The sequence below is a fragment of the Empidonax traillii genome, unplaced genomic scaffold (genome assembly GCF_003031625.1).
Source record: "Empidonax traillii isolate 1590-97213 ecotype Southwest subspecies unplaced genomic scaffold, ASM303162v1 scaffold323:size719838, whole genome shotgun sequence".
NCBI lineage: Eukaryota > Metazoa > Chordata > Aves > Passeriformes > Tyrannidae > Empidonax > Empidonax traillii.
The window spans coordinates 133,707-204,786 of NW_020955516.1; the positions used below are offsets into that span (position 1 = coordinate 133,707).

Consider the following 71,080-nt stretch of genomic DNA (forward strand, 5'->3'; position numbering starts at 1 on the left):
TGTGCTGCTCAGTGACCTGTCCTGCTCAGCGTGGGGTGAGCACCTGCAGGGTTGGACCATCCTCCAGGGCAGCTCGTATTCCCTTCATGGGACCCTTGAGACATCATGCCTTGAGCACTTTGGGGAGTCTTCTTTTGATAAGTCAGGGTGGTCCTAACAGCAGGTGCAGGTCACTGTAAAAGGCTGGTTTTGTAGAGTGCTGCTTCCTGCAGCTCTTGCTGTCCCCTGCCCAAGGGTTGGGCTGTCAGGGTGGTATCCACCCACCTAAGCCTTCTTCTGCTTTCTACTTGAGAGGTATCTGAGTTCAGCCCTCTGGGGCAGGGCCCCTGGACTCAGAGGTGCAGAGGTTCAGCTGCTGTGAACTGTGTCCTGGTTTTGACATTCCTCGTTGAGCATTTGAGGTCTTTTGCTGTATAACATAGGAATGTGTTAGGTGGTGTTCCTTGTAGCCAGACCTGCACTTTACAGCTCTTTTGGGATCCCTCCTCCTTGGGAGGGACTATCCTACCTTAGCCAGCACTCAGCACACCTAAGAACTGGGGACAGAAGGGCTCCTGTCCCACTGGGCCCAGTGCCCCTGTAAGTGTGAGGAATCGTACTAATTTTATTAATAGAAATGTCTAGAGATCTGTTTCCTATTGATGTTTTGACTATCCCTTGCTGAATGTTTGTGTGTGGATAATTCTGGTTACAAAATATCTCCTTGCTTACAATTTCCTTATCAAAACTAGAGGGAATCAGAATTCTCTCATGTGCAATTGTATGGGGCCAGGCCAGTGCTGCTTTCTTGCCAAGAGTTTTTCCGGAGCAAATAAAAGATCTAGCTGGCATTTATGTAGATGGACTTTTTTTTTTTTTTTTTTTTTTTTTTTTTTTTTTTTTTTTTTTTTTTTTTTTTTTTTTTTTTTTTTTTTTTTTTTTTTTCAGGGGTGCTCTTTTTGATTTTGGTGGTGTTTGGGTTGGGGTTTTTTGTTGTTGATGGCTTGGTTTGGTTTGTTTTTTGTTTGTTTGGGGGTTTTTTTGGCAATGCATTTGCATGACTTCATATGCTCATCCTGCTTAAGATTGTCAGCATTGTCTAGAAGTCTTAACTTTACATTGTCTCAGGTAAATAGTTGACAAGTCAATTGTCCCCATTGTTGAATATTTTTTACTCCTGCTTTGACTGCTGGGTCATACTGGCCATAGTTACGTTTTTTGGTATCTTTATTTCTTTGTCAGTGAATAGGAGATTAGCACTAGTGTCATGAACATAAAGTCCTGTAATGCTCTTAGGGTGCAAAAATCAGTGGTGGTGCTACCAAGTTCTGGGGTATTTTAGAGGTGCCAGTGATGCAACCTGGGATAGAATGGATGTTCACCATTCATTCCTTTGCCACAGCAGGAGCAGTGGGGTTTTTCTACAAAAATAAAGTTCCCCTTTCAGTCTCTGTGTCACTGTAGAAAATACAGAACATCCTCTTTCACTTTTAGAAGGAAATGATCCTAAACAAAGCACAGCCTGTGCTGTGGCCTCTAGGCAGATGGCCAGTGTCATTATCCTTTAAGGGCACATTAACAGCAACCTTCATTTCAGAGGCTCTGAGTTGTATCTCTCCTGTGAGATGCCAGAATGGGGACAAGTCAGGGATCCCTCTTGTGTCATCAGTGCTGCTGGACCAGACAGTGTCAACGGGAAAAACATTTATCCTGCTGTTTGCCTGCCTTCTGGACAGGGATTTGGAGAGGACAGTGCTGCAGGTAAATGGAAGCTACCAGACTGAAACAGCTCTGAGACCGTAGGCTTTTCTGCAGCCAGATGCAGTTAATAGATGCCACCCTCCACTGCATGTTTAGAGGCAGGCACAATCTTCACAATAGGCCAAAATCATGGGCTTCTGTTTCCACCATAATCATCTCTGGAAAGAAGTTTCTCACTGATTAACATATGCCCAGAAGCGTTTGCAATGAATAGGCCCCACAGTTTCGCCTTCTGAGCAATGCAGACATTTGGTCGTATCTTCAGCTGTTGAAAACTGGCATCGCTTTGTTGCCTTTCCAAGCCAATTTGCAATGAGTGAAGATTGGTCTTTCTGTTCTCCTTCACATGAAGGTCATGTAACTTTTGTGGCTTTGTGCAATATGTTCTTTCTAAAGAGAAATGAATGTGCAGTTGTGTTTTATTTTGCAATGTTCTTCTAAAGTACCCAGTTCAAAGATTGGGCGTGCTTGACACACTTTCCACCCATTTCTTTCAAATTAATAATCCTCTGATGCCTCTCACGTGATCTGTTGGTCCTGCAACAGTTTGAGCTTTGATGGAGTAGGAGTCTTTGAACAACAAGGGAGCACTGGAAAATCTGGGGAACTTCTGTTTCGGAGGCTTTGATACTGTGCTGGTACGCTGTCCTACTGTTAGGCTGCTTCAGTGTTTCCAGTCTCACAGGGTCATTTCATAATAGATATGGGAAGGATTCTCACTTGCATTGTCTGCAGTTTTCTTAGTCACCTGGGGGAGACCATAACTTAGCGGGTAAGTCTACCAGTACCTTGTTTTCAACAGGATCTAAGAGCAGGATGCTTCAAAGGAACAATGAAGGAAGTTGGAGAAGAACCAGCCCCTGCTGAGGGAAGTTTTCATTCTAAGGCCTCAGCAAGAGAGCTGGAAGGCAGACATTTTTCCACCCCCCTCCTTTCTTCTCTACGATGATTAACAGTGTCAGCTGCTACTCACTGTGAGCAAAGGTTTAAGAATTTCTCTCGCAGATAGTGCAGACATGAGTTGTTCTGCAGGCCTACTGAAATCAGGACTCAGCTTCCTGCCCAGTCAGGCTTTGAATCAAATCCCCCAGTGTGGCAGGGAAGTGGATTGTTAGCTGTGTGTCCTCCAGACCTGCCACCAAAGGGACCCTGAAGATGAGAGTTCAGAGCACTCTAAAAAGCTGGAGGAGTCCTTAAGCATTTACAGGAACAAAGTGACTTGAGAGGATTTCAGGCACCGCAAACAGTGAGGAGGAAAAGTCTCCTCTGAAAGCCAGTAGAGTTTGGGCTCCAAAACCCAGCGGAGGTTTTCAGGAAATACACCCTCTTCTGAAAGGAAAACCACAGAGTTCTAGCTATGAATCCACAACTGCCCCCGAGTTTTGGATAAGGGCAGAGCATCTTTAAAGGTCAAGCCCAGCAAGCCCGGTACAAGTAGTCTGGGAAAGGAGTGTCCTACAGGACAGGATCTCAGCTGCTTGAAGAATATCAGGGTGCACCACAGAGTAATGGGGGAAGAAGCCAGCTGTGTCTCAAGCAGCATGAGGAATCAGATCTGCTTTCTAACTTGTCCTTCTGGGAATTCTTTCATGTCAAGGGAGAGCTCAGTTCGTCAGCCCTTCCCTTAGTAGGGAACCAGCAGAAACTTCTTGCTCTGTTTGGCTTCCAATTTTCTCAAAATTCGTAGGAACTTGGCTTCTCTTCATGTTGAAATAGGACAACAATTCCCAGAGGCAATGGGGCACATGGACTTGTCTCCCTTACGAATTGGGAAGAAGTGGCTGCAGATCACTTCTGTGATGTTCCCACTGTCATAGGTCTAACCTCCAGGAAGAATCACCTCTAAAGAGAAAAAGGTGACTGCCCTGTGACACAGAGTGCATCTGTCAGTGCTGTTTCACTTTAAGCAGTCAGTAATTGATCTCAAAGGTCTTGTTTGTGCTTGGTGATGCCTCAGAAATCCTGAGTCACTCTTTACCCGAATTCACCCTGGTACATCTGTTTACTCTATGGTTGTATGATGGTTGGGAAAGTCCTCAAGTATAAAGACTGTTAAAATTATCTTCTTCCTTAAAAACGTGGTCCTGCTGCTTTTATAATAAGAAAGTAGGTTGGATGTCACATTTCTTGGTAAAACACAGCTGTGTGTCAGTCCCAGCACTTCTCAGGTGTTGAGACACAGCTCAGTTCTGCTGTCTGCTCGTGCTCAGAATTTCTTGACTGTTAAACTACAGGAGGGCCAACCCAAATTTATACCTCCAAGATGTTAAGTACCAATTCCATTAATGTCAAGCAGAAATGTCTTGGACTGCCCTCTCAGTCCTTGCCCCTGACACAGTTATAGGTCTGTATCAATGGGGAAGGACCAAATGAACATTTTTCCCCTCATTTTTGACTTTGAAGGGTTTTCGGGGCCATGTCCAGCTTGGCTCTGCCCTACATTTACTGCTGTCTATGTGCCTGCATGTCTGTGTCACTTGGATCCCTCTGTCTTTGCTAAGGGTTATGATTATATACACAGTAAGTTGCTGGGGTCATCTGAAGTGCATTTGCATTCATTTTGCAGTAACTTGGTCACGAATTTAAGCTCTGAAGGGCACCAAGCAATTGTGTTTATCAGTAGGAGCTTTGCTTGCTATTGGATCCTTTTCTAAGTTATCTTCAACCTCAGTCATCGCTGGCATCCTGGGAGCTTAACATCAGACAATTGTTTGAGTATTCATTAGGCTCTAAGTACTTAAACAGTGAAACTTCTACAAAAGCACCTCTGAAAGCTGAAGAAGAAAAATATAACTGCCTCTAACAAAACTTTCCTGCTGGTAACCATAAATCAGTAGGTTTTTAGTGGCTTTTGATGAGCATCTTAATGGGGACTATCAATCTGACTACTCTTAAAGGTTCAGCCATTGTTACATTACTCAAGTGATCGCAGATCCACTGATGACAGAGATAAACCCATATTCTGTTCAGTCTTTCTCAGGTTATCTGAAACTGTGACCTGACAGCTGCAATGCCTCTAACTGCCAGAAATTACTAGTATGCATCTTTCCAGGATGCACAGTGACTGTGCTGATGACATTTTGTCTTTTGTGGCAGCTCAACTGTTTGTCTTCCTGTGTCTCCTGCCTTCAATTTCTATCTGTAGGCAGTAACATTCACTCCTGCCACATGTGGCCCAGGACACCTGGATTTAAAATTCAGATAAAGGAGAGAAACTAGAAAAGCAATGTATGAGCCAAAGTCATCAGGAATTTGGGATGGTAGAAAATTTGGGCAGCTGCTGCTGCTTCCCAGTCATTATAATTCCCTTTCCTCTCTCTAGCAATAGGTGCAGCATAGCTACTTGAGGGTCTCACCCTTTTCATTTTGCTCCTGTTTCAAAGCTAACTGAAAAGAAAAAAGGTCCCCATGAACGTCTCGTGGCTTAGGAATGTGAGAAAGCCTAAATTGCTAGTTTTAGACACTTCAAGCAGCTCTCCGGAAGGCTGTTTGAGCTGTAAAGCCCATCCATCATTTTGGCTGCTGACGCCACTGCCACTGCCGGAGAAAGATCAGTCAAGCTGGATTATCAAAGTCAAAGCCAGAGTCAGCTCTTGTGGGAAGTGGTTGAGAAAGTCTAATGTCTCAATTCCTCATTGCACAGGGAATAAAAAGGGGATTGTGTGTGAGGGGTGGGAATACCCTGTTTCTCATTATCTAAATGCATGGTCTTGAAAGAGAGGGTGGAGCCCCTGTGCAAAAGATAAAAATCATATTAATAGTTTGTTTCCCTGTTTTTGCCTTCCAGTGCTCTCTTCTGGGAGCTGGAGTCCCAGGGCTTTGCACGTGACCTCCTATATGGCTTGTAGTAGGAAGGGTGGGTTGGTTTTTTTTGTGAATAGAAAGAGCCAGACATGGGGAAATGCAAAATCCTGACCTGGCAAATGGAGTGGAAGCTTTTTCCTCATAAGAAAGTGACCACTGTGGCTTTAGAGGTGCAAAGCAAAGGCAGTCGCAGATCTCTGTCCCTGTTTGGCAGCGCTGGGTGCGCTCCGGGCGCTGGCTGCGAGAGCCGTCACAGCGGAGCTGTCACTGGCGCTGACAGGCCGGCTGTGCCACGGGGAATGGATGTGACTGGTGCCATCTGTCTGTGCCAGCAGTGGGGATCCCCTCCGGGCACTGAGTGGCCATGGCAGCTTAGCACAGGGTGCAGCCTGGGAGCCGCAGCTCGGGTAGGTAGGAGGAGAAACGCCTGGAAGTGTCTTCAGGACACACGTGTGAGCTGGAGGCAGCAATTTAATCTGGTCCACGAGCTGCACTGGGGTGTGATTCACTCACCAGCCCCATCTCTTGGCTCGGTTCAGAGCGTAAAGCAACACAGGAGCCTCTCTTTTGTTTTTTTGTTTGTTTGTTTGTTGGATGGTTGGTTTTGTTTTGTTGGTTTTTTTCATTGGAAGCGTGGGCTTTTTTATAGATATGGGTGTTCCAAACCCAGCTAATTTCTGCCAGGACATTTCAGGACTTTTGGAGGGAGTGTGTGTAAGAACAGGTTTTTGTAACCAAAACCCAGCTTTTCCCACATCTCCACTGCCCCATGTGGGATTTCTTGCGGGGGGATGTATATGTGACTCACTTAGATTTTGGAAAAGAAAACTTACCTGAGAACCAAAACCTCCTTCAGGAAAGTACTGTGATAAACTTTTTCCAGTTCCATGAAATGTTTCTCAGAAGGCAGGAAACAATTTCCTGCCTCCCTCACTGTGGTTAAACAAGGCTGAGCAGCGGATGGGCAAGATGAAGCTTGATGGGGGTGAAGGGCCCTGCATGCCCCGGGGCTGGCGGGCACAGGCTCCAAGCTGGCAAAACCAGCAAGCTCCCACCCACGCCTGCAGAGAACCAGGAACTGCAGCCTTGGGAATGTGTCCCAGCAACAGCTCAGTAAGTGCTGAACGGGAAGACATAGGTATTTGCTAAAGGCCAGGTACCTAAATCTGTCTTCAGGGGGAACTTTATGCAGAAATCCACTGAAAACCAAGAACGTAGCATCCTTTTTGGACCTACAGGAGACAGGTCAACACTATCTATGTCAGTTGAGCAGGGAGGTAGATTTCAATAAAAGAATGGAGCTCAGAATGCACAGCTTTAGCTTTCCCTGTGCAGTCTGGTAGTGCCAAGATACCCTCTAAAAAGTTGTTGAAGCTTCTCTGGTAACAGACTCTTAGGGGCACTGACATGAGGCATAACTGCAGCACAGGTAACATGCTTACTGCTTCCTGCACGGATTCATCCCTGGCTACTTTGTCCCTCATCAGATTTGATTTAAGTCTCTCAAACTACATTAAAAATGGAAAGAATGGTGCTAATAATTTCCACGGCTGCTGATTGCAATCATCTTGTTGCATTAGGCAGTTCAATGGTTGGGTCAAGCTGCGGTGTCGTAATGACAGAGCGAGACGTGCTGGGCAGGGAAAAGCGAGCTGGGCTCTGCTTTGTGGTGACTTCCCCACTCCAGTGGGTCCTGCAGGAGTGGTTTGACTTGCCTGCCCCATGGAAGGGACATCATGTCACAGTGAGTGACTTCTGTAATAGCTACTGGTGTTGGCGTTCTTGGCAGAGCGGCCAAAGACTGAAGGCACCACAGGGAATGAGCTCAGGGCTTGCTCTAGAAGAGACCTCTTTAGTTAAGGGTCAGGGCACATGGACAGGCAGCAGTAAAGGGGGACTTGGGGATTATTTGTGGACAGACATCTGACATCAACCTGCAGGGCTGCTGATTGCAGCGTATTTCACTACAATTTAAAATCTATTGGTTTTTTAATGCTTAAAAAAAAACCCCAAAAGCAAAAACCAAAACAAACAAACAAAAAACCAACAAAAAACCCCCAAACCCAACACCAAAAACTGAAAGAAAACAGCAGGAAGAGGGTCTGACATAAAAGGTTGAAAGAAATCAAATGAACAATTTCCAAGAATTACTTCTGGGTATTTCTCTGGGTGGAACATGGCTTGTTTTCCAAGATTAGCTCTCAGCTTATGCCCCACTGGTGGAGCATCTGTACTGGCTCTGGACAAAGGCTCACCTTAACCTAATACCTTGTCCTGGACTGGAACTAGTAATACATGCTTAGGCAGAGCATAAGAGAGAAACTGTTTGTAGTGTGATCCTTCCTCCAGCATAACCTCTGGCCCATGGTCCCATCTGCTGGCATCAGCATCCTGATGTTTCTTTGGTGCACTCTGTTATTGCAGGGGTTCTGGTTTTGCAGTTTGATCTGAATTTTTGCTTGGTTTTGTTTGGGTTTTCGTTTTGTTTTGTTTGTTTTGTTTTGTTTATTTCCTTTTTGTGAGGAGACTGAACACTTGTGTTTTAATCAGTTTTCTGCCCTTTATATCTCTACAGACCTCGGTCACCTCCTGTGCTATGACTTTTCTGAGCTGAGGCATCCTCCCACACAGACAAAGGGGCTGAGCAGTATGCAAAATCACTTGTCAGTCCATTCTTCTTCTCCATACTATCCTTTCCAAGAGAGGGTGATGAGACATTCCTCCCCAGAAATCATGACTTAGGCGCATGACAGGGCCATTTTTTCATGGTGGCCTTAAAAAAGGAAGGTTTTACCTTCCTTTTCTCTATCTTTTCAGTAATACTTTGAGATCCTGCCTTTGTGACCCATTCCTGAGCCTTGAGCTGGCAATTTTAAAGCACTGTCAGTAGCAACCCTGAGAAAAATGATGGGTGACTGTGAGAGCAAGTGAGTGAAGCACTGGACATGCCCAGAAAGTGGAGAACTGCATGTGCAGGGAGACACTTTTGATTTTATACACTCAGAGCATGGCCAATATCCCTTTGGAGCACAGTCTGCTTGGTTGGCCTTAGAAGTGGCCTGACTGCAGCAACCAAGACAAGCAGAGCAAAGCATTTCAAAATTCTCGGTTGTATTTGAGAACTCTCTGAATTACTGGCTGCCTTACGTCGGTGCTATGCTAGGAAGAAAGGGGAAGCGTTGTTTTGGGTGGTAGGTTGCAAGTGTCTCAGAACAGCCTTGTAACCTTCTGGGTGTGAAGTCAGCCTTGTATCAGGCACTGGTGCTGGTAACAGCAGTGTAATCTGCCCCTGGGGTTATTCCGTGTGCATCCCCTGCTCCTGTTGTGGTTTTGAATTTCCCTAAACCAGTTTTTTCTCCTATACTTAAAAATGCCCTTTGTTGCACTTTTATTTCTTTTTGTAGGTGATATTGTCTCCCTGAGAAAATTAATTTGATCATGAAATACCATGTTTACATTTCTCAGTTATCCCTCTGTGTGCCTGGAGACCTCTGTTCCTTTCTGTATATGTTTTGATATTAAGTTCTTGTACAACACAAGTGTTACATAGGCATGTGCTATTTATAGATTATACAGCTTCTACTTAACTGAGGTGTTTATTTACCTGAATTTATACCTGTTTTTTAAAGGTGCAATAAGTTCACTTCTTGAGGGTTTGACTTTATCTCTTCAGACCAACCTTGCTGGTCAGAGTACTCTATCCATTTTTATTCAATAACAGAGTTAAGCTGGTCACTCTGAACTGTCCTCCCCAGGAAGCAGCCTCTGACATGGCAAATAACACACCATGTGGGTGTCAGGTTTAGGTCTATCATTTGGATTTACATCTCTCTTCTCTAGGGAGGGGAGCTATTCTTTGTCAAAAAATAAAAATACATTGATTTAGATATCTAGGCAATATCTGTAGAATGAAAATGATTGAAAAATTAAAGTAGACCTAAGAGAGATGGCAGTAATACCCTCCTGGGCTGTAGGTGAGAGGATCTGTTGCATTTGGGGAAGAAGTGCTGAGGTATTTAGATGACTGTTCTGTTTTGCTTTGTCACAGAAGGAGGGATGATGTAAAGGGCAGGGTGGGGGGCAAAACAGCTTTTATGTTTGGGCATGGGCAGGGAGAAATAACATGCTGGAATATTGCAGCTGACACTGCAGAGACCCATTTGGCTTGGAATATAGGGCAATAAATGCAGTCAGGTGATTCAGGGGTGTTGTGCATAAGTCTGCCAGGTAGTTAGGGGAGAGCGGATCAGGAAATAATTATGGCTGATAAGGGGAGCTTGTAAGGAGGCCAGCACCTTCTGTGACCATGAAAGGGGTTAATGATTAACTGTTTTGGAAAAGCTAGGAGCACATTCTCCCCTTCCTTTGCAGTCACACCCGACTGCTCTCCTGCATCATTAACCTGAGCACGGCAGAGCTGAGCAGAGCACTGAACATGAACCAGCTTTGAGTCAGGGCAGCCTCCAGGATGTGAATGGGGAAGTTGGTTGGTTCTGAGAAGGGCATGTTGACAAGGTGCTGTGTCAGCCCAGGTGCCTGGATCTCCTGGAGTTAACTCCTGGAGAAATCCATACAGCTCCTGGGGAAACTGGGGGAGGTTGCTGTCCCCTAAAAATCACAAATGAACCCTCACCCTGGCAATGGGCTCATATGGGTGGATGACAGAAAGTTGTGTGGCTTGAAAATGGATTTGAGGAAAGGATGCAAGAGGGAGGAGAAGGGAAACGTCCTGTACTTTGAGTAAATGCATCACTGTGTGACTCAGGTGCTTCAGGACAGGTACACTGGCACAGAGTGCAGCTTCCCAGGACCTCATCTGGATGCTGGTTTAGAACATCTCTTTTCCTCTATTTCCATATGCAGTGATGAAAATGGCAGATGTCAATAAAAGCAGCTCTTGCCACTGCAATGTTGAATGCACAGTCCGTAGACATTTGCCTCTCCTCTCACAGAATATTCTTCCCCCTCTCTGCTCACCCTGCTCAGCATTTACAACACAGTACAGCCCTAAGGTGTCACCTTGCTCGTGCTGTGTGCTCTGTGTGTTCCTGGGGCTGGCCAAGGGGAGGCAAAGTGGCCGTGCCTCTGGTTTTGGATCAGCCTTTGCACCAGAGAGAAACACCATCCTCTGCATGATGGCCCTTCCTTCTGCCACAGCTCTGCCTGGTACACTGAGAGCAGAGCCATGCTCGGTGCTTGGCAGGCACCAAGCTACAGTCTTTGAGATTCATTCAATGTAGGCAACTGGCCCTGAATGTTAAGGCACTGGTGGTATTAAACATATACAGTGAGAATGGTGCCAGAGCCATAATTTGGATCTGAAATAGAGTTTCCCTTGCAACCTTTCTGTACAGCTGTTAGAATGTTTGCTAATGATTTTACTTGATTGATGCTAACTAAATAATTTTTATTATTTAAGTGAGGTTTAGTGACCAGTATCTTTGTTTCAGCTGGGATAGAGTTAATTTTCTTCCTAGCAGCTGGCAAAGTGCTGTGTTTTGGATTTAGAATGAGAATAATATTGATAACAAGAAAGATGGAGAGGTAATTTTTGCAATAGCATGTAGTGACAGGACCAGGGGGAATGGTTTCAAACTGGCAGAGGGCAGGGTTAGATTAGACATTGGGAAAAACATTCTTCTCTGCGAGAGTGGCGAGGCGCTGGCACAGGTTGCCCAGAGAAGTTGTGGATGCACCATCCCTGGAATTGTTCAAGGCTGAGTTGGATGGAGCTCTGAGCAACCTGGTCCACTGAAAAGGGTCTCTGCCCATGACAGAGAGGTTGGTATTAAATGATGTTTTGTGTTTCTTCCAACCCAAATCGTTCTGTGATTCTATGATAACCCACTGATGTTTCAGTTATTGCTGAACAGGGCTTGCACAGTGTCAGGGACTTTTCAGCTCCTCACCCCACCAGTGAGGAGGTTTAGGGGCACAAGAAGCTGGGAGGGGACACAGCCAGGACAGCTGACCCCACCTGGCCCAAGGGATTTTCCAGATAATGTGGCACCATGCTCAGTGTATGAAATGTGGGAAAGCTGGCCCATGGCCACTGCTTGGGAACTGGCTGGGCATTGGTAAGTGGGTGGTGAGCAGTTGCTTTGTATATCTTTTTTTTTTTTTTTTAAATTACTATTATCCCTTCTATTTATGTGATGTTAAAATGTCTTTATCTCTACCCATGAATTTTACTTTTTTTTCCTAATTCTCTCGCCCTGTGGGGGGAGCGAGCAAGCAGCTGTGTTTTGTTCAGCCACCTGCCAGTTTATACCACGGCAGGCCCAGCTATAACCCTCTGCACAGTCCACCTGCAATTAGCACCAGTTTTCCTTGCTCACATTTGCCACTGGCAAGGCAAGGTTGTGCCAACCCCATGGGCCCACCATGCTGAGCCCATAGGGCAGGTAAAGGTGTGTTATCTGGCCTGGGGCAGTGGGAATAAATCCATGGACTGTTGTTGGGACTGTTGTCCCTGTATGTGTCGAATAGTCTTGGCCAAGATCCAGACTCCATCATCATTTCTGAGAAAATGACATCACTAATGTATCATTGTGATCGATAGGCCATGGCCCTGATTCAGCAAGACACTTAAGTGCAGGGCCAGTATCCATCACACAGTCTGGGACCTTGAGGGGTTGCTCTATTTTTTTAAGAACCTGCTTTTGCATTTAAAATTGTATTTGTGCGAAATTCAGCCATGTCAGCCGCGTCCTGGCCGTGAGGTGCCATGTGCTCACAGTACAAATGGGGCCTCAAAGCTGGGAGATGCCACCATGGGAAGAAGAAAAAGCTGAGAAAAGCCCAGAAAAGGGAGAGTCTGTTACCAAACGGTGCATTTGGCCTCTTGTGGCCCTCCTTACCACACAGAAGGCTGATGCAGAGATCACAGATTTTGGAGTGGAAGGTGTGAACTTGGCTAAATTACATTTGGCTGTCCTTAGTGTTGGCTGAGCACTCAGTGTCCAGGAGACAAAGGGAGAGACATAACCTGCTTCAGTGGGGAAAAAAGTGATTGGGGGATTTCTTACAATGCATACTGGAGGGAAGCAAGAGCTTGGACTTATTTTCCATGCACAGCCTAAATGAATCTGTACAATGATTTTCTTTTTTTTCCCCCTTAACGTTTTTATTTTTAAAACATTCTGTAGTTTTGAAAGTGTTACTTTTGGGTTTTTTGTTTGTTTGTTTTTTGGTTTGTAGTGTTTTTGTTTTGGTTTGGCTTTTTTGTTTGTTTGGTTTTGGGTTTTTTAGGATGATTTAGGAACAGTTGTGAAGCAATTGTTCGTTAGACTTAGAGCTAGGTTTCATTTATATTTAGTTCTGTTCAGCTTGGATAGCTTTTCATCAGTTTGATACTTATCCTCATGTTTCACTAGTTGTTATTTATCCCACTCAATCATGTGTCCAAAAAACATTCCTTTCCCCTCACAAATCTCCCATAATGACCTCTAGAAAACTGAAATGAAGGCAGAGAGTTTCAAACCACCTTGAGAACAGCTTCCAATGACCACCTTAGCCTGAGCCACAGTGAGCAGCCGAAGTGGGATCCTATAACCTCTTAGGTGCTTTGGACAAATTATTTCTAAACAGTAAAGCCCAATTAAGTGCTTAAGCAGAACCTCACTTTAAAGCACACAGCCAGTGTTGTCCCTGTTTGATAGACCATATACTGGGGGTTCAGTCATTACCATCATGTAGGGAATGGCTGGATCCACTGGATCACCTCCTGGGAAGCTTTGCTGCAGATATGTAAGCAAGGAGGAGGAGTTATGAGTTTCAGATGTTGACCTAGTGCCACCTGGAATTCTATGTTGACTTGTAGGGAAGTGGTGTGATTTATTCACCCATCATAGTACTCAGCAATGGTTTGGGGTTTGTTTATGGTTGCTGGGACTTGAAGTTTTTAAGCAACTTCCTTTCTGCTCCCAGCTGTGACCATCCAATTGCTCTGCTTGCAAGGAGTAGAGAAAATGTGAGACAGCAGGAGCTGGAGACAGAGCAGTTGTGGAACAGCTCTGACAGGGCTTGTCTTGAGCTGGACCACTTTATGGTCCTGATCTTATCCTGGACTGGACTCATATGGCAACTGCTCCCTGGCCAGCCTTCTGCTGGTATGGCTCAAGGAAGATTGATCTTCTTGGCACCAAACCCTCTTTCCTTTCCCAAGAAACCCTTTTGACCAGTGGCACTGAGTGCTGTAAAGGGTTAATGTGCCTAAGAGGCCTAACACAGAGCTTGTGGCCCCTTGGGTTTCACTGAGCCTGAGGGTCTCTCTTCAGGGTGTGTAGAGCCAAACTGAAACCCAAAAAGCCACCCTGTCCCAGGGCTGGCTGTTCTTGCAGCACCCTGCTGCTTCCCACCACAGCACCCTCAGACCGGCACAGCTGGAGCAATCTCAGTTCCTCTCTTGTGGGAAGGCTCCAAGGCGGTTTTGCAGCCAATGAGTATTTCCCTGGGGGAACTACACATGGTCATTTTGCCCTTAGCTGGAGCTGGTGGCTGAGCTAAAACCAAGTGATTCAGAGTTTGAAGAGTGATTCAGAGTCAGGCTCTGGGAGAGACTTCCCTAATTCTGCATTCAGCTAAAACCAGGGGCAATGATCTGGCTTAAGATTCAAGTTAGCACTTTTATCTCCATTGGTTCTTATCTAGAAATGGTGTGATGTATCCTGAGATAAAAGGTTTAGTTTAAACGCATACAAATCTGCTAATGTCCCAGTACCTTGCCTCCTGTATGCCATCACCCTGTGACTTCAGTGGCCTTGTGGCCAAGCACCTAATGATGATGGGCAAGGGGTTTTACAATAAAGTGTAAAATACACTTTAGTTGATGGTTGGATTTAGAAGCTGAAATCATTCCCCTGCTGTTTTGGTTTTGTCAGGCAGACGTCCCTGCTGAAGCACCTGATTGTTAAGGGAAAGTGACTCTCTGTGGGCTCTGGGGTGTTGGGTCACCAGGATGAAGTTTGGACAATATTGGAAGAAGTAAATGTGAAGGGCCCAGAGCCTTGTGTCACAGTTGGAGATGGCTTGTATGGACCTTGCTGAGAGCTGTTTGATGCCGTGTGCTGGGACACAGCTGTGTCATAGCTGGCACCAGCTGTGGGGCACCTGTAAACTCAAAAAGCACTGTAGAGCCAGGAAGGCTTTTTCAGCCCTCTAAGAATTCCCTCCTTCACACTGTAGAAGCACAAGCCAAGACCAGCCAGGAGGAGCTAAGTTTGTATTAAAGAGGAAATGTTTTTTTTTTTTTCTTTGAGCTTGATAGCCTTCACATTGCTGGAATTTGCCTTAAAAATGGGGAAAAGGAGGTTTTCCCTGGATTAATATCTCTCTAGGCTTGATTCAGCACACCTACAGTTCAGAACAATCTGTTTGTTTTTATTTGGTGGAGAAGTTAGGAGAGCCTGGCATGGCTGGACATGAAGTCATGCATTCATGGTGTTTATGAATTCTTCTGTGAATGTATGGAAAACATGTATCATTGTTTCAAATTCCAGTGCTGGAAATAGTGCAAATAAATGACTGTGAGTCAGAAGAAGGTGAATCACTGTAAGGTAGCTCTACTGTCAATCATTTAAGAGCACACATATGATATGGGTGATGAATTGGCTAATTAGAGCAGACCTTTGAGCGTTGAAATCCAGGGTTTTCGAAGGGGCCTAGCAAAATTAGGTGCCTAAGTCCTTCTGCTATCAGTGGGAGGTGGGTATGTACTTCCTTTAAATGCTCAGCTTAGCAGAATACCTGAAGAATTTTATTTAGATGTTTAAATGAGAGCTTGGGCAGCACGTTCCTAGCAAGCAAGAGGCACAGATTGCCTGTAGACAGAGACCTGCAGCCTGAGCCAGCCCCAGTTCAGTCTCTGTTCATGCTGGAGCCCAGCATGAGCCCCTGCAGGAGCACAACGTCACCTAACCATGGCAGCTCTGTCCCATAATCCTGGCCAACACCGCCTGGAGGGGACATCTAACTGTGTGAGCAATGGAAGTGTCCAGCATGAAGTGTGAGAGGGCAGGCAGATAATCCCATGGGACAGGTCAGACTGGGTTAGGATGGTTTGTTTGCCGATGTGCAAAGTGACTCTTGTTTATCCAGCAGTAAAGCTGCACGTTTCTCAAAGGGGAAGGGTTTGCCCAGACACCAACGCTTCCAGCAGAAGGTGCTGCTGTGTCCCCAACTGAAGAACCACCGGAAATCTTTGCAGCCTAATGATTTGCTCCCAGCCTCCACCTCTATCCTACCATAGGCAGAGTGCATGGATTGGTGCTGTGGATGTCAGCCAAGCAAGAGTTAAATGCAGTTGTGGAGCAGATGGCTCACCTTTGAAAGCGTAGTGGGATACATGTACCTCTGATCTTGTACAGGATCCTGTTTTCTTGCTGGCAGCACAGCCTGCTCCAATTAGAACACAAGGGCTGAAACGAGGCCTGGAGTCTGTCTATCCCCTGCTGCGGTGGTGGCACTGTCACTGCTTTTGCGGTAAGTAGGGCAATTCCAGTGCCAGTCACCTCTCTGAATGCAGCCTTGCAAAGATGTGCAAAGTCATTGATTCTTCTTTAGCCCCAGCGTGTTTTCCCTCTGTGAGATCATGGAGCTGGCAGGACAGCCCTGCCTGCAGAGGATTTGCTTCCACTTGGGCTCCAGCCAGGCAAGACAGGAATCCTAAGTGCTTGCTGCTTTATGGCTCCTCCAGAGCAGCAAAGCTTGGTGCTTTCTTCTCCAATTCACCCTCTCAGCACAGGGTGGCCCAGGGGAATTGTTGGCTTTTTTTCACTGTTGAGTGGGTTTACCCAGGGCAGGCAAAGGAAGAGCGGAAGCATCTTCATCACATGGGTATGATGGTCGTGTCTTGAAGGTCTGGCAAAGGCACAAGGAGCACAGACCCACAAACACCACAGACAGGAGCACTGCCCTGGATGCTACACTGTCTGACACCAAAGTGTCTTCGTGTGGTGGGTCAGTAATCAAGGTGAGGGGGCTGAAGTGAGGTAAGGCCACAGTGGAAGTGAGCAATGGAACTCAGTCAAGTTCCCAAATGGCAAGGCTCTCCAGCATTGCAGGCTCTTCCCATACTGCTTCTGTTCTGAGGAGTTTTCAGACTGCTAGTAAGATCTCTGCAGGTAATAGCCCTTGATGAGGCCCTCTGACAGACTTGTTAAAGCCATGCCTTGAAAGCACATACAAATCTAACCTCTTCTGGCGATGGACTGTCCATCAGGGAGCTGTAGTGTAGGAGAACTGATTCCAAAGGCTGCTGGAGGGGTGCCAGGAGCTTGTTGTTGAGGAGAAATCTCCACCTGACCTGAAATTCCTTCTCAGGAATCTTTTGCTACTCTAGTGAGTAGGCAGGACCCTACTGAGGTCCTGTGCTGTGTTACACAGAAAGTCATCCAATGCATCTTCCAGAACCAAGACTTCAAGTTGCTGTCAGGAAAGGAAGGCCAGGCTGCCCCAGCCTCCCTGGCTCTGGTTGTTTCCCAGTTGAGACACCTATGTCCATGTATGCCATCGAATTCCTGCATGGCTTATGGTTCGCAGTTTGGGAATTCAGTGGGTAGAATGGACCGAGCAGCTTATTTGAAATCCCTGCTCACCACTCCATAATTAAGAACGAGAGAGAGAGATTTGCTGTTAATTAGCTTTCACTGACCCACTTTTGACCCTCCAGATGCCGTTGTGGTGCACTAGGTCTCTGAGAAGGCATGTCATCCTCCTCTCCGGGGAGAGATTAATCTTCATTACTGTTTTGCATTAGCCTGGCTCCCTTCGTTAGCTTCTCATTAACGTTCTGGCAGATTGGTTCTGTCAACTGAGGAAGGAACGTTCATATAGAGCATTGTTGGGAAATACAGTGGTTTCCTATGGTACAGGAATGGCCCTGGGCACTGCTGCCCAGCCACTGTGGTAAGGTCCTGGCCATTGCAGATGGACTGGTAGCAGCAGATGATGGTCATGGATAGTATGGCATGTGGAGCAGCAGCAGGTCATGTTAAACCCTGTTTGATTTGTTCCTCTGCTCACCTAGACTGGTGTTCCCCTTGATTGTCTCCTCTGCATCTTGCTTCAAGTCATCAGGGTTTCTGGGTCCTCCTTTGGTTGAGTTCCCACTGCCACCCATCACAGAACAACCCCTGCGTATCTCCATGGAAGGCTGTAGCTGTAACATCGGGGACTAAAGCAGATATGAGCCCAGGTTTCCTAATAATCAGGACACAGCCCTATGGTTTTTTACCTGGAATGAGAAGGGAGGGATGCAGTGAGAATTCCCTCACAGAAATTTGACCAAAGTAAGGATCAAGTGGAGACCCTCCAGCCTTAAACATAAATTCCAACTGGTGTTTAACAAGAGAAAAGTCAGCATCAAGAATTCACATTGTTTTGCTGCTCTGTGGCCTCCCTGTGTCATCTAAACTGGAAGAGGGGCTTTAGTTAGTTCTCCTTTACCACACTCACACGGGGTTGCAGAGGTTTGCTTGGCTGTTATCTGTGTCATGGTCCTGCTATGAGGACAACACAACTAACAAGGAATAACAGGATAGTGTTTGTTGTGAGTCCCAGCCATGGGTCACCCCTAAAGGAGTGACCCTCCCAGCCTGTTCTGGGAGGGAGAAAATGAATCATTTCTAGTGGCTTGCCAGGAATTTGTGAATGAGTCAATGGACAAGTCAAGAGCCCATCTCTCCAGGCTCCCAGGGCTGGTTGGTTTAGTCAGCTCTGGACTTTGGAGAGCAGAGAACATTGCTGGTGTCACCTGGAAGTGCTGTGACTGACGTAGAAGTGCAGCTTGCTGTTCACAGCTACTTCAAAATCCCACAAATCATTACCTAGAAGTGATTAATTTCTGTACAAGTGCTGCAAGTGAGAGAAGTATCAGGGTGATAGCAGTCTGTTGCAACATCACATTGAGCTTCATTGAAAACCTAAAGTTCTGGATCAAGGGGTTGTCTCTTTTCAACACCACACCTGGTTGCTGAAAGAAGCTGCTGAATGTAGTCCTTGAAGCTTGCAAAATTCAAAGGGAAATAGCAAAAAAACCCCATGTATTAAAAAAAAAAAAAATCCACCATTGCTTTTAGATTTCCTGCATTCTTCTTAAATTGTGGGGCTCAGAACTGCACACAGTAAGACATCTGACTCACCCAATGGCCTTGGGATGTGGTGGCCCTGTCCCTTAGTTTAGACCATAAAAAAGCAAGCCCCTGCTTTTCTTGGGGTCAGGCAGAGCTGTGAGATGGAGCTGAGGACCTGTGTGGGTGGGAAGTGTGAGTGGGCACATCTGTGTTACCCAGGGCTGTGGCACTGGGCATGGAAAAATGCCTGGAATTGGGACCTCTTCTTCTGAGCAGCAAAGACAGCCTGGTCAGCATCCCAAGCTAGAACCATTTCCATTCAGGGACCAGAATGAGGTTAAGCTGTAGGATGCCCATGGATCTTGTTAATGGGCTGGGGAAGAGGAGAGTCCTCAAAATACAGGCAATCCCTTCCCAAAGTGCTTGTTATCTTGAAGAGCATGTCATCTCAACACTAGTCAGACTGGGATGATGTGAGGAAGCTGGGAAGGAACTGGATGTGATGCTTTAAATGTGTCTCAGTGTCACTGGTGATGATTTGTTTCTGGTGGAACAAAAGCCTGGAAAGCCAGGAAGAAGAAATCTGAGAGAGATGTAGGAACTGTTGGGTCAGCTGGGCTGAGAAAGCTCAAAAATACAAGTGCCTTTGTAAACATGGGACATGTTGCCTGTGAGTGGGACCTGGATGAAATCCTATCAGTTTAAAGCTATTTCCTCCTTTCTTCACCTACCTGGAGTGCCCCGGGGCCTTGCACTTGCTTTGTAGGGTGCAGGTACTTGGGATTTTCAGGGTGTGCAAACACAATCTTCAGATCTGTTGCTTGGATTCGAAGTTTCGATGTTTGGACACATCAGGTATGTGGTATGTTCCTAATCTCCAAGTGGATGAGGGTAGTTTTGATGATCAGGTTGGAGAGGCAAATACTCACCACTACATATTTCAATGTTACTTTGAACAAAGGGCTAAAAAATGTGATCTATTGTCTCAGCAAACATTCCTGCCAGGGAACATATTTGCTAAATTGTTGGCGAAAGCAAGATCTGAAGGGATGTGAACTCACTGCAGGGTAATTTTGTTTACACATTTCAAATACACGATTGCAAATAATTTTGCTTTCTGCTCCCTGTGCCCCAGTGAGCACTAACCAGGAGAAAGAGTTTCCTGCCAGACTCAAACAAAACTCTAACCTCTGTCTTAGTGTGAGCTGAAGAACTGGGCTCATTCAAACTGGGGTTGGGAAGACTGGGCCTTTTGCCCATGGAAAATGGGGCTTTTGCAGGTGTAGTGTGATGGTTCAGGACTCTTAAGGGTAGTTTGAAGTACTGCTGCAGCTCCCAGTGCAAGTTCTGGGGGATCCTTTGGCCAGCTGCAGTTTCCATGGTGCTGCACTGGCTCAGCCCTTCCCTGGCGATGGAGGCTGTGTTGGACAGATCTCCAGCAGATCTCCAGCCGTGCGATTCCATGGTGATATCACACAGAGAGACAGAGAGACAATGGAAGGTAAGACAGAAAAGCCACAATTTCCAAGAAATAACTGTGGTCCTCTTACCATATTCAAACAGTTTTTTGAGGGCAAAAATGCAATTTTTTTTTTTTTTTATTTATAAAACAACATAGTGAAAACTATCCCAGCTGTACTTTTCCTGCTCAAGCCTACTGCAGTGGAAAACTTGTGATCACACCTACCTATTAATAGCACTGTGCTAATTACTGTAGCATCCTAAGCCATTGATCATCAGACATGGCCAGTTTTGGCCATTGCAAGTATTTCCCGTTAAAAGGGAACCTTCACCCTAATTGAGTAACAGTTGCAACATTTAAAGAAAAAAAATCCCTCAATGAGATGAAATGCACAGCTGGAAGGGATAGAAATAGCACTGGCAGAGGAGGGGCTGGAATAAGGACTTGTGAGGTGGGGGGTGTTGAGATCCAGGATGTGGTTGTGGAAAGAGGAGAACTGCTACATCTCCCAGCTGCAGCTGCTAAAAATGAGGTAAAGGTAGAGCATGTCAGAAATGTCTAGACAAGGTGGAAAACTTATTACAAGTATTGGGGAGGGGGGAAAAAAAGAAAGGGAGGAGAAAAGAGAAACAAAGAAGCCAGTAGATTGCATGATTATACGCTGCCTAAGGGAGACAGGTTGAGATTATATAATTCTCCAGGGAAACTCTACATGAAACAATTATATGTTCAATTGGGTGCACTATGTTAGCGGTTTTTAAATTGGAAAAAAAAAAAAAAAGGAGGTTGAATGCTCAAAAAAGTGTGGAGGAGGGTAGTGAAGTGCTGAGCTGAAAATCTTTTTTTAAATCCTTATATGTGCTGCATAGTGGGGGAGAAAGAGACAGCAGAGAAAAGGATGCATTTGACACACGTCAGAGATATCAACAGCTCCAGTGACAATTTCAAGGAAATTAAATGGAAACTAAAGGGAAGCATTTTAGAGCAGAAGTCCCAAAAGCACTTAAAAATTTGGAACATCAGAAAAGCTCAGTGTCTGCCAGCAGTGGGGGATCAGCTCCTCCCATGACCCACATGAGATGCTCAGTGGGCCAGGCCTGTGTCAGCCCCAGGACACCAGGACTCAATCTGATGCCCATCAAAAGCTGGGCCAGAGCACCAGAGAACCTCCAGGGCAACAGCTCCTTCCAGCAGGCAAAAGCTCCGAAATCCCAGTGTCTTAGAGTGAAAAGGGAAAGAATTGAGACACCTTGACTTCTTAATTTCAGTTTCTGATGTTCTTACAAGGCCATGTAATACAGTGTTGGGTGTGCCCAGTGGTCTTCCACTAAAATTCAGCTGTCACTGAGCTATCATCCCTTAACCATAGCACCATGGAGCTTCTCTTTGCCCAGGGCGTTTCAGTCTCTGCCCATCTCATGGGTATTTTCATCCTTCTCAGTTCTACCACTCCAGTGACACAAGCAGGCTCAGTATCACCCCGCTGTTACTTTCTTTGGAATCCCACTGTGTATGTGGTCCAGGAAATCAGGCAGCCTGTGTAGCCTGACACAGGGAGGGCCCGCAGAGATGCACACCAGCATCTAAGCAGGAGAACAATGAGTGTGTTCTGTAAGGAAGCGAGAGGGAAAGACATTAGAATGTTTTCATTTCCTCAGAAACACATCCCAGAAAAAAACCCACACAAGAGGGTGAGTCACCCATAGAGGATATTGCCCTCTCTGAGTTGCAGCTGCTAGTCTTTAATTATATATAATTTTAATTTACCAACAAAATAAAAGAAAGAAGTAATGACTGGATAGGATACATGCCATTGGCTCTCTGTAGGATTCTCCCTTTCCCAACATGAATCCATGGGACTGGCTGTTGGATCTGGGGTCTTTAAGAGTTGGTGATGACCAAGGTGAAGTTTGTGCAAGCACATCCACAGGTTTCAGGTAGAGGGGCTGCAGCTGGGAAGCAGCTGTGCAGAGGAAGGACTTGGGGGGCTGTTGGACACCAAACTGTCCATGAGCCAGCCACGTGCCCTCATGTCAAAGAAGACAACTGGCATCCTGGGCTGCATTAGGCAGAGTATTGCCAGCAAAGAGGAGGTGATCCTTCCCCTCCACTCAGCACTGATGCTGAACTCCCAGTGGAAAAGAGATCTGGACATACTGGAATGAGTTAGAGATAAGGCCAAGGTTAAGAGTCGGAATATTTAGTGTGTGAGGGGAGTCTGAGAGAGCTGAGGTTGTTTGGTCTGGCAAGGGAAGGCTCAGAGGGAGATCCTGTCAATGGACATAGACTGAAATGCAGGAAATTGCATCTAAACATGAGAAAAACTTCACTGTGAGGGTGGTCAGGTATGGGAACAGGTTGGGCAGAGAAGTAGTAGAATCTCTGCCCTTGGAGATTCAACCTGACTGGATGTGATCCTGAGCAACATGCCCTCTGTAACCCTGCTCTGAGCAGGAGGGTTGGGCTGATCTACAGAGTACCCTTCCAACCTCAGCAATTCTGGCATCTTATTCCCAACTGTTACCACTAACTGCATTATCCAGCTGTCCATCAGTCGAGATGATCTAGTAAAGAACTGAGTGATTCTGTGTTTAGCATGAAGCTTTCACTGGGCTGGTGTGGATTAGCTGAGTCAGACCACCAGTCTGTCAACTGGATAAATATTCCTCTTCCATTTGTGCCAAGGTCCTCCCTTTGGCACACACTGAGCTGTGGAAAGTCAAGTGCTGTAGTGTAGAACTAACCCAGAGAGAGTTTGAGACCTCCAGGTCTAGGAACAGTTTTTGTTAGATGAATAATAAATGGAAGAGCAAGGCTGTAGCAAGACCTTTTCCATATGTCAGGTTAGAACCCCTTGAGGTATCAGAAATCTCCTACTCTCAGACTTGGCAATTTTTCAGCCTTTATGCCATATATAAGTATATGTAAGTACAAGGAGTTGGTTGCAGACACAGCATGGGATGTTGGCAAAAGGATCCCAATAGTATAAATACCAACTTTAACTATTTCACTGAAGAAGGAAGCAGTGTGAGAAGAAAAGGAAGGCCAATATTGTGAATATTTAATTTGATCATATTTTGTATTGTTTGTCTAATAGAAATTCTGCTTGTTTCTCCAATGGCCAGTACAACCTGGAGGCTGGGACTTCAAGGTCTTACTCCATTAGAGGTGATGGGAGGCTGGGACTGAGTTTTCATTCCTGGCACCTTCTCCAGGGCACTGAGGGAAATAGTTTCAAGATATGATCGTAGTCCAGAGGTGTCAGGACGTAGTCCAGGGGTGTCAGGATGGAGAGGGCAAGGGAGTCATAAAGGTCAGACTGTAAAAAGAAAACAAGTCTGAAGGGACTACTTAAGGTAGAGGCAAGTCAAGGGCTCTGTAAATCTGAATAGCTCAAGTGGCAAACTCTGGGCTGGTTGGGACTAAACTGGTACCTTAGGTAATGGTCAAGAATGGAAACCACCCAGCTCCTGCCTTGAAAGGTCTTGAAAAGCCAAGGAAATCATGACACTCTCAGGTAGTGAAAAATAAGCCTGCAGGTCCCTCTTTGTCTTCCTCACCTCTCCTTGTGAATAGGAGGATGTGTGTTTCTGAATGTAATTTAAAGTTGGAATGCAAAGTCCCTATTCCCCTGCACCCTCTAACTTACTGAATTGAGATAAAACACAAACCACTTTACTCTGAGTAGTGTCTGAGAGCTAAGGACTGCCTTGTGGCTACGACAGGTTTGACCACCAGCCTCTTTTTCAGTCCCAGCTCTGCCAGCAGCAGCCTGTGACACTGGCAAATACCATTTTCCTAGTCTGGGAACCCATTTCTGCATGAATTTCCCTGGGCTATACTCTTGTGTCATTGAAGGGAATCCTGTACTTTGAATATGATATTGGATGAGGCTCTGCTCTTTCTCTTTACTGATGTACAGAGTGAACCAGAACGGCAGCCTCTCCCCCTGTCTGGGTTTTCTTTGTAGGTTTAGACTTCTCATTTCCATCTGAAGGTACAATGATTTCCAGGGGCTGCAGCACAAGCAGATGCTGGTACCCTCACAGCCATGCCAGGGTGTAAAAAGGTTGCCAGTATGACCTTGCTGTCTCACCTACTGCTGTTGTCTCTGATTAGCTCTAATAAAGCTGTCAGAGAATACAAGAGCTAGGGGAAAAGACATTATTCAGTCTAGAAAGAAAATTGTAGTGCTCAGAGATGATGGGGAAAGGAATGCTCTGCTGTCCAATGGGGTGTCAGGCAGGACCTGGACGTTAATGAACACGAAGAGGACTCAAATGTGGCAACTGTTAATTGCAGACAACTGTGGGAGTGATGATGCCAAGATTGTCAGTGTAGTGCCAAAAAAGATCCAACTGGAGTGCTTAAAATTCAGTCATGTAGGATTGTATTTAGAACCTGTTCTCACCTCTCACAGTGGCTCTACGCAAATCCTGCTGGATTATCATCACTCTTCAAAACCAAGCACACATCTCTGAAGTTCCTAAATCCGGGTAGAATTTTAGAATTCTTTCCTGTCTAAACAAGGGTTGTCTCTGGATGATCCTTTTGTGTGTTGGCATCTCATCTTACACATGAGGGTGTTGGAGGTCCTCTGTAGTGTGCCCAGAGTTCTTCCCAGAGCCGAATGGCCTTGCAGATCACCTCATCCCTGTCTGGCAAGGGAGGTGCAGAGACCTGGTGGCAAAGAGACCCAGTTTCTTCTGCCACCAAGGATGGCTGGGGAAAGCTCTGCCTTGTCTGTCTTGTGCTTTGAAATACCTGTTCAGGGCCCCACTGATTCCAGAAACGGCTGTTCCCTTGGAAGGAAGTAAATCAGTACATAAAAATCTCTCCCTTCCAGCTGATACAGAATGTACCATGTTTTTGTATTGCTGTTGGCCTCAGTGTTTTATGTATAGTTCCCGTGTAATATTTCTGTGAGGTAGAATTGCAACAGTAGTCCCTTCACTCAAAATGTTGCCCTACTGCTGGGCGGTAGAAGAGAGCAGATAGACTGGGGGAAATCTGGCACAGTGATTTCATTTGCCTCCCATTTAGTTGATCCTCTGGGGACTTAAAGGGAAATGTGAAGTGGTGCCAGGACTTGGGGTCAAGAGTGTAGCTCCAGGGATGAGCCCAGCCCCTACCTGAACCATCTTATGGCTTCCTTAGTCTGCCCTCTGGTAAACCTGCCCAGGAGCTGAAGTACTTTAAACACTGTCCAAGAAAAGGCAATACTGCAGAGGTGTGTCTGTGGGGGTGGATGGAAAGGTGCTCAGAACATGCCAGACTCCTCCCAGAGTAACCACAGAACAAGAGCTCTTGTTCTGGCTCAAGGAGTGAGTTGTTACTGGAGGAGAAGATCGCTAAGTGTTTGCAAGGGTTAGAAGTGGAATGGAAGTCAGGGCTGGACCCAGCCTGCCCCCTGCCCAAAGTGCTGGGCCTGAGATAAGTGGATGTCAAACCTCTCTCCCAACTGCTGCATCAAGAACAAAATGTCAGGGCTTTTCCCCCATTAGTTTAGCCAAACTGAGCCTTGATTTTTGATCAGGGTCACATTACATTGGCAATCAAAGGATGCTGCAAGTGTCTGGAGCCACAGCCTGCAAACCTGCTCCTGCCAGCATGTCTTCATCCTGCTCTGAGGCAGCAAGGGTCTCCCCAGAACCTCCTGGGGGCTGCTTATGGACAGGAGGATCACATAAGAGCCCAGTTCTGGCTTAGCACCCTTTGGGTACTAAAGGTCCCTCTTAAAAGAGGGTTAGGAGACACATTTTCTCTTTTGTAGAGAATTTGGAGAGTTCTAGGGGTTTTTTGTTGCTTTTTTTCTTTTTGCTTTAAAGCAAAACAAAACCCCAAGGTTGGATTTGTGGTGAAGAGCTTTGCAAAAATCACAGAGGCCATCAAAACACAGTTCTTATTTCAACTGCGATTTTTCCTAGAAAACTGTCAGAAGCTAACAATTTAAATGTACCTTTAGAGCACGAAAATGCCGGCTTTGCACAAGGGTACTCAACAGGTTTCTAGTTTTCCAGCTGAAAATGTAAAAATCATCTTTATACAAGATGTGGGCATCTGGTGACTGCCCTTGTCCTGCCCAGACAGTTGGGTTTGGTCAGTCTCTGAGGAAAGTAACGGTGCCATGGGCAGCCTCTGCCTCAGCACCACTTGGGCCACTGCCTTCATCTTGAAAAACCTTACTCCAGCTTCAGCTCCCTGGGCTTATTCCACATCCTTCTGCAGGGACGGGGGGCTGTGATGTTCAGTGTTCCTTCTTAAGGCAAAGGGGTCCAGGGATGTGTAGTTTGAATTGAGAGACACAGGAGGCTGAGTATAATCAGCAAGGCAAGGGGAAATTTGGCAAGGTGCCTGGAAGGCTTCAGGGAGATTGGGAACAGCCAGGACACCCCTGGCAGAGTGAAGTACCTCCCAGAAGGGAACTGTGAGTTACTCTCAGCACCTGAGCTGAATTAAGCTTTGATTTAGGACAAGGGTTGGGAGTAAATTGAAGAGTAAAGCATAAAGCAGTGGGCTGGGAGGGGAGGAGGTTTTTTGTGTTTAGCAGGGGGCTGATTCTGTCCTCCCTTTGTCCTGGAAGACCTGGGGCCAGGAGAGTCACAGTAAGTGTGGGGTTGCTGTGCTCACCATCCCAGTTGTGTTGGCCTGGTGTATGGAAAGTAGTTCATCTGAAAAGCAGTGGGCTCCCTAGGAGAAGGAAGGCAGTTGAAATTTGTCAGTAGGGATGGAGCAAGGGAGGACTGGACCCAGGCAGCAGCTCTGCTGTGCTGTCAGAAAAGCAAGTCTCTGTCTGTGTGGCATGTAATTAGCTCTACAAGGCAGATGCAAAATCAGTTGAGTCTTGGCCACTTGGCTTTGGGGACAGCCTGTAAGGAAATAAGACTTTACTGTCCTGGTTGGCTCTCAAATTGGAGGGCAGTTCTGCCTGTGTTTTGTGAAAGGAAGGAGTTGAACTCTAGCAAAAGCTTGGGGATGAGATGTTGTCCCAAAACCCAGAGCACACATACTGGTACCAGCACTGGTGGAATGGGCTGTGCACAGAAGCACAGTTGTGGCCTGGGGACAGGAGGAAGAAATCATGGTTGTGGCTAGCTGATGGCATCAGTGTTCTGGAAGGGGATGAAGGAGGAGGTGGAAGTTGATGAAGTTGTTCTGTGCTCATCACTGCAAGTTTGTGGTCTCATAAGGAAACATGAAGTACTGCTTGGAGCTGAATTGCCATAAGACAGGGGAATGATGCCTTGGCTGTAACTTTGGTCCTGGATACAGAGCTGTGGCTGGGGGAGAGCTCCTTCCTCACTCATACTCAGCTACTGAAAGGGGTGTGCAAGTGGCTTTGGACTGGCAAAACTCCCTGAGCCTCCCTGATTTCTCTACCTCATGCTCAGGGCAAGAGAACAGTTGCTGGGAAGCAGAGGATTTGGTACTGAGTGGGTTCTTGTGTCTGCTTCAGATGCTCCGTCTTCAGTGTTGGCACTGAAGGCTCAAGGTGGTCTTCAACTTCCCACACAGAGAGGAGGAGCTCTGCTGTTAATGAGGGCTCTTGAGTGCAGGTGCTCTGAATTGCAGCTGACTTTCCTCTTAGGAGAGCTTAGGAGCTGCAAGGGATGATGCTGAGTGTGAGGAACAAGCCTTTAACTCACTGACATGCATTTTGGCTCCAACAGTGTCTCGGTGTGACACGTTTTATTGCTTTAGTGGCCTGTGGCTGCTCAGTCGAGCAGAAGGCTGCTGGGATGTTTTGTTCTGGTGCATTACCCTGAGTCCCAGAAGGACCTTAACCAGGCTGGGCATCCCCCAGCAGGGGAGGTGCCTTGGGCTGGGAGCTGCTGGAGAGCAGGACAGAGAGCTGTGTGCTGGCAGGTGTGGGCATCAGTAGCCAGCTTCCCGTGGCCATCTCCTGAGGGCTCTGACAAAGGGGCAGGGAGGATGGTCTAGTGTTTGATGTGAGCAAACACGTGAAAATTTCCAGAACTGTTTCTTGGCTTTCCTGCCCAGGCTCATTTGCTGGGCTAACACGTCCTGTAGGGTCAGAGGGATGTTGAAACTTCAAAAAAGTGTACTGCCTGTGGACTGAGTTGGAGGACTGTGTGTGTACACAGGCAAAATCAGCCCCTGTGTATGTGGCTAGAGGACCTGAATCAGAGAATTCATCCTGTAATTTGTATTTCTGCACATAAGCAGATATTTCTATATTTGGTGTGAGGAAAAGAACTCCAGTGTGAACACAAGAGAATCCCATATGGCTGATCTGAAGAGAAAATGTGGAATATTAAGTTGTCTTTAGTGTCTCTAGTGCTGTATTTGTACTGTCTTTTGAGGTAAGGAGAAGACAATCTGGTACTCTGGCACAAAAAAAAGAAAAAGACACCAGAATGGAACTTTAAAGAGTATAGGCCAAGATGGAGGTATTGAGACCATGACAAAACTGAGCTACTAGCTGAAGAGACAGATGACTTCAACTCGTTTCTCTTCTCCCAGCCTTTCTGAAACACTGGAGACCCTTCTAGCTGTAAATACTCACCCCTGAAAGTCGGCCTTGCATGTCACTGGAAGGAAAATACTGCAGCTTTTTAGTGGGTTGATCTGCTTGGTGCTGGTTTCTTATGGAGAATGAAGGAATTCTTCCTAAACCTCAAAATGTCAGTCTTCATGGCTGGCCAAGAATTTGGAGCTAAGTGATAAATGGGGCATATTTCTGCCTTGTACTGTTTTGTTTTGGGGTTTTGATTTTGTTTTTATTTTTCCCTAATGCTGTAAATAGTTTAGTGGGGTTTATTTTTAGGGTTCTTTTTGGTGGTTTGTTTGTTTGTTTTTAAGGACCAAACTAGTCAAATCCAGATTTGGAAACAGGATTAGTCAAGAAGTAGCATGGAACTATCAGCCAGAAGGAAATAGTTTCCTGGTTCTTGTTTTCAAAGTGATTGTTTTGATTCTAGATGATGCCATAAGTATTTCTAAATTTGTGACTTAATGGAATCCACTTTGCCTGCTTCTGCATTAGACTGTGGAAGGTGCCTTGGGTAACTGAGCTGCAGGAGCAGCCAATGTTACTGGGATATAGAAGGGGCTGGAACCTTTAAAGAAGGAATGCAGCCTCCTGCATTCATAGTTTTAGTTTCTCAGGCTTTTCCTGCACCCCAAATAGGCTCCGCAGTGTCATCAGCACTGTGCTAATAATGCATCAGCTGTGCTAATAATGCAGAGTGGGATGCCTTGGGCTGGCAGGAGGTTGTTGGAATGGTGGGGCTGGGTATTAGTCCTGACTGCAGTGGAATCCTGTGTGTCTGCTGGCTGTTCACAACACAGGAAGGATTGATTCCTGAGGTGTTCTGTAGGGAAGGAGGGAAGTCAGATCTGGAGGGGCTTAAGCTGCATTTCTTTACCTGTAAGGCTGTTGAATGACACACTGTGCAAGCAAAGACTTATTGAGGAGGAGAGCTTTTTAAAGCACATTTCAAAACCAACCAAAAATTGAGCATGTTTGGATTTTAATGACCAAATTCATAGGACCTAATGCCTCTTCAGGCTATGGGGGAAGAACACAGCCATCCCACTTGCCCACCAGTGTGGCAGGTCCAGCTGCTCCGTGGTACCACCAGGCTCTTGCCATAAAAGTGTCATCTCCTGGGTCCCACAAAGCTGCACCAGATCCAAGCTGTGGTCACAGTGGGGATGCTGCTGCTTTATAGAGCCAAAGCTGCAAGACAAAGTGCTCAGTAGTGAAAAATCAGTCTAGATTTCTACACAATACCATCCTGCTTAACATAATCCCATCTGCCTTGTTTTGGGGAGGGAACAGCACAGTATCAGGTCTGGACGGGCTGGGGAGCAGGGACAGTGCAGCTGCAGGGTGAAGCTCAGCCTTGCTGCCCTCCCCTGTCTGGAGTTCACCTCTTGTTTCTCCTGAAATTCACTGAGCAGAGCCCTTGTTCCCTGTGGTCCTCACATGTCCCACTCGAGTTTGAAGAGCACTCCTGTGCCTCTCCAGCAGGTTGGGCACCGCTAGACTGACCTCACTTGAAACCACTTCATCCCTCGCCGAGGCTCTGGCTGCCCCTGGGGTCACCTCAGCAGTCCTCTTGAACTCTGTGCTCCTGGGTGACTTTTCTTGGAAGGATTCGAGCTTGTTGTCCGAGACAAGTGCATGAATGAGTTGAGTAGGCTGCTCTAACTCACAGCAGACGTGTCCTTCTGCTTTGTCTGAGAAGGACACTGAGGGTTGGCTTACCATCCCCCAACTCAAGCCTCTCTGCTTCCTCCGCAAGGGAGAAGAATCCATGTAAAGGGAAATGTGGCACCATTTTCTTCTCACTAGCACAGTAAACTGCAATTATTTTTGTGTCAGAGGCCAACAGACCCGTTATGGGGCACAAAACAGGCCTTTGGAGCCAGCATAACTGCAGGTGGAGGTGGATAACTTGGAGGAGTCACAAACTAGCTCAGTACAGAGCAGAGAGGGCAATACTGAGGTGTTTCTGCACATTCATGTTTCTCCTGACGATGGTATGAGCTCTTCAAAGTGGATGTCAAGATGTGCCCACTTGGTTAATGGTGCAGGAGAGCAATAGGAAAGGTTTTGCCCTTAAAAACGTGGTCAGGCAGTGTCTGAGGAATCACTTTGAGTGTTTTCTTGCCAAAGACAGATGCTGAGACTGGAGACACAGAATTACATGAAGCAAATCTTGAAAAGCTTTCTCAGACTTGGTAAACCAAGCAAGGACAAATAAAACTGCTCACTGATTCTGACGAGAGAGAGCGCTTTGAGCTCAACTGAAATGTGAATAAGAAGTCTAATTTTCTACCTTGGTGGCATCTTGTGGGGGTGGTTTGAACAGTGCACTGCTCTGAGTCAGGCATCAGATGTCTGCAATAAGCAGATAAGCTGGTTTCTGCACAGCGAGCTGGTGTGACCACAGAGCCTTGGGCCACATGGTGCCAGAGCTACTGGTTGTGGTATCCGTCAGGCCATTTCCATGGGGGCAAAATCAATCTGCTACGTGTGATAGAACAAGTGTATGTTTAGCCTTTGTAAACCAAATGCCTTTAACCTCAGAGATCTGATCCAAACCCATCAGAAAGCAACAGAAGTTTCCCAGGAATCTGTGTGGGTGGTAGAGCTGGCTCCCTTGAAGCACAGGCTGGGACAAATATTGGCCCGAGCAGCCCTGATGGTGAAAGCTGGACAGTGTTGCATCTCTGGACTTCACACAGAGTGATCTCTTCTGTAGCTGGGGAGTCCTTGCAGGCTGTCTTGGATAATGAGTTTAGTCCATCTCAGCAAATTTGTGACCCAGTGTCAGTACTTTCTGTGAGATGGGTCAATTGGCTTCTCTGCTTGGTGCCTCTGTTATAGAGGATTTGATGCAAATTGAAGAAAAAGGATGACAGTCCTGCTCCAAAGAGCTGTCAAGTGTGTTGTTCTGTCGTCTCCTCCAAGTAGCACTGGGCTCCATCCACTGCCTGCATTTGCCCAGGCTCCTGGTGAGTCCTAGAGGGGTGACTCCTTCTTGGCTGAGTGCATGGGGTCACTGATGGAAATGTAGGGAAGGGATTTCTCCACCCAGATGCTTTTCTTCATGTGTTTTTCTGCAGCCTTGGTTTTCTATGGCAGCTCTGGTTTAACACCTGGTGCTGAAAGTCACAGGGAAATGTGTTTCCCATCCAGTCAACTTTATGGTCCTTGTCTTGAATGTCCTTATAAAGCCTTCAGTTAAGACTTCAAGACCGAGGCAACATCTGTAGCCCAAATTTACTCCCAAAGAACTGCTTGGTGCTGGTATTTCAGTCAGGACCAGTCTTTTCAATTGTAAGCCTTAGCAGTTTGATAGCTCGGGTCCCTGGTATCTCTCTAACCATGCTCTGTCCTCGTGAGCTCCCCGTTGGAGCTGCTCTCAGGGTAGGCTCAGCCTGGCTCAGAGTGCTGCTGGCTCTCCAAGAACTGCAGCTGAGCGCTTGTGTTTGGCAGAGGCACAGCCAGCTTCTAAAATTGTCTCTGAGATAGTTTTGCACGGGTTTGTATCTCCCAGACCGACAAGCCGGGTGGTATTTTATATGGTGTCATTGTTTGTTTAGCTAATGAAGGAGGGAAAAACAAAGAGCTGGGATCCTTGGCTCTGTGAAGCAGCTGTCAACAGGCAGCCCCGAGGGAGCGGATGAGCAGGGACCTCGCAGCCAGGGCACTGAACCGGGGCTCCAAGGGATGGTTTTGATTCCTGACTCAACACAGTCACGGATGAAATGCAGGAAAGGATGCCTCGGCCCCAAAAGAGGAGGGAGAGGCTGGGAACTGCGTGCTTTTGCTGGTTCTCCCCCAGGGAGCAGCTGCTTCAGCAGCACATGGTGGAGCCCAGTTTTTTTCTGCCACTGCCCACCTGGAGTGAAGGTGTGACCTTCCTCTGCAAACATTCTGAGTCTTCCCCCTGGAAGAACATAGGGTGGATTCCCCCTCTATGCCTTGTGCCCTACCACGTGATGTGGGGCAGTTCCTTTAGTTGTTTTTTATCTGGTGCTGAGAAGGCTGGAGAGAAGCTGCTGCCTGGAGGAGCTCTGCTGGAGAGCAGAAAGCACGAGGGAAACAATAAAATGTCTTCCTGCATCCCCCCTTTAGTTTGCCATTTTGACTTCAGACGCAAGCTGCCATCGTTTCCACATGGGACAGCCACATGAAAAGCACCACTAAACAGTTCTCTGAGTTTCTCAACAAGAAACACAGCAGCTAAATATATTTAATCTGTGGGTATTGTTCATCTTGGCTTTAATTTCCTGTTCTCAAAAGGTTCAGGAATTTAAACCCATGAATCATTACTGGAGCTGTTAATGGCTGGAGCCTCTTTCAGAAATGGAGATAAAGGAACTGATATTAATACCAGCTTAGCACAAATTCAGCCAGAACAATTCCATGAAAAGTTCCTGCCATCCCAGAGATACTGCTTGGTTTCTAACCGAGACAAAGGCTGCTAAGAAGTGGGTAGGTGGATGACATCATTCTCCCCCAGGTAAACAGGATGCTTCCATTTGAAAATGTCTCTCTGGCAGGTTAAGGGCTGCATCATCCCCATCAGCAGAGCTCTAGAGCACTGTACTCTTCCTCTTGTTTCTAAAATTGCAGCATCTATGGAAGCAGGGACTTTTTCAGAGTGCAGTCATGAGATTTCTCTGGCACTGGAGGTCATGCACTTACTCATGTTGAATAAAAGATTGGAAGGAAACTTTGCTTAGTTCCATCTCACTGGGCTGTCAGGTAACTGCTTTTATACTTGCAGGATGTAAGCATCCTCCCAAAGTCCTGACCTGAACAGGCTCCCAGATACGTCAGAAGCAAAGTCTGGCTGTGAGAGGCTTCAGTGGAGGATGTGGCTTCCATTTCTCTGCAGATGGAACAGGATTTATGATAAAACAAGTTATTCATCCTCTTTCAGGTGCCTGGTTTGCCTGGATCATACCAGACTTCCTTTGAATCCTCTGGGATTGAACCCCAAAGGTCAAACAGGAAATCCAGGCGAACTTAGAGAAAGGTCCTAACTAATGATTGTAGTAAGAGAAGCAAAAACTATGCGGAGATTGGTTTATTTTTGATTTGGCTTTAGTTCTGAAATGTCATAGAAATAGGGAATTATTCAGGTGAGAACTGACTTCTGGAGTTCTTTTAGTCCAGTCCCCTACTCGCAGCAGGGCCCACTGCCTGGATGACAATGTTGATAGATATGAGTGTGCAAAGAAGCTGCATCATTCTTTCTTGTTTGATTTGTACCTTTGGGTAGCATAGAAACAGAGAAACTATGAGGCAGCTGCAGGAAGACATTTGGAAGGAACAAACTTGATCCTCCTTAGCAGGCTTGCTCTAATGATTGCTGTTTTCCAGATGGAAGAGGAATGGCCTGGTTTCTAGCATCTTCCTTCCTCCACTTCTCTCAGGAAAGGGAAGACCCTGGTACAGAGGAGGTGGTTCTGCTTCATCTTGCTCCCTGCACTGGGTGTATGCTGGGGAGTTGCTGCTAGCTGGGATGGGGGATTGCTTTCTGTGCATTCCTGCTGTGACTGGAGTTCTTGCTGTCCAACAAGTGTATGGTGGAAAAAAGGATGTGGAAAAGGGGCATGAAGCACAGTGATGTTTTCTGGCAGCTCAGGCAAGTGCTGGGTTGCAAAGGGTCTGGATGTCCAGCTGTGCTGCACCAAGTCACTCTGCTGTCTTAGTGCTGATGAAACTGCAGCAGTTTCGTGCCAAAAAACTACCTGGTTTTCTACCCTGCTTGGGAAGAACTGCACTATTTGCTTATATATATGAAAATACAGGTGAACTCTAGTGAGAAATTGAGACATTCTGACAAACACAGCTGTAATTTACAATTCTCTCATCTAAAACTGACTTTAGAATTTGAGACCTACGAAGCAAAATTATGAGAAATGCACCCCCTGAGAGCTGCAGCTTCGAGTACCAAAAATCTGGTACCTGAGTACCCGAGGGTGTTCCTTGTCATCCTTTCAGCAAAGCACCTGTGAGCCTCATCTGGGCAGTTTGGATTCCCTCTGAACAGGAGGGAGAGACAGCAGAGCCCTGTGTCGTCCTTGCTCCCCATGAGCTGCCTGTAAGGAAAAGACCTCTGTCCCCTTCTCGCCTCTGTTCTCCTTCATCAATGAGCTCGAGCCTCTGAGGCTGCAGCCCATGGCTGTATCTCTTTCTTTCACAGAGTGCTCTGGAGCCACTCCTGCCCCCAGAACAAGCACACTCAGAGCCAGAAAGCATCAGGCTCCGTTGGAGCCTCTGGGGCTGTCTCTCCATCTGTTTGTTTAATGACGCGCGGCAGCCTCATCTCCGACTTTGCACCCTCAGGACAATAATCCACTCTGATGTTCAGGCCAGCCAGCTATTCTTCCAAGACAAGACTGCAGCTGGTGCACTGCAGGCCAGAGAAGGCTTAAAATTCTTTTTCTGTATTGCTTTGTGGCCCAAAATATTGCTCTGAGATCTGCAGGACACACCGAAATCTTGCACAGGTTGGCTTGTTTCTTTTCTGCTGAAGGAATGGATGAACCTCAGAATCCTGATACACTTACTGGTGGGGAGAACACTAGCTTGAAGGCTGGGAACAGAGGACTTTGATCTAACTCCCACTTTTGCTGAGGTGTCTTTCTCCCCTTGCTTCTGGCATAAGATGAACTATTCAAATCCTTTGGGGTAGGACTGAGGAGTGAATGTTTGCAGTGTTGCTGTTGTCTGTAAAGCTGGATGTGGATTTGCAATGATTGTGGTGGCACTAGTGCTGATTTTTAAAAACTTACTGCACAGTTTTGTGAAGCAGTGATGGATAAGTGACTTGTTGCCACTTACAATGCAGAACCACCAGGATCAGGAAGTATCTGTGGTAAAATGGACATGCCAGGGCAGTGTTGGAGTTGCCCTGGAGCAAACGCTTTGTGGTTAATAGAGGAAGGAGGAAAAAGAGGAAAATAATAACAAACCACACTTGAAAGGGAAGATCAGCTTGAGCTAAGTGCTTTGTCATAGGTGCTTTGAGCAGCTGATACCTGTGACAGAGGGGGAAGCAGGTGAGCACAAGCAGTGCAGTGATGCCAAATGATGTCTGAAGGAAGTTGCCTCTGAAATCACCGTGGGAGAGTGGTGAAGCTTTAGAGAAGGGAGACTTCAGTAAAGTGCTGATTTCAAAATCTTTTGCTTTAATTGCTTAGTTCCTAAGGACTTTTGTGTGGAAAGGGTCATGGCTCCTCTATATAAAGAGGCCCATGTGTCAGAAGGGAAAAGTGACGGGGACCCTAACCCTAAAATTGTCCTCTTGGGGATGCCCAGGTGGTAGTAGTCTGAGTGAAATAACCCCAAGAAATGAAGGACATCCAGGGGTGTGCTTTGGATTTAATGTCCTATTAAATAAGGAGGAACATGCTTCTGGGATCAAATAAGGAAAATATCTGTCTTTCCCATCATCCATTACCAAGTCTTCCCTTTTGTTTTGGAGGTGGAGATCACGTGCAGTAATTCCAGCATGTTGTACCTCGTATCATGCTTCAAAGGTAGACCAAAGAGGTTACCCAGCTAGTCTGGTTCTGTGCACGAGGCCTTGTACAAACAGGGGTTCTGTTCTGCCATGTGTAATCCAGGCCCAGGGACTTTCTGAAGCAGGTTATATGGCCTCCAGGTTTTCTGCAAGCTCCATATGGTCTTGACTCACCATGGGACCAGGAGAAGATGCTTCAGGGGCCTTAGAGAATGAGGGCTGGCAATGGCAGGGAGAGCTACTCTACCTGCTCTGCCGTTGAGAAACTTGGGCCAGCCAAATATCCACTTCTGAACATCTGTAGCGGCTGTCAAAGGCAATTCCAGGCCAGATGAAGTGCAAGCCCTGAATTACAGACAGATGGAGCAGGGTAAGAGGGAGCCATGGGTCAGAGGAAAGCAGCAGCTGATGAGTGTAGGCAGCTTTCTCCAGGGTGAAGGAGCAGGAGCAATTTCCTTTCCAGAGCCAGCCGTTACCCAGCGTGGTGCTGAGCACAGTAGGTACCATTCAAGCAAAGCCACCAGGAGTGCATTAACAAGAGCCCTGATGAAGAAAGGAGCAGGCTTGTCATTCACTGAGGAGCTGCAGCTACACCAAAAGAGCCATTTAGGAAAAACACAGACGGGAGCACGTGTCTGCATGTACCCACTGGTGTAAGTGTGGAATATGTGCCCAGGGCAGGCTGACCTACTGGGGCCTGGTGTCCTGAGAGCTTTCAGTACAAAAGGTTCTTGATTTGCTTGAGCCTGTGTTCAGTCAAGGAACTTGATTTCAGTGAAACAAGGTCAAACCCTCCCAAACCCCAGAGCTGAAAGAGATTTTTGAATGCTTGAGTTGATTCCATTGAGTGGGATCTGGGGGCTTGAACACTTTAAGATGCTTGCATTTAGGGCGTCCTTAACTGGTAGTGAAAGTCAGGCTGATGGAAAGTATTCCCTTCACATGTTTGTGAGGGGACCTCATAGCTCTGAAGAAAGCAGGACAGTGCCTGCAGTGCCTTTGGAGTGGGAAGGGCCATGAATGGGCGGGAGCCCTGCCGTTTCCATAGCACAGCATCTTATGGAGCTTACTCACTGACAGATTGTGCAATCAGCCTTTCAAATTCCTCCATTTGCATCCTGATAATAGTGGAACAAGGCAGTTTTCTCCATTATAAAAATCTCCCTCTGCTCCGCTTTATTCAGAGGTGTTCAGGAAATCTGGCTCCTTCCCCTCTCTCACTGCTCCCCCAAAGTGCTTTTCTTTCTCCAGAAGCAGCATGTCGCGTCTTTCTCTCGCCCCGGCAGATGGATTCGGGTGACTGTACGTACTCGGGGTTAGTGCTGTTACCTGCTATTTTAGCAGGAAAAGCCCCCGCGCGCACAAGAGAACAAAGCCCGAGGATTCCCGAGGTCTCCATTGATGCAGAAGGCACCGAGCGGAGCGTGAGAGATAACAGAAGTGCAGCGAGATCCTCCTCCCTCCCTCCTTCCCTCCCTCCCCCTTCCTCGCCCTCTGATTCAAGGAGCAAAGGCTGGTTTGTGAATGAGGGGCTGAAACTCGAAACTCGTTCAGACGGAACAAATAACCAATAAAGGCTCACAATAGCGGCTGCTCACAAGCCCGAGTCAGCAAGGAAAAGGTAGCGGTTCTCCAGAGGGGGCTTATTTCCCGAGGAGTCATTGGTGCGTGACAGATGGAAGGAACTAATAAAATATTATGGACTCGCAGAGCTTTGATCTTGCTGCTTTTCATTTTCCCCCTTCTTCCCAAGGGTACAGGCTGTGTTATCGAAATGGATAGGGTGGAAATCTCGTTTGGAAAAGGCTACCCTGGCAGCACGGCTTGTGCAGAGGATGTCAGGAGCCCTGATGCAGCACCGTGTGTCAGTGTGGGATGGATTTTAGCCGCAGCAGGTTTTTGTAGCCTTTGAAGACCCGCATCCCTTCCCATTCTGTTGATGCCAGTGTGTCTTTCAGCCTGCTTGCAGGTCTGCTGGAGCAGGGGTGGGGTGAAAACAGCCATTTTGCAGCTTTGAACTGATTTTGCAGATTCTGGACTATGTGCAAGAAGGAGTAAATGCATTTTTGGGGCCAGTGAGCTCTTCTGATTTCTGTTCCAACTGCTGCAGCTCCCAGGGACCCAGCAGCCCTGAGCTGGGGCCCTCAGCAGCCAACAGCTTTTAATCTAATTTTCTTACTGTGACTAATCTTTAGGGTGAATAGGTTTGGGTTTTGTTTCCATGGCTGTAGAGCAGAGAAACTTGTTTTCTTTCTGGAGAAGTCACTGTGGTAAGAGCCTCAGATCTGGGGCTTGAATGGAGAGCACGAATTTTGGCTGCGTGCAGAGCTGGTTCCCTGGACAGTGAGATCTCCTTGATCTCAAGTTATCTCTCTGCTGTTGTCAGTCTGCCTGCCTGCACAGAGGGTTAGCCAGTCACTGAGGGCTTTATTGCTGCGTAGGACTCAACTGTGTTTTTCTTTCCCTTAGCAGGGGGTGTTTGTGAATGCCTCTTGAAAATGCTTTCTTTAAGTTATCTGGTCTGACTCTGTCCAGAACTACTTCTTTCCTGAACTCCTGCCATTCTCACTTGCCTGCTCTGAGAAGCTTTCCCTGCTCCACCTCACCATGGCAGCTCTGTCTCAGTCACCACTCGATGCTGCCAGTCCACATGCCAGCCACTGATGGATCTTCCAGGATTGGCAGCTCCAGCTTCTGCCTTGGCCCCTCCTGCCAGCTGAGGCACAAACCTGCCCGCATGGTGCATCCATGACTCCCTGCTGTTTGCTCTTTTGGTATTGCTAGTTACAACTTAGGGAATGGGGTGCTCTGTCCCTGAAATACCCCTGTGAGGGTCTTGCACCACCAGCCTCTGGAGTTTCTTGTCTGATGGAAGTTTGAATTGTGTTGAGGGCAATGTTGCCTGTTCTTTGGGGAGCTGTTGGTGTAGCTCCATGTTTTAACTGTTGGAGCAGAGGTGGGAAGGTGAGGGGTCTGCTATACGTGAGGGGAAAAACCCCACACACTTGAGTTCAGTATTTCTTGTGTTTTCTGTAGTGCAGTTCAGGAGGGTTACCTCTCTCCGTTAAAGAAACACAGGATGCTTCCAGTTTGTCTTGTCTAAATCAAAATGTATGTGGCTTCTCACTGAGAAGTAATGATCCAGAGCTACATCCAGGCGCAACCTGGGTCAGTTAGCAGAGGTGGGAAGGGTAAGGAAATCATACGAGTGTCGTGACTTTCGTTTGAAGATTGTCACAGAACTGTGCAGAAATGTGGGGCTAGAAACAGGTAAGGGAAAGGGAATTGTTTAATAGGGCATAACATTGCAACTCAGGACCTCCATGAGGCCTTTCAGTTCCAGATACTGTATTTTGCTTTTTTTGTCCATGAATTTTTCCTTGGCAGGTCTCATGGGCACTTAATCTCAATAGATGGGGGGGTTCTGGATTAGGGTGCAAAAGCAAATCTGCAGATGTGCAGCTATGGAGTAATTTCCAGCTGTGTTACAGATACTGCTTGCCTGGCTTCATCTTAGCAGAAAGCTCGTGATTCCTGCTTGTTTATCATGGGTGGTTTTCTAATCAGTTATTCCCTTTGCTGAGCAGAGGGGAGAGAAGGAAAGGATGCCCCTGGGTGGGTACAAAATTATTGTCCCTGGCCAGGAAGAGCAGACCCCAACGGATGCAGGTGATACCCTGGGCAGGGAGATGCTTGTGGGAGTCAGGACTGATACTGACTTGTTTGTTTGTTTGTTTGTATTGTGTAACACTGAGAAAACGGACAAATTATGAGTTAAAATGGCTCTTCTATCCTTTAAATTTAAGAGCAAGCTAGGGAGGGAGGCCTGTACAGATTGAATGCTTAAAATAATATCTTGAGGTTTTTCTTTTTTTAAAAAAAACTTGGTTTGCCAAAAACTCTTACTAAGACTTTTTGTGCTGATCTTGGACAAGAAAACATTGCAAAATACCACATTCTCCTTGGATGATAACATTGTTTCCTGCCCTGCTCTAATACCAGCCATGCCGTCCTTTTGCCTCAATTCCTGGGATTGCTTTACTCAAATGTTTGTGCTCTCCACTGGGCTGGACTCTGTCACTTCCTACTGCTTTTGGAGGGCTGGCTGAAACTGCTCCAAGCCCAGAGGCAGCACAGCCCAAATGCTTGCTTGCTCCTCTGGAGCAGCTAAATCTGCGTTCCCAGCTGATGTTCCTGACAAGATCCCACCCCTTCACCTCCAGAGAGCCAGGTGTCAGACATAAATCCAACCAACTGGATTTATAATTGCCACATGGAAGTGACAAGATAGAAGTGCCAAAGCTGCATCCCTCGGCTGTCCCCCAGGAGCGTCGCTGAGCTCTCGAGTTTGGCTCCTCACAGATATCGTGGTTCTTTCTGCAGACAGATGGGCTTTGATTTCAGAACACCCTGGTCTGAGATTGGTAGCTCTGGTTGTGTTTGGAGCAGATGTACCTGCCTGGAGTCCTGTATTAGCTGTTTGTCCCATCGCTCAAACAGAGACCTGATTTCTTGCCTTTGTTTCCACTACAGTGTTCACTGCCTCATCTGCTCCAGGAACTCTGCATGGGGGGAAAGATCTTGGCCAGTGTGAGGGTGAATTTTCCAGACTCTGTTCCCACTGGGGTTTCATTGTTTGCAACCTTTTGTGTGGTTATTTTTTTCCTCTCTCCTTAAACCTAGGCCTCTGTATCTTTAATTAGCTGACTGTGGACATAAGCTTGCTTGATACACAGTGGTTTGGATGGGCAAATATAAGCAATGGAGGTGGTGAGGAGAGATGATCAGGGTTAGCTGTTTGGGTCTGTGCAAAAAAATTAAGTTGGTGTCTTTTTTCCTCTCTCTTTTTCCTGAACTTGGATACAAACTCAAAATTTCCCCCCAAAACCCCCACATAGCAACAACCAAATCAGAATTATGCAGATCCCACCCCCCCCAATCCTCATTTTAAATAAAAACCTTAACTCTAATTATAACCTGTATTTAAACAAAGATTTTTATAAATATCCCAAAGTATTCCTGGTGACTCATTACTTCAAAAATGTCAAAATAGGAATTTCAAAGCTTTTTTTTTTTCTTTCCCCCCATTCAGTGTTAAACAAAAGTGTTTCAGTGCATTTGTTGAATTATGGGTTTGTTTAAAGTCAGAGATTTTTTTGCATATCTTTGCTGGCACATCCCCAGCAGGTTCTGGGGATGGTTCAGTGGGGGGATTCCCAGCAGCCTGTGGGACCTGGGAGGTTGGCAGCCCCCACCAGGACAAAGTTAGTCCAGGTTCCTGTGCCCACTCGGGGTGGTCATCCTGCTGCTTGGTAACTCAGTGTGGACAGCTGGGTGCAGAGCTGGGCAGGTAGAGGAGCAGCCAGTGAAACTGTACAGGGTTACTGTGCGGTGGTGGGGCTTGTGTTACCCTACAAGGGCACCAAGAAAAGCAGGGGGCTGAAAGCCTTGTCCATGACCATGACCTTGGTCTGAGCTCAGAGGATTAACTGAGTGAACTGAGAAAAGGTCTAGAGCTGCCCTGGCCTCCTCCCATCTCTGCCCAGTGCAGCTGAGCCTGCCCAGGGGGTGTCACTGGCTCCTGTTGAAGTGCAGCAGATGGTTCCCTCCCAGACTCTGATGATTCTTTGCTGCCACTTGGCTGGGTTGAGCTCCAGATTCCCATCTCAGAGAGAGATGGGAAAAAATAAACAGGCTCCTACCTGCTAACAACACCAGTGTCCTGCTAGCTGGACTGGCAAGGTGCTTCCCACCTGCCTTGCTCTCTGCATAACCCCTGCCTTTACCTCGGTCTGAAATGACCAGTGCAGAAAGAATTAGAGATATTTCTGTAGCTACTCCAAAATAACAGATGTTCCCAGCAGTGGGAATCTCCTCTACCCTGCATGGGAGCAGCATTCAGCACTGCCTCAGCCAGGAGTTAGTTTTATCTCCTGCCTGTAATTTTCACCAGGAAATGGAGATAGTGGCAGCTTGTGAGAAATGCAAGTAGATTTGGACCTAAAAGGAGAAATATTAGAGGGGTGACGTGTGTGGGCAGATGTTTACCCTGGGATGTGCACTGTAGCTGTGTTTGTCACCTTTAATTTTAAGATGCTAGGTTTGGTGTGGCTTATCCAAATCCCTGCTGGGGAGGGAAGCTGCGACCCTTGCTGGTTTGTAAGTAGGGAACCAAAGTGAAATGGCTCAGTGCTGTGTCCTGCTGCCAGGACCTGGGGGCTGTGTCCTGGCAGGACTGTGGGGAGCAGGCCCAGGAGGGACAGAGTGCCCCAGAAGGGTTCACTTCTCCCATTATGATTGAAAAAGAAGCTTATGTCTTACTCAGCCAAGGACAAACCCAGTAGGGGACTGTCCCCAGGGATGCTTTTACTTCTCGTGCAGTTTTTCCTGGGGTGTTTTTCTTGTGCTTCCTTCTCAAGGCTGGGAGGAACAGGCACTGTATGTGTTTTTTTCAGATATATGCAATATTTGGTTGGTGCAACATTTTATAACCTTTTTTCTGACTTTCCAGATAAAAAATATGCTGTTTCTATAGGTAGTTGTTTCCTAAAATCTAAGGATAAATGAGTGAAGATGCATTGCACTGGTACTTATAGCTACCTCTTCTAAAACAGATCACCAGAGTAGTTTCAGGGTGGTTAAACCACCGCAAACCAAAATAATTGTGAGAACCAGTCTGAAGTATCTGTAGAGAGCAATTTTTTACTATCAATTACTGTATCTTATATTTTGGCTGAGTTCAAGAGCCTGTTTTCTGGTGTTGGTCCCTCTCATCTTTTAATCACAGCCAGCCAGTGGAAAAGAGCAAAATTATGATTGTTTCAGAAAAATTGCCTGTGATTAAATGGCTGCTTTCTCGTAGTGGAAGATAACTGTCTGGATCTGTGTGGGAAAGTCCCCATCCCCTCCTTAAGGAGTATCCAGTTGAGGTGTGTTCATATGAGCCCTCACACTAGAACCTGGTCCTTCCCCAAAGTGGGTCCCTGATAGCACTGATAGTTCAGAGCCACTGTCAGGAGATGCTGCTGCTGCACATATAAAGAAATTCTGCTCTAACCCCCCTTCAACATAGAAAGAATGGTCTATTTGCCACAAGGAGCTGCTGTGCGAGTGGATTAGTTAATGCTTCAACAATGTTTGGGATTATTTATAGCATTAAACTAATCTTTATATCACTCAGTAAATAGCTGTTATTCCTTTATGGCAGGCTGCATATATGGGCTGTTATGGTGATGCAGCCAAAGGGGCTCTTGATACTTTATTCCCATTAGAAATCAGGCAAATGTGTTTCCTGGGTGCTTTTGAAAATTTCTGCAATCAAATCATTAGCAGCAGGAGGGGAGAGAGGACGGAAAATATGAAGTGCAACTTCTCACCCCATTGCTCAGAGAAATTTGGTGAGGAGGAGCAAAGTTAGGTTTCAAGGGGGAGTAGAGTTGCTGTACCATCTAGTCAGGAGGTGCCAGGGTTCCAGCCCTGTTCACTGTCTTCTGCTTTATTTCAGTCACATCTTGGTGGCCAGAGTTGAGAGGGTGAATTACAGAGGCCATAGTTAAACTAATTTCTTCCTTCGGGCAGCAGAGACCTGTTTCATCTTCTCCCTGCTTCCAGCTGTGTCTTCCCATCTCCTCCCTGGCATAGGTCCTGGCTCTTGGCAGACCTTGTGCTGAGAAAGTGTGCCTAGATTACCTGTCAGAAGCAGGTTTGGTGTATTTGGGGTTCAGTGCAGGGTCTGCTGAGCACCAGAGCCATGGCAGAGAGGATAAATGGGGGATCATGAGTGAGGGGACCAGCTCCTTTTGGCACCAATGATCCATTAAATTGGTTCACTCTGTATGCCTATCATTTATATTAAGACGAAAGAAAATGTTCATGCACATTTTCATTTGAGGGAAAAGAGAGTCTCTTAGGAGAGCCAAAGCTGAAAAAGTGCAAGAGTGCAAAGTTGATTCACTTACTGCCAGCACCTCTGAGACCACTCATCCAGAGAAAAAGCTCCTGGATAAGGCAAAAAGTTTTGCCTTTCATTTTTACCCTCACTCCAGGTGAAGTGGAAGAAATTCAGTTCCTTGCAGAGTTCATGATGAAAATGAGCAGCAAAGGAGTAGTGAGGAACTGGGAGATGGAAAAGAGGAGAGGCAGTGCTGGGTGTTTCTGGGGCCCTCCCTAGGCAGTGCTGGCACAGAGCTGCCCGAGGCACTGGAGGAGCGCAGCCCATGGCTAAGCGCTCTTGGCTTTAACTCTGATAATTTGCTCTGTCGATCTCACATTCCTTTTGGATACAGCAGTTTGACATTCCTGCTCATGTGGAGGGTGCTGGATGCTGGCAGGGTGCTTTGTCTAGCTGCCTGAACAGCCGGGAGCAGAGGGTAATCCCTTGTGTTGCTGGGAGGCTGGAAGAGGAGAAAAAGCAAAGGGAAGCTTGAGGATGGGGTCAGAGCTGTTTACTTAACTCAACCTGCTGGCATAACACTGCAAGTGCTCAGTTCAGTAAAAGATTCCTGAGACAATGAAAACTGGAAGCTCCAAGAATAACTGTTAGGCACAAAAGGTGCCTATTTCACAGTGTTAAAAGTGTTTAAATTTGCATACACAGCTGGGAGATCCCGAACTCTCCTGGACTGCAGCCCAGGGAGGCTTTACTCCTTCATCTGCAGGACAAACCCTGTGGCTCCCTTGGAACACCCAGACTTTGTCCTGCAGGCTCTTGCCTGTCCTGTTGGGAGCAGACACTCTGTCCTTGCACACTGCCTGTCATGGGTCACTTCAACAAGCCAGGGGTGTTGTCTGCCTGGGAACATCTGCCGCAAATCCAGCACAGGTAGGAACCTGAATGAAAACAGATGAGCCTTGGCAGAGAAGTGAGATATCACAGGATGCCTTAGAGCTGGCAGAGGTCAGCCTCTCTTTGCTGTGCCCCATCTTTGTTTGATCCTCTGCCTGGCTGATGGAGAAAGGAGACACTGTGTTACTTTGCAATGCAGGACATGACAGAGCCCTTGGCTGGCCTGAGACAGGGAGAAGCTTCTCTGACACCCATACGAACTCAAGGAATTTGTCAATAAGCTCCCACCTGCCTTGGAGAGCAGTTTAGGAGCATCTGCTGAGAGTCTTAATTATCCCTATTCCCTGCCAAATATTCTGTGGTTGTCAGCTCAGCACAGGTTTGCCATATAAGACTTGGAGTTCTGCATGTGCTGACACTGCTAAAAATGAGTAAATGAAGACACAGTGACATTCTTGTTCCCCACAATGGACATCCCTATGGATCCGGTTTTGCTTTAGCTACCAAGATGACAGGCGGTGGATTAAGTGGACTGAAGTGTGGGGACTTTGAGGAGAACCTGTATGTCTCCCTGATGCTGAGCAGGCTGGAGACAAGCAGGCTGTGGTTTGGGTTGGAGCTGCTTTTCTTGGGTGTCTGCATCAGAGGAAACCATAATTGTGTTCAGGTTTGAATGGTTCTTCATTAGTTTTGGTGGAAAGAAGGCAGGCAAGGTGCCCTCTGGATCTGGTCTTTTCAAAACAGAGCTGAAGTGCTGTTTAGGGAACTGTGACCCTGGGTCTGCTGTTCTCTTCTGCCCCGGGAAAAGCTTTCTCTTTCCATAGTAAGGTGCTTGTTTCCTACACAGGATCAAATAATGCAAAACCCCACAGCATCACAATGCAGGGACTGTCCTGCTTTTTCCTCAGGTATAAGCAGTTTTTTCAGTATTTGTTTTTAATTTCCCTACCTTCTTCTCTCTAAATCCTTCTAAAACATATCAAATACCTCCTTGAATGGCAACTTCTGAGCATGATTCTTACATTTCTTGTGTACAATGTTTTCTTCCAGGCTTTGTGAAGTCCTCTTTGTTAGAATGAAATGCAGAAGAGCCAGATGGTTTGGCCAGAGTCCAGTTACCTAAGAAACATAGCACCAGGACCCTATCAGAAACTATTTCCTCTAAAGATCACGCTTGGCTTGCTTTGTTCTAATAACCAGCTTAAAAGTCAACATCAAGCTGTCAGTACCTATTTTTTCCTCCATAATTAATCTACAAAGTTCAGCCTGAAATCAATATAAATGACCTCATGGTTCTTTATTTTTTTTTTTTTAATCATTCCTCAAACAATGTTTCCCCACATGACTCGTCCTTCAGAGGAGCGTTGAATGGTGACTCGATGATCTTGGAGGTCCTTTCTAACCTTAATGATTCTATGAACCACACATGCTTTTTTTCCCCCCAGTAATACTGCAGTGGGAATTTCTACGGTCTCTTCCTCTCCCTGACCCAAAATGTTGGGGTTGTCTGTACACCTGGGGAAGCTGGAAGAGCTCTGACAGGACTTCCAGTGGTTTTGGAGCCCCCACAATTGTTCTGCCCTTTGGGAATAGGTGGGATGAATAAGGGATGAGGTGTGTGCTGTTCAGGTGTTGGCCTGTACATCTGCTGCATGCTGATGTTAGATTTTCAATCTTGATTCAGGCTTGAATCAAAACTTTTATTTTTCTTCAGCAGAAAATCTAAGGGAACATTTGGGCTGATTCAGTGGAGACATTCTTGCTTCAATTCAAATACTCCTGACGTTCTTTGTCTTTCAGATTGAGGTATTCTACATTTGGAACCTGGTTTTTTAATTATTATTTAGAATATGTTTTCTTAAATACAAAGTGTGGGGGGAAATAAAACAATGTTGGGACATCCACCTTCGTCTCAGAGGAGTATTGCAGGGGAACAAAGACACTCGCGTTCCCATGTGACAGGCAGAAATTTATCCCAGAGTCAGTACCCATAGGATTTCTTCTGGCATGGAGGATATGATTTAGCAACTGCTCAGTATCATGCTCCAAGCTGAATGCTCTGGTATATTGGCTTTTATGGTTACGAGATAAGAGCTGATTTTTGTTTCCGAACAAGGCTCTGATTGTGGGCTCTAACGCTGGGTAGAAATCTGGCCCCGTTGGCTTCTGCAGTGTGACCTGGTCATTGGCAGAGCCTTCCCTCTAAGGCATCTTTCTCTCTCCAGAGTTTGTATGTTGCTGAGCCTTTTTTTTTTTTTTTCCTTTTTGTCCATCTGTGATTGCTCTTGCACAATCTCCTCGTTAAAGTCGCGTATCAAAATAATCAGGTGAAATTGGACGCTTCCTTCGCAGATGGAAAATTTATTGTCCGCTCGTGCCTTTGCGCTGAAATTGGGATCTCGGGTTTTAAAAGCCCTCCTTCTGCTGGCTATGTGGGAGTTTCCCCTAAAGATGTGGAATGTTTACTGCATACCAAGGGCAAGACATTATGCAGACACGAGGCTCACAACACCTACCATTTCTAAACCGCATGTGGCCTGTGTGGATTTCCTTGTGCTGAATTCACATGGAAACACAAACACAAGTGGCATTTTTGTTGCTTTTCTAGGAAATCACTGAGCACAGCCCTGAAAAATAATACTTCCTACTGTTGGATCCACTGCGTAAGGGGGAAGGTACTGCCTTTGTATCCTGGGCTGTTGGAGCCACATGCCAAGGCTCCTGAGTCATTCACCCCGAGTGTCTGGCTTTCCAGGAAGGCAAATCCCAATTTTAGAACCTCTCAGGGACCGAAGAGCGTCGTGGGAAATAATAAAGGAAAGGTCATCGAGTGTTATCAGAACTTGAGGTTTCCAATGGGGATCATGCCAGGAAATGCGCGATTAGAAGTCAGAGAAACTGCGTTGTGTCAAGACAGCTGAAATAAAGCCAGCAGGACGTGAAGTGGCTTCAGCCTGCTGTGAGGAAGGGTGAAGTGAGCTGGCAAGGCACGAGGAGAAGGGAGATTGGGGGGAAAATGTGAGCAATCAATAGCTGGCATCTTGCTCTGTGCGATCGATAGCACTGTACAGCTCTCAGCTGCTCCGTCACCGCCTGGGGGGTGTGAAGGGACGGGGCGGCGCTCTTGACTCGTGGCTGCCAAGTGAGTATCAGCACGTAATGATGTTCCTCAGGGCTTCCTGATGTGCAGTCAGGATCTCTCAGGTTGGCACTGAGCAAGGTGGTGCTGTGTGGTCCTTGGATAAGAGGTGTGCAAGTGGAGGATAGGAGGGGCAGGAAAAATTGTTGCTGCAGGGGGATGTCCCTCTGTGCCGGTACCATCAGCCTTCGGCCTCTCTGATGAGGGAGATGTCTTCTTTTCCCCAATCAATTAGGCTGAAAGACACAGCAGTTCTCAGGGAAAGCAAAAGTCCTTTACTTTCCTTGGCGCAAGAATGCTCCAACTCAGCATCCTGCCCAAATTGTGAAGTATCCTCAGTTGTTCTTTGGATTTATTGAGCAAAATACATGTGCACCACCAGCAGCTGCAGGACTCCACCCCAGAAATGGCTCTATTTCAGTGGTGAAATCACACTGGAATGTGCTCCTCATGCAAACATTAACCCCACTTAACCTAAAAAAACCCCAAACAAACCACACCAAGTTTGTCCTGTTTGAGAACAATTTAGTAGCCTGCTTTTCTGGAACAAAGAGACTTGAGCATTCTGTTTATGTCCCTGCTGACCCACTGTGGCTCTTTGTCAGAGAGCTAGAAGGCTTGGCCGTATTATGTTCATACTGGTTTGGGAGAAAAGGCATCTAAGTGGAAGAGAGAGAGACAATTTACTTCCTTTTTTTAAAAGTCCACTTCTAAGAAGGTTACTGAAGGCATGTACTTTGTGTTATTGACCCTTTGGTCTTTCATAGGCCTGTTCTGTGGCCTTTGCAGCTTCAGCAGAGTTCTTCCAGCGGGGTCTCCTTTCCCTTGGTGTGCCCTCAGCCTCCTCTGCTTCATGTTCAGTTTTCAGCTTAAATAATTTGTATATCTCTTCACAAGAGCTCTGGAAAGCCTGGCTCCTACTCAGACATATTCCTACTTGTATTGGTTGTGATGCTCTGCAGAGTTTGTTCTTGGAGCAGGACTTCAAGTGTCACCTTTAGTGACTTCAATGTGTTAATGGCTTGTGCTGCAAGACTTTGGTAATGCTTTCATATTGTGACACTGTGAGTAAGAAGTTGGCACGTGGTTCATGATACCCTAAAAATCTCCTGGCAAGGAACTGAATCCCTCTGAGTTTTCTGGGGAACAGATGCAATGTGGCCACACACATCTCAGGGCTTGGTCACACAGGATATTGGGGCATAAGTATTTCACTGGTGAAAGTGATGTGAGTTACCAGATGGGGTTGCTTCATAGTTATATCACCAGGGAAGAATACTGGAGACGATTCCCAAGAAACTCACCATCCCAAAAGGCTCAGATTGTTTCAGTCCAGATTGTCACCTCTCCTATGGTTTCCTTCTACTTCTACTTCTCCTTCCTACTAAAATCACTGAAAACTGTGGATTGCTGGATTAGCACATTGCTAATTTTAAAAGGTAAATGAAGAGTCTTTCAGTGAGTGCATCAGTCTCTCCACCTGGTTTGACTTGAGTTGCATTTTCCATCCCCTGCAGTAGTGACAAAGCACTGATGCTGCTGATAGCTTTGGGACACATCAGGAAAATTTAAGTCCTTGCCAGTGAATAACTTCAGAAATCTTTGTTTCTTCTTCGCTCATTTTATTTGGATTTTTTTTTTCTATCATTGTTATTCTGGAGAAACAAACTGTTGGGCATGTTGATGAAACTTCTATTCAGAATTTACATCTAATTTGGAAAAGGGCTTGAGCCAAAGCTGAGGGACACCAAGATTCTTAGTATGGCCACAAACATCTGATAGTATCCAAAAAGACACAAGGAATGCTGGTGGCATGTTAAGTTTTCAGATTTCTCAAAAGAAAGAAAAACAGGAAGACCCTAGTAAAAATATGAAGAAAGAAACAAAAAAAAAAAATTAAATGGAGGCTTGAATCGGTGGCATAAATTTTTCCAGGGAGCTGTTAAATTTTTCAACTAGACTTGAGTCATAAGCAGGTGACATAGCCTAACCAAAACACTGTGGAATTCAGATACTTCAACACAGGAAAGCCAACATCATATTAAAATGCACCATCTGATTAGGTGACAACTGCAATTTATTCCCAGGGAAATCCATTTAATTACTTGGAAGGAGTCAGGATGTTTGATCTTCCAGGAAAAAGACAGTTCCAAGAGCTGGTAAATATGAATTCAGGAGAGGGATTTTGTGAGGTGTTCACAATGCAACTGTTCGCTGAAACTTGTAAAAAATCATTACAGTGTTCGATTCTCTTGTGAGTCTTTGAATGTAATGAGTGCTCCTTCCAGCGAGAGTTTCAGGTTTACATTTCATCTGCAGTCGGCCCATTTTTCCTATCCAGCTCCTTCAGTTGCCAGAGAACTTGGAAAGATGACCCACAACTGGTTCAGAAATGCCCCAGATGAGTGGGGAACCTCCACATGGGCTGTTGTCCACCGCAGTCTGGTGACACCGTGGTTGCAGACTCTGCGCAGTGTGGCTTCAAGGAAGGAGGTTCCCTCTGCCTCTAATGATGCTGGCAGTTTTGGGGATCCATTTCCACAGGTGCAGCTGGTGTTTGGTTCCTGTGGAGATGGATGATTTGGCACTTTACCCAAATCCCCCTCGCTGCTGCTCCCAGCCCAGCTCTCCTCTATGCATATTACCAGAGCAGCCAGAGCTAAGTCTACATTTCCATCTGTGTTCTGCACTGTAGGGAAACGTGGGGTTCGATCCATGGCCCAAGGGGAGTATGGGATCTCTACATACACCTCCATGTACAGATATGGCACAAAACCGGATTTTGAGAAGCCTGGGAAAATGGTTGTACCTAGGAATGTTTTGTCATTTGTAAGTGACTATCTTTAAGCCACCTTTCCTGCTCTCCCTTACAGTGCTTTAATGAGCACTATGTAGGATTATATCTACCCTTTTAACTTGTTTTATTGGAACTTTGATTCAGTATCAGTGTTTTATTAATTACTTCACCCTGTGGTATTTGAAGAGGGTAAACTCACATGGGCACTGAGTAATAGATTTTAGTGTCATTGTGTCATTACCAAACCCCGTCAGTACGTGTATCCAGAACCCTGTTACATGCAGAAACCTGTGCACGAATGAGAAGATGAGATTATTTTGGAGTATCGAGTGCATTGCTAGTCTGCCTGCCACCAAGTGATCTGAACTGCCCCTGCTTTCTTTTTTTATAAAGCTCTAGCCCTTCACCCACATCTTCCCTGTGCTAAATATTCCCCCTTCGACTGGGAAGTAGCTTTGTGAGGCTTTCTAGGAGGAAGGAAGGGACAGCTAATAACAGCGTTAAACCTGACCTTCTGTGTGTGCCCGAGCCTGCTTTCCCCAAAGCCGTGCATAAATTAACATTCTGGCAATAAAACTGAGCCTGTTTAATTTTCTGTTTGACTAGAAACACTGAGAAAATGTCATGATATTTGATTTCATCTTTGTCTATTTTTTGCCCCTGCTGAATGAAGCTCATTGGACTCTCGAGACCCGAGAGGCACACGGCGTGTCTGGGAGCACATAAAGGGGCACTGTCCCTCAGGCATGTGCTCCTCAGCCACGCAGGAAGTATTGGGTTTTATGTTTGAAGCCTGGCTGAGGTTCCCTAATGGCTGTTAATCCTCTGGTTTCTTTGACTACATCCTGTGCCAGACCCGGTCCCACCTCAGCAGGCTTGAGGTTTTTGTGTCCAAAAATGCGTAGGAGGAGGCTCCATACCAGACTGTGTGTGTGAGGGTGGGATGGATCGAAGGAGCAGCTACAACAGTTAAATTTTCCTTGCTGAAACAGGGAAAAGTTGAATGTACCTTCAAGGGACGAGCCACTTCGAAGCAAGAGGAGCTCTAGCCCAAAGGGGGCTTTAGGTGAGAGGCAGCAGAGGAAGTTTAAGGGTGAGTTTAAGCAAAGTTTAAGGGTGAGCTTAGCGGATCTGCTGCCGGCAGTTGTTGTAGCTTCACAGAAAGCTGTGGGAATTCTTGCCAGATGGAGACATGGCCTTGAGCATTGTTGATATAAGGAACAATTTCCCAGGAGAAAGGATAAAAAAAATTAACCTGGAGAGACGGCCTGACACATTGCTATGGTAATGAATCCTAAAAATAAAAAGTTTTGGAAGGATATGAACCCTTTGCTCATAGTCATCCTTCCTTTTTCTCAAGGTTTGTGAAGAGTGCTGTTCCCCTGAGTCCAGTGCTGCTCCAATGCCTGCAATCCCATGGAAAATCTGTCCCAATGAGGCATTTTTCATTTATCTGTCCTTAGAGTCTTGCCACTATTCTCTCGATGCTCACCTCTTACATTCTCTTTCCCCATGGCTTCAGGTGGTCTTGTTTGCTCTGATGGGACTGATCAGAAATCCTTAATCTTGAGTACGAGCTACCAAAGAGGAAAATCAGTGAGCTTGCTGAGTAAATGGGAGAAACTGTTCCCAGCTCCCAAACTGTGGTGCTACACTATAAAAGTGTAGTAGCCAAGACCTCTGAGTTTCTGAAAGAAGCTGACTGAAAGGTGTGGGTATGTGTGTGTGTGTATTAGAGGCATATTTGCCCAATAATGGCTCTAAAAGCTGTCCCAAAGTTTCCCTGTTGTCTCCCAAAAGATACTGTGAGGTGTTGTGGTCCTGCCCAAAATGTGTGTTCAAGCTGCTTTAACAAAGCCAGGGTTTCCTCAGACCCAGGGACCTCCTGTGTCCTCAGGCAGTGACTGGCTCACTGACTGATAGCTGGGGTTTGGGATGCTCTGGAAATGGCTGGGTACAGCACCTCGCTGTGTGTCGGACTTGTCTGGCCTTTGGGGGTTTGTTGAAGCTGTAGGGCTGGTTAAATGCATTTGCTTGACCAGGATTTTGAAGTTAAATGCTTGTAGTAATGTGTACAAAATATATTGTTCTTGTGCCAACGTGAAACTTGCTGAGGACTTTTAAGCAGAATCTATCACTACTCTCCTGGGTAGCAGGAACATGGATGTGTGTAAATCAAGATTGCTAATTGAGATTAGCAGCATCTCCAAAAAGTGTTTTAGTAGCTGTGATTCCTTTCAGTGTTTTATTAACACATCCAGACTCCTCCTCATACTGTTTCATTCCTGCCAAGGAAACACAGACATGTTTGACAAGGGGGTACAAAGGGGAGTCTCCTTTTGTGCCTCTGTCTACACACACAGATGCTCATCAGCATTTGTGTTCTGAGACTGGCCATCCAGGATGGGCAGAGCCCATGGGGAAAAGAGAGCCCTGCGCCAAGGGGCTCTTCTTACCATGCAAGACAGCCAGCGAGACACGGATTTTCCTTTTCTCTTCAACAGGAACACCGATTGTGTGGCTGGTGCCGAGCACACAACAGGAATGTCAGCACGAGAAGTGGAAGAGCAACCTGGGTCTTCCAAGTACCAGACTGGCAGCCTCTCCAGGAATTGCTGGTTTTCCTCTGGCCGCTGTGTGATGCTCAGCTCTTCAGTTCATGAAGTAAAGACTGTGCTGGGGCTCAGCTGAAGGAGAAAACCCCCACGTTTTGGAGGTGAGCTGCTCAGGCATACTCTCTTCTCAATGTTTCCTTCTAGGCAGCTCTGGACATTTGGGATTTTGTGTGTGAGATTGAATTTCAACTTTAAAACATTATTTTAAATAATGTTTTTTTTTTTGTTTTACACATTAAATGTGAATCTATTTTTACAATTATATGTATTATATGGATGGCTCTGAGAGGTTATTAGGAATTACTGGCTACTGCAAATAATGGCCAGAACGTGAGTGAAATTCTGACATTTTCCATAGCTCTGTGTGCAAAGTTGGTAGTAGAATTGACCTGGTAGTTAAACCATGTTGACCTCAGGAAGAGAATGTGAATTCACCTCGATAATTTTATATTTAATGGGTCTCAGTTTTGTCTGACCCTCTGGTCTGGTTTAACATCAAGCCTGAGGTATGCTGTTCCTAGCCCTTGCTGCATGGTGTGTTTGGGACATGCAGTGTGTGGGTTTGTGAGGGTCTGTGGAGCTCTCTAGGGGTGAGAAATCCACTCCATGTTTGGCAGTGCAATAATACAGGGTTTGGTTGGAGTGTAGTTGGAGGAAGTCAGGTAATAATGGAAACAGAGAAAACAAAGGTAGGAAGGAGTCTTTGCAGATCTGTGTGTTAGTGACGATGGTAAAGACCTCTTGCTGCTCGGGACTGATGCTGCTGAGAAGACTGTGGGGTCTGGGAGCAAGGCCAGAGGTTTTGTGTGAGGGGGAAGAGCAGGTCTCCATGTCTGGGTGTTGTGTTTTTTACTGGGTATCAATAAGCTGGACTTGAAGAGCCCACAGCAGCCAGTGGGAGGGAGCAGCGGGATGGGAAGGTCTTGCCTGGCAATACATTTGTGGGGCTCCATTGTGGCCTTGGTGTTCCTAGGTGATCAGTGTGCCAAGGACTCCACCTTGTGAAAAGGACCCGAGGGTTTCTCACCAGCCCCTTGCCCAGAACTGTCTGGCTCACAAACACTCCTCATCACCTGGTGAAGTAGCAGGCAGCAGGGAAACGGAGGAGGAGATGCTGGTAGGAGTTCCTATGCAGGGCCACATCAACCAGGACTATCAGGATTATGTGCCTGGGATGGCCTGACATGGTGCTTGGGTAGTGCCCAGCCCCGTGGAGATGTAATCCACATCCAGAGCTCCTCAAGTGATGCACGTAAACAGCAGCAGTTTAACGGGGAGTTATCCAAGAGTTCCTTGTCACTGCACATGAATGGAGTCTCATGGGTGACAATTCATAAATTCTGAGTTATTTGCTTCATACAACCTGCCCCCTGGCAGTAAATCTTATTTTCATTTACCTGAAGTTAATTTCTTTTTAGAAACAATAGCGTTGCCCATGAGCCTTTCTGAAGATGTATCAGTTGGTGAACTTGTGGCTAATGGATGGCTTGGATGGGTGCCAAGACATCAGGAAATCAGCTGTGCCTGTCCTGGCTAGGCTTGAAAAAAAAAGTCAGTGTTTAGCAATGCTATCCAAAAGCAAGTAGAAAGATGAACCTACAGACAAGCAGGGAGAAAATACCCACTCCCACTCTGATGTGGCCAATGTGACTGATCCAGAGAGGTGCTGTGCAGGAAGCTGGAGAGGTTGCTGTGTAAAGCAGGACACCCTCCAGCAAGGTGTAGTGAATTAGGAAAAAAAACGGGACAAATCAGTGTGATACTTCAACGCCACAAGTCAGGAAGGGGTTAGAGACTTCAGGCTCAAAGACTCAGAGTTGTATTTTGCCTGAGTAAGTTGTACCTGTAGAAAAACATCTTCCTTGACTGCCAGATTGCTTTGCTCCTGTTAAACTCAAGGGCTGTATTCCTACAGAGTGCAGTAGGAAAGGACAACAACTTCTGTATGCAAATAATTTTATCTGAAAACTGAACATGTAAGGAGATTTAAAAATTTTAAGGCCTTGTTCTTTAAAGGTCTTTTATACCAATAAATTGCCATGTAATAAAAGCAAGGCTGTACCTGCGATGCCTACACATTGCAGACAAGGACTTCTTTAAACTCTGTTCTCTGAAATAACACACTTTGCAAGATCCATTTCGTTCTGTATGGGAATAGCAATTTGTTGCAAGCACGGCCACTTTGCTTTAAGGAGCTAAATGGGCTGAGTGTAGCTGTCTGCCTGATGCACTGTGGGCGTAACCGGGTCTGCTGACAATGTCAGGAGATAAGAGAAGAAAGGCAAACCACTTCTGCTCTCTACCCCTGTGGATAAAGCAGGACACGGTGAACCCATTTTGTCCTCAACAGAAATGCAGACTTCAAGCAAATTGCTTGGTCTGTGTTTTTCTTCTTCTTTTTTTTTTTTTTTTTTCTAAGAGCAAATCTTCAGTGGTTTGCTGCTCAGATGTTTATAATCTTATATACCATCATATTTTCAGTAGTTGCACTGAAACCTCTGTTTCAAGTGTAACCAAGCATGAATTAAAACCCAGAAGCACATGAATAGACCCTGTATCTAGAAAGATACGATTTTTGATACACCACAAGCAGCAAAGGAGAGTTCTGTCAGTGGAGTTCCTTATAATACAACTACTCACGGTTCCAGTACAGACCTAAGTGGATCAAAAACAAAATTCGGTAGATGTTAAGGGTTTTAACAGAGATACAGTGAGCACGAAGTATGAATGATTTTCTCCAACCTAGAAACCCTGCTAGTTTGAGCTGTTGTGCAGCGTATCATGTCCTGTACGGTGGAATTCCTTGTCTAGCTTGGGAGATGCGGCTGAAAGGACAAACCTGACCAAGTATAGCTGTTCAAATTTATACAGCCTCTCCTCTGCCCTGGGAAAATTAAACTGGCTGAACCTGAGCTTGTGCACCCTGCTGGGTCCTACCAGCTTGGAGGCACATCCTGGGGGTCTGCTCAGCCTTCCTGCTCTGCCAGAGGAGAGAGTTGCCACGGGGCAGCCTTGCCCAAGGGGTTTCCGTCTGTCAAGCGGTACAAATGCATTTCCCCTGAGCCCACCCTTTCTGAGGATTCAGCAGTGAAGTTGTTAAAGGGGGATTCACCCCTTTTCGTGTGGCTTTGCAGTCATTGTTTCAAAGGAGCTCAGCCCTGAGTCATGTAGGATTTCCTCAGTGTTTGTGTCCCAGTGACCTGGCAGGCATGGTGGTGTTGTTCTGGGGATGGTGCAATGAAACTCTTTCCATGCTCCTGCTGCTGTGTGTACTAAAGTTGTGTCCTCAGCCCACAAACTCAGCAGAGACCCACCTCATTGCAGGCACTGTCCCACAAGTGGTAAATTAGTGTTGTGTTTTGTTTGTTTGTTTGTTTTTTTCCAGAATTGGTTCTAATAAGGAAGGGTACGACAAAGGGGAATGTGTAATTTCCCTGTTATAGATGGAAAAAGGAGGAGAATACCTCTTTTGTTACAACTGTCTTAGTGGAAATAATTCCTATATTGATGGCATGGGTTGCACTGATAGAAAGTGTTTGTACCACTTCAGCTGCAGCAGCAGGGAGACTCTAAATACAGGTGAGGGTTGTGCTGGATGAGATGAACCTCTGTTGAGCAAGTGCACTTTATCTTCTGAAGAGGTGGCCCAAAATGCCTTTCCCAACCCACACAGAAAGGTCTCCTAACCCACTTCTTCCTTCCCCTGCTAGCTGACAAGCTTCACTGGGCTCAGTTGTTACACCAAAGTAAATTAAAGCTAAAGAAAACACAACAGCAGGGAAAAGTCCCGTCATCTCACAGCACGTCTCCCCTGCAGAGAGATATTTTCAATAATTCTGCCTCTTTTTTTCTTTTCCTAATTAGAAGTAATGATGTGTTTTTCAGGTCAAGAAGACCTCCTTTGCTGTGAAATATTAGGCTGATTTTGACAGTGTAGCTAAAAATAGGCATGTGCACACACGTGTGTCTGCATGCACATGCGCCAGCAGGAATAAACATGTAGTGCTTTTCCCTTAATTACAAACATACTTTCCTCTGGGGGTGGGGGAGTGCCTTTGCCTCCAGTTAATTGTTTTTCAAGTAAATAGAGAGAAGGAGTTTTCTGAAGAACAGATGGGCTGGAATGAGGAGTAGAAATATTTTCAGTCAGAGAGGGGCCAGATGATGTCATAAGCCACAGGAACAAAGTTCAGTTATTTTATGCTCTCATCCAGACCTCAGAGTGAAAATGCCTCTGTTGGTAATTTCAGATTCATCTGCTTTTGAAGGCTGGCTCTGGCTTTGGATGCTATAATATACACAGAGCTAAACTGAGCAAACAGCAATTGAGCAATGATGGAAGAACATATTTGTCAGCACTGGAAGCATTTTGATAGTGTTTGCACTGCAGATGATAGGCCAGAGATGCATTTGGTTATTCTGCAGGGAAAGGGGTGTACCTTGAATAACGTTAATGGACGTCCTCAAAATTTGCCTCCGCCTGGTAGAAGTGAGGTTTGCTTTTGAGGGCTCAGGAGCTGCTCGCAAACACTTCTGCAAGTCTGGCTAGCTCTTACACTGTGACTAAACTCTCTTTTGCTCCACTTACTGCATAGTTCCTACTGTGGGGGCTGGTAGGTGTGTGCGTGTCCACCTTGGGATGCTGGTTATTGTCGTTGTACCCTCTAAGAGAACTGCTGATGAAGCACTTGCTGTCACCCTGAGTCATAGACTCTTCATGCAAGGTTGAGTGTCAGCAGACTTGAATTGCATTCCACCAGGCAGAAAAGAGTTCTGTGCAAGGCCAAGACAGGAGAAAGAGGAGGAGCAGAGCCTGATGGAGACCCTGCTCAGGAGCCCAGTGCAATTTGATACCTCCAGTGATGGAGAATGACTATGAAAGTTTAAATTATGGTCATTGGAGCTGTTGGAAGTGCAGAAACTCTTGCAATTGGTCCAAACATCCAGATTTTGCTAGCTGTGTGTGCAGAGAAAGGTGGGGAAAGTGTATGTGAAAATCACCTGGTGGCTCTGACAAGCTGGTGAAGAAAATGAGGATTGGAAATGCTGCAAAGAATGATAGGGAAGACCTTGTATGAAATGAGTGGCTTGGGGGTGGTCCCATACCTGTGGAAATGTTCTCCCTGCCTCTACAAAACTACTTTTCAGGAGTCAATTAACTTATATGTCAGCTGGAATAAAATTCTTGCTGTTTGTTTCAGTATTGATCAAATTGGTCCCAGTTGTTTGCGCAGCACTATGCGCTAGTGCTAGTGACGTTCTGGTTAACTCCCCTCAGAGACACCAGTGATGCCCATGAATCAAGCAGAACAATTTATCCGCCAAGAGGAGCCTAATGGATGGTTTGGACAGCCTCCAGAAGTGCAGCTCTCCCTGCCTGAACAGCCTGAAACGTTTCAGCACTGGAGAACAAAATCAGAGATGGGCATGGCTGAGAGCCGCACACAAAACTGACGGACAGAGATTGCTTTTTCCTCTCTGTGCTTCCTTGATCACTTGGGAAGACTTGACTCCTAGCAGGGAAGGGTTTGGGAATACAAATCCAGTCCAAATGTAATTGCCCCAAATGCACGGCTTCACCTTCTACATGTCAAAGGTTGAGCTCCAGAAAGCTTCCGAAAACTATTTTGATGCTTTACAGGTGTCCCAGGTCCCTTCATGGCTTTAATTAGTGTTTATTTGAGTTAGCCTGTTCTGAAATCTGAAGTGAGGATGAGATCTGAAAAAAATCAGAATGCAGGACAATTTGAGACACAGCAAGAGGAAGGTTTTGATTAGCCAAAGGTCAAAAAGTTTCTTCTGTGTCTACTCTGTGCCACAGTTATTGATCTGTGAGTTAGTGCTGGCTGGTGGGGGAGTCTCTCATCTTGGAGACTGTCATAATTGCATGCTTATGGTCACTTATCCTTGCACAGTTTTGTTAGGAAAATGCCAAATGGGTACCAAGTGCTTCCAAACCAGTAAATATGAGTGATGGTTGTGTGACATTGCAGTGGGACAAAGTGCTGAAGTGGAGAAATCTTTACCTAGGAGCCCGGGTGTGTCTGTTGCTCCATCCTTTGGCTGCTGACAGAAGGGACCCTCGTGTGCTAAGTGCAAATTCCACAGACGGAGACAGATAGCATCAGCAGAAGTGCACACAGGCAGAAAATACAGGAGAAGAGGCAGGTGTGTGGTATGAAGTCTTGAATAGCTGCCAAGGAGCCAGTGTATGCATTTAATCACTCGGAGGAGTCCCAGAGCCTGTGGTACAGTGAGGGTCCCTCGAGATGGAGGCATTACTGCCTATAAGTAATGTTCCTGTTTACTCCCACTGATGCTTTATGTAACAATCCTCCTCTGCCCGTGACTGCCTGTCAGATCTGAAATAACTTTCCTTCTGATGGATGTCTTCATGCTGAAGGGGAATTGTTGGGATTTTCAGTGTGAAATGGCCAGCAGCAAGAACAGTTACTCTCTCTGTGCTGTCTTTAGGGGAGCATGGATGCTTGAAGGTGGATGATAAAGATCCAGCCACTGAGCACTGCTTTCATTTTTCCCGGATGTTTCTTTACCTGAAGTAGTATTATGAAAACAAGAATCTTTTCCTTTGGGAGGCTGAGATCAGTTAGATGTTTCCGGGGTGTTTTCATTAAAATACAAAGTACAAATCCTATCACAATAATAATCTTGACTGCTCTCTTTACATGGTGTTTTCCAACTTCTTCGCTGTGTTGTTTTTCCATTAAGCTGTCGAAGGAAAGGCTGTTTGTGGTAGGAAGATGATGCAAAGTCAAATGTCTGAGTGTGTCCATTGTATTGAGGAATTGATGATTATACTCCAGCCACCCCCACCCTACACCTCAAATCAACCACTTGTATAGCAGCCTCAAAAGGAGAGATATTTTAATTGCCTTGAATCTTTTAAAAAATAACCCCCCTTTTCAGTCCCTATCTGCAGATAATGTTGTATATTTTCCCCTTTTTGTGAGAAGTGGAAGGGGCAGCACTTGCAGTGATCCAGGGGACCCACTGTGTTGTGGGACAGGATGTGAAAATTCCAGCAGCATCTTAAAACAGCTCAAGGTGTCAGCAACCCAGTTCCCATCAGGAAAGATACTTTGAGGATGCAACAAACTAATCTGTCAGGACTTGCTGAGTTCATGGCTCAGCTCGCATTTAATGTGCAGTGAAGTTTGTGGTAAACACATACGCTCTGAATATTTTCAAATTTATTACCTTACTCTGAGATTTACCTGCACAAAACTCTCCCTGAATTATTTTGAGCAATCTCCTTTGACTGTTAGGTAGAGGAAGAGAAGCAGCAGGTAAAACTTGACCTTAGTTAGAAGAACTCTAATTATTTATGTCCTTTTTATGGACTGCTGTTGCCAACGGCTGTCGCTCCCTTTGCGGTTGTGGGTCGCAGTGCCTGCTGCTGCTGCTGCTGCTGTGTGCTCAGCTGGGCTAATACCACATGCCATATTCCATGAATATGTTCCCTTGATCAGAAATCTGAATTTTTCTCAGCTGTGTTTATTTCTCTCTTCATCTGCACTGTCTCCATCCATTCACCAAACCCCCAGTAAGACTTATTACTTGCTTTTTCTTGAGACTAACATGGTTTCAAAATGCAGTTGCTTTTCGTTTTATGCACGTGAGCAGACCTCTGAAAGTCTTCTCTGTTTTCACCCCCCTTCCTCATGTCTTCCCAGTAAGCTGTTTTGAGATGTGTCAAGGGATAATCCTGAGTTGCATTCATCTGTTCCAGAAAATGTGAGGTCTTGGCTATACCATGAACACCTGCCCAAAATAGGACACCAAAGATTGCTGCACCCAACAAATGCTTCCACATCTGGACATAGATGTGCTTTGTACTGCCAGAATGGTAAGGGAAAAAACTATACCTTTTTGCAGACACAGACATACAGCACAGCACAAGTTCATCTCTGTTTAAAAAAAAAAAAGAAGTGAGGGGGGGTTTTTACTGGTTTAGCTGTATCTACACGTGGGACTGTTTCCAGCACAGCTCCATCAGTGCAGGATCACACCTCTTCATATCCCTGCCTTGCAGAACTGTGCTGGCAGAAACGCTTGTACGTACATCACCGGCTGTTGCCCGATTTTTCCCTTTCAAAGGACTCTGCTGATGGGAAACAGGGAGAGCGAGAGACCTGGTGTGAATTCCTCTGCTTCACCCACGGAATAGCTCCCGTGGGAGAGGAGAGACTAACAAATGGGGTGTGAGTTTGAGATACTGGTCCCCTGACAAAAACACACATTGGCTGAAATGGTGTGAATCCAGGCTGCTCTTGTCTCCCTGGTATTGTCTCAGTTACATGATTCTCCTTGCAGCTGGAGCACAGCCACACGTTTGGTCCTCAGTGGGAGAAGAGAGATGCTGTGTGGTCCCAGCTCTCTGGGTCAGTCCTGAAATTCATCCTTGTTTCAAGGCTACATTGGCTGTTTCAGGCTTGCTGGTGGCCCACCTGGCTTTCTTAAATTTAGCAGAATCAAAGAAATCACCTGCAAGATCACTCGGTGACACAGTTTCCTGTGGGAAAGTTGCCTTGGTTTAAGCTTGTTTTGGATACACATTTATTTGGCATATAGTATTTTAATGTATTTATGGTCATGTTGAGGTAATCCTACACCAAGTGCAGGATGGGGTCCATTCCTGCCCCATATAGCTCAGGGTCAGGAACAACATTAATGTAGGATTGGAAGTATTAGCAAAGTAGTCCAGTTTTCCAACATTCTTCACCACACAGACAAATTCACAGTGTTACCAAAGTCCCTCTTACCCTCTTTCACGTCCCACATCCTATGTGGGCTGTTTCCTCTGCAGATGATGAGCCGGGAGATGGTTGTCCATGCCATCTTCAAAGGAGACATATTCCTGCTGGCATCTCCCAGCTTGAGCCCCTGAGCACCAGGGTCATTTATTCCCAGATGCATCTTCTCATTATCCTCACAAATAGATAAACCTCTTCTTGGATTCTGCCAGGATCCTGATGCCAGAGAAGCTTTGTTGCAACCATTTGTGTAGTTAGAGAATGCATTCCATGGAAAGCCATTTTAGCTGGCTTCTTTGACATGCCAAAATGTTCCCCAAAACCTCCTGTTCTCAACTGGTCAGAGTCTGTGTAAGGTCAGTGTACTCAGCTTGTATCTCGGGTTTCATTGCACAAGTTTTGTATTCAGTTAACTGCAGTTTGGATGCCTGTAAAATTCCCAAAATGCAAATGTCCTAAATTTGGCAAAATTGGACTGGAAATCTCATTAGAGCAGGCTTTTATGTGCTGTGTCCCTGACTTCCCTTCCAAATAAGCTGTCTTCAAAATACTTTATAGTAGTTCTCTTGGGGTTTTTAATTTGCTATTCTTGCCTTTCCCCAGAACAGAAGGGGGGAAAAAAAGAAAAAATATGCTGAAAAATTAAAAATGCAAAAATAATTTGCATATGTGAATTTTTTTCCAACCTCTTGCACAAGGTTTGCTTCAGATCAAAGTTCAGGTCATTCCCCCCTGCCTGAGGTTTTTTATTTTCCATGGTTACAGCACAGAGTATGATGGAACTAATACGAAGTGATGCCAGTGCCTGTTTGGACAATCCTTGGATCCATAAAAATGTGCTCAGTGTTTTCCAAGTATAAAAAGCCAAGAGAAACCACCTTGAGGTACCATGTGATGTTATTTGCTTTGACCCAGGATAGCTAAAATGAAAGGCCTCTCTGAACACAGGGTGTCCAAAACCATCCCACTTTTTTGCATGTGTGTGTGAGGAAGGAAATGTGGTGTTTACAGGGGCACGCTGAGCTCCTGCTCCTGTGTTTGCCTCTTCATGTCTGTGTGTCCAGACGGAATTTCCCGAGTGAAATGGGTTTGATTGCTCTAGTCCAGCTTTCAAAGGTGGGCAAACAGAGAGCTCTTCTCCCAGATTACACAAATGGAACCTTCTGTTGGAAATGTCAGTAAGCAGGGCGAAGGCTGGGAGGCTCCTTCCAGACAGGCTCGCTCATCCAGAAAAGTCTCCTCGGTTAAGTCTGGGGGGAGAGGAGGGTCTGTCAGAGCCCTGTGAGGTGCTGCTGCAGCTGGTTGTTCAACCACACTGTGTGTACTTTGAATATAAAAACCAAATGGAGCTGCAGTTAGTTATTTCTAACTTTTCATGGGAATGTTCTTGTGTGCAAGGCTCCTGAGCACCTCTGCAGTTTGGGACAGTTAGAGGCCAGATCACAGATACCAGTACTGACGAGCAGAACTCAGCTGTGTCGAAACTCAGAGCTGCTATGCACTTTATCTTGCCTAAAAGAGGGATAAATCTACTTTTTTTCTAACTGCTCTCCTTGGGTCAGTGCTGTGAGATCTGTGAATGCTGAGCAGTTGGAATCAGTACTTTGTGCAAATACCCAGCCGATATGCTGGGGAGGTGTTAGCTGGTGGACAGCCACAGAAAATTAGATACTCCTGCTCGTCCTCTGTGCAGCCTGGGAGCTCAAATCTGAGTATGAGTGCAGCTTTCATTTTTGGTGTGTAAGAACAAACTCCGTTCTTGTTGCACTGGCTTTCTGACCTCACCTACTGCCATCAGAGCCTCTCTTGGCTCTGCATTAACTAATCTGCACATTTTAGTGTTGTGCAGATACCTAAAAATTGCAGGTGGACACCTGTGTACAGAAGAATATCTCTATCTGTCCAGGTTGTCCTAATCCCAGTCTCAAATGAGAGATTATTCTTCCAGTTTAAATTCCATGACCTGTCCTTTGCCCAGCCAGGGAAGGAACATCTCTCCTCCTTGCTGCAGTCCTTTACAGGATTGCTGACCCTCTCCCACCCTTGGCTGAACAGCCTGTTTTTCTCATTACAGGTGAGTGTTCTTGGGCAGGGGACAAGGCCTGAACTCTTCCATCATTTCCAAGTGTGAACATGTAACTCATTCTGTGTTCAGGGGTGCTCGCTGTACCTGTCACTGAAAACTTAACAAATCCCAGCTCTGGTCTGGTGTAAAGAAAGGTGTCTAATGTAATTGCTGCTCCCTGCTGCTGGAATTACTCATCCTTGGTGTGCTGGGACTCTCATCTGGTGATGTTTTCCCTGTTTAATTGAGGGAATGTTATCCCTGCTTTGGGAGGGGCTTCCCAAGCAGCCATCTATGCTCTACCTGCCTTGACATTGTCTCTCCCTCTGCATCCCCTTGTAAGTGAATGACACAGGGAGCATTGAAATGCAGGAGGAATATGGCTGTGGAATGGCAGGTCACTCTTACAGCAGTGGGGAGGTTTAGCTGGACTCAGTTTTTATCACGTAAATGAAAGAGGCATTAGGTTGTTTGGTACAGAAGCCATTAATTACCAATTAGTGGCTCACTGGCCCAAACTCAAGGCTTTGCTGTCTGGTTTTGTACACCTTGAATCAAATATCTTGATATGCACCAGAAGGATAAGCCCTTGGCATTTAATTTAATTTTATCTTATATTATTTTATTCTTTTTATCCCAAGATATGAGAGGTTCTGGTTTTAGACCTGGAGGGACCTTATTTGCAGTTGCTACTTGTGATGCAGAGAACAGTCCCCAGGGCTGCCCGTGCCACCTCTGTGGGTTAACAGCTAAATCCAAACAGTGTCCTCTGCTGTCTGTGCACCAGGGTGTACTCTCAAGTGTTCGTAGATTTATTTTACAACCACAATTTCTTCTAAACTTAGCAGTGCATACACTTTGTCAGGAACTCTTACCATGCCAAGTTTCAGGTTTCAAAGTATTGCCATTTTTGAGCTATTCCCTGCCTCTTTCCTTCTGTGTGTCTCCCTCGCATTGCACACAAAACTTTCTTTTTAATGTAGAAAATGATATTTTTTCCACCCATTCGTAACTTGAAACATCTGAAGAGGTTTTGCTCCAAGTTTATATTTAAAAGAAATAATGAAAGCCAACGCTGGCAAAGAAAGCAGTGTGAAAAGTTGCAGCTCAGAAAATTCAGGAACATTATGGGCATTTGCCGAGGAGGAGGAAAATGGAAGTCCTTGCAGCCTGTCTTAGCAGGAGTCATGTGCACTATTCAATAGGATTAAAGCTGCTGTGGCACAGAGTAGTACTGTTTGGGTAAATTAATGTGCTTTATAAAGTGATGAGAATTACTTGCTGGCAGTCCAGTCAGTTGTTGTGATCCAGCATCTTCAAAAGCACTGTGAACGCTTAGCATTTATATATTTGAAGATCTAGCTGGGAGGGCTCTGCTGTGAGTTTCTGGCCCATGAACAGTTACAAACATCTGGGCTTTCTTTGTACTAAAATCATCAAGTCAGAAGCCTTTTGGACAACTCCATCTGGCCTGGCAGAATCTTCCACCATTCCCTGACATCGTGGGGTTTATTTACTGGCTGTCCTCCTTGAAGAAAACTGGTGTAATTTACACTAGGCCTAGATTATTTAGAGAATGGTAGACTCAATTTAAATCTATTTTACAGAGGACTACTCTTAATCTGTGTCTAGATGTAGCATAGGAGTTCCCATGTCTTTGCTCTAGTTGAGGCATGGTGTTAAGTTTTGGTGACCTGGTGTGGCTGCTGGTCAAGGCATCGAGCTAGACTTTGATTTTCATCAGGAAATAAAGTTTCTCCACTTCAATATCCCATGACCCAGATGCTGCCATCTCCTGCAGATTCTCCTGCCCTCCCACCCTGTCATCTGAGGGCCCCCAGCAGTTGTGTTCTGAATAAGGACACTCGTGGGTTTCAAACTGTGCATATCTTCCATGGATTTTGTTGATCTCTAGCAAATATTTCTTCTTTCAGCCACCACAGAGTTGGCTATGTGGCAGAAAGTATGAGATCTGGAAGATAGGACTAGGAAGTAGGTTTTGGATTAGGACATGTAACATCTGCTTGCTCTTTACGTAACAGGAAGGGTTTTCAACTGTAATCCACAATTTTGGGACCAGGGTGACAACCTACCTCCACAGCAGGGCCTAGTGTCTCACAGATGTAATGCTCCTGTGTGTCCCCAGTTTGTTTGACTCTGGAGATCTCAAACTTCTCAAATGACGTTCTTTAGTGCTGTTAGGGCTTGTAATTCAGCGTTACAGATTCCTTTGTAGGTACAAGGATTTGAGGTGCTGCCCAGTTAATCCTGGCTGTGATGCCAGCTACAATGAGATGTGGCTCTGGATCAAAGCCAAAAGATAGCCAGCCTCATCTTTGGGTACATTCTTGCCTGTTTCCAGATCCAAATGTTGTGTCTGAGCTGAAATTTTGTGATCAGGTAAATAAAAGTCTTGAGTCTGAACAGTGTAGGAGTTTGTAAAAATGTAGAACTAGAGTAGGATCTAAACAGGCCAAGTTGAAACTTATCCTTTTGTTTAAACAAAGCTTCAGCTGGGAAAGAGGTAGACCTTCTGGGACCAAATTGTAGGTTCAGTGCCCTGAAAGGGATGATTCAACATTTCAACTTTAGGCCTGGCATGATTCGTTTGGGTGAAACCCATCCATTATGCATGAGCATGAAAGAGCCCGTGTAGTTTCCATAAAAATCTTCAGCTTGGGACTGTGTCAGGTTTTTGGCCATTGAAGCGTTCGGGAATTTAAAAACAATCTGCTTTTTTTCTTTAAACCAGCCTTGTTTGGTGTGTTTCTCAGTTTCTCGCTGCTCTGAGTTGTGCGTAGGCACTGTACTCAGAAAGAAAGAAAAAAAAAAAAAAGAGGAAAAATCCAATGATATTATTGTTATCACTGAAGGCGAATTCCTAGAAGCGGTGCCATGGTGTAGTAAACGCTGTGTAAACCCAGAGTAACAGAATGTTCTTTCATTTGCCACCTACCACAACACAAAGCTGCATTTTCAGGTGTGAGCGCTGTCATGCAGCATACGCAGCATGCAGCTCCTGGGGCAGCCCGCTGAAACGCTGCACCGTGTTATTCCCGAGCTTGCATCCCTGGGACGCGCCGGGTGAGGCCCAGGAGGTGTCTTTGTGGCTTGGTGTCCGCAAATGGCCCCGTTTGCTTTGGCCTGGCTACCGGTGGACATCTGCCTCTTGCTAATTATGCTCAGATTAAAAGGTGATCACCCAGCTACTTATCTTTGCAGCCCAGGTGGTGGTGCCAGGCGGTGTGTGTTTAACATGCCCCAGAGCCGGGAGCCTCTCATCCCACACCGGTCACCCTCGGTCACCCTGCCCACCACGCAGCTCTATTTCTACTCGTTAAATAGACTTAATAAATAAATAGCACCTTCTAAACGTGTAGGCGGGTTGTCTAGCACAGCGCTGGCCCTTCCAAGCGCTCTCTGAAGCCAAAACTGTCTGTTCAGCGGGGCCAGGATTTATCATTAGGGCCGTACGGGCTAGAAAGCGTGTTTGTGGCCGGCGTGCCAGCCTGCCTGAATAGCCTGCAGTGTAATCTCCCTCCTTCCTTGGTGGGAGGAGCTGCCAAAAATAGCAAGCCAAGAATTTGTCCATGTTATTTCTGGGATTGCACCAGGAATTGACATCAGGAGGAGAGAAGAGGAGAGAGAAAGCGAGCAGTGTGAGAAGTTTGGGGCCCATGGTTGTTGGGGTTTGCAGGCTGCCGTGGGGAAGAGTCTGGTAGCCACTCCTGAGTGTGCTTGCTCCCATGTGCAAGACTCTCCCCAGGCTCTGAGTGGCTTGAACAAGGTGATTTGAGTCTCTGCTCTCTTTTGGGACAAACCTGCTTGTCCCAAGGCATTGAGCTGAGACAGGGAGTCTGTTTTGTGGTCCCATGGAGCAGTAATGGCCCTCCAACAGCCACGGGGCTGGGGAAGGAGTGAAGTGTTAGTTCCTGTGGCTGAAGAGGCATGAATGAGCCCCAGCTGAATAAGCCTTCACAAAAGCCTATCAATCGAGCTGTGACTCCTCTGAGGAAAAGGCTGTTTGTGCTATTGGAGATATCACTGCCCTGGACAGCTGGGTGGCATCCCAGGGGCGGAGAGGAAGATGCTGATCATGCCTCTACCACTGCTGCCCTATCTAGACCTGGCTGGCCTTTGCACCATGGGGTTAATTCTGAGAGCAGCTTGAATAATCCTCCCAGCAGAAAATTTTGCTTATTGCTAGTCAGCAAAGAGTGAAGGTAATGCTGTGTTGGTCCTACCTGATGTTTTCTGTGCTATCTGTCCCTTCCTTTCTCCTCTCCCCTTTTCTTTCAGCATGTACCCCTTGGCAGTGACATCAGTTAGCACCCTAGCCTTTGCCCACAGCAGCTCCTGTCAGCAGGGCAGTGGCTCTGCACCAGCCCTGGCACTGCTTGCTTGGGAAAACAGCAGGGGATGTATAGAAAGCTGAAGTTACCCTGGGCTGGATGACAGGACACAGGGAAAAGTAAGATGTTCTTGTTGGAGAGAGAACTGAAAGATGGTCATGGCAAGGAAGGAGGAATTTGGGCAGTGATGTTGATAGTGTAGGAACGCGATCTGCAAATGAGAGTGGTAAATCAGGCTTCGTTAGTGTTGCTGCTGAAATACCCACTTTGTCAGCCCAAATGGAGTCATACCAGTGTGTCATATGCATCACAGAGGGCATCAGAGCTGCCTCTGTGCACTAACCAAGGATCTGTCTCCCTCCAACACAGGCTGTGGGCCAACTCTCTGGCCCGTGATGGAGCTAATTGGGCATCCGAGTGCTGGGTTCAGTGGCACTGGCCTCATAAGGGCCCATTTAGCTGCCTGACTTTTCTCCAAATAGCTGTTTGTTCACTGCCTGCGGTTGCATTCACCATTATCTTTACTTAATAGTGCATCATGCTACAATGAAGAGGCTACTGAGTGTAAATCCTAGGGAATGAATAAATTTCTGTGTTGTCTGTTATGAGGCAGAAGGAGAAAGGGTTTGGTTGCAGTTCTGGTCTACCTTTGCTTCTCCAAAATTTGTCACACTCTCAAAGCTGGTCCGTGTGCTGTATCAGTGGCAGTTTGAACATCCTGAGGGGAGGCACCAAGGTTTACCAAGGCAGAGAAAATCAGAAATGTTTGATCCCATTTGACTGTGGTGATTAATGACATTATTCTGACATCCATTTTGGAAAAGGTCATATTTGAATCTCAGCACTGCTGCTGCCATGATGGAAAATCCATCCTGCTTTGCAGAGCTTAGAGTCTAACAGTGAAACCAGGCAAAGGAGGGTGGTGATGGAGAAAGGGGAAAAAGTGAATGTAAAGGTTCCAAGAGTCTTGTGTAAGTCACCAAGCAAGGTTGGGAATATAAAATAGATGGCCTTGTTCAAAGATCTAGGTGAAAATATTCTGGCCAAAATCTATCCTACCTACCCAGAGAGGCTGTGGATGTCCCACAGGCCAGGCTGGATGGGCCCCTGAGCAATCTGATGTCGTAGATGGCATCCCTGCCCATGGCAGGGGTGTTGGAACGAGATGGTCCTTAAGTTCCCTTCCAACTGAAACCATTTAATGATTCTTTGATGTTCTGGATAATGCCAGTTCCTCCTGAATCTTGTATTTTATCATAGTTAGTCCTGTTAGAATCAGACAAAGCAGCTTCAAAGGGGAACAGCCCTCACTGTAATTAAGGAGATCAGCATCTGACACTAATCCAGCAAAAGTCAGTCCAGGCTGCAGCAGGTAACAGGAGCTGGGCATGATGGTTTCACCTGCCCCTTCTCCCCAAAAAAGTCACTTTCACCTGTCATGCCCTTTTCTTTCCTCTATGAAGCAGAACTTGCAAAAGAAAACATTGAATACTTTTAATCTGAGGTGACATTGCAGGTCAAAATGTATGTGATCTTTATTTCACACTGTTTGGAATGGCTTGAGCAAAGTATTTAATCCAAAAGGAATTTTTTTTTGGAAGAGAACAGTCCTGGTACAGCACTGCTGATTATTTGATCCTTTTTAAAATCTCCTGAAAATTACAGCCTGCCCTTTCCACATTAAAAAGGGGATGTCTTCAAGGCGCCAACCAGCTCATTCAAGGGGAATACTGTTGCTTGGTTTTAACTCCTCCTCTGGTGTGGTATTTAAGGGATCACGTAGAGATGCAGGACATTTCAACATCTTGAAAACAATGCAGCAGGCTTTAAAAATTGCCAGAATTAATTACTGCAGTGAAAAAAAAATCATCATCACCATCATCATAAACCTATAACTGGGTCATCCACCAGTTACTGGAATAAAAGACTTGCAAGGCAGAACACGCCCCACACATTAGGCTCAGCAGGATTGTTTGATTAACGTATTGCTGCCATTCCCATTACTGGCACACAGCGGAAGCTGCTGTAGGTGGCCCAGCAAAATGTTTTCATACTTTTCAGATTCATGGGAACTTTTTTGTCTGAAATACACAATGGAACAGCTGCACTGTACAAAAAAAAACCCTCCAGCATCTCATCTAGGCACAGCCGTGGAAAGCCATACTGGTTTTCCCTGGGGCAGTAAATGCCAGCCAGTCATTCCATAACTTGAGAGATGCAGATGCTCCACCAGCGTGCAGGATCCCAAACTCTAAAGCCAGGTGGAGAGCAGAAAATGCGGGAAGCTGTGGGCAGGGAGGGAATTTGGCTGCACAACTTTCTGGGATGCTTAAACTGGTGCGAGTGAACAGGACTCATCAGCCAACAGAGATGTGCTTCCAAACCACTTTTATTGACAAAGGCATTTGAAGCCTGGATTCAAAGGCATTTAAGGCCTGGATTCGCAGGATGGCAGAGT

At 46.1% G+C, this 71,080-nt stretch overlaps 2 long non-coding RNA genes across 2 annotated transcripts; one reads left to right on the top strand and one right to left on the bottom strand.

Annotated features, from left to right (window-relative positions):
- Positions 1-5,197: 5,197 nt before the first annotated feature.
- LOC114061289 lies at positions 5,198-7,166 on the bottom strand. Its single transcript, XR_003572082.1, has 3 exons — positions 6,899-7,166; positions 6,705-6,776; positions 5,198-5,277 (listed from the first exon to the last, which is right to left on the bottom strand). It is a non-coding gene; the product is annotated as an uncharacterized LOC114061289 (long non-coding RNA).
- Positions 7,167-7,336: 170 nt separating this feature from the next.
- On the top strand, positions 7,337-13,053 carry LOC114061288. The gene is made up of 3 exons (XR_003572081.1): positions 7,337-7,406; positions 9,266-9,333; positions 12,997-13,053. It is a non-coding gene; the product is annotated as an uncharacterized LOC114061288 (long non-coding RNA).
- The last annotated feature ends 58,027 nt before the right edge of the window (positions 13,054-71,080 follow it).